Source organism: Pongo abelii, chromosome 19, assembly GCF_028885655.2.
Source record: "Pongo abelii isolate AG06213 chromosome 19, NHGRI_mPonAbe1-v2.0_pri, whole genome shotgun sequence".
Classification (NCBI taxonomy): domain Eukaryota; kingdom Metazoa; phylum Chordata; class Mammalia; order Primates; family Hominidae; genus Pongo; species Pongo abelii.
In genome coordinates, this window is record NC_072004.2 from 83,399,788 (window position 1) to 83,464,543 (window position 64,756).

General features: G+C 45.6%; 1 protein-coding gene and 1 non-coding gene across 2 annotated transcripts; one reads left to right on the plus strand and one right to left on the minus strand.

The window, feature by feature from the left end:
• Positions 1–2,201: 2,201 nt before the first annotated feature.
• On the minus strand, positions 2,202–2,274 carry TRNAR-CCG (transfer RNA arginine (anticodon CCG)). Its single transcript has one exon. It is a non-coding gene; the product is annotated as a tRNA-Arg (tRNA).
• A 15,522-nt stretch (positions 2,275–17,796) lies between these two features.
• Positions 17,797–30,590, plus strand: KPNA2 (karyopherin subunit alpha 2; the record flags this gene model as incomplete). The annotated part of the gene is given in 11 exon segments (NM_001133287.1): positions 17,797–17,904; positions 19,174–19,271; positions 19,423–19,560; positions 23,399–23,487; positions 24,817–25,085; positions 25,342–25,436; positions 25,535–25,798; positions 26,299–26,532; positions 26,781–26,963; positions 28,676–28,825; positions 29,414–30,590. Coding segments are annotated over 10 exon segments (1,590 nt in total). The 3' UTR covers positions 29,507–30,590.
• Between the last annotated feature and the right edge of the window lie 34,166 nt (positions 30,591–64,756).

The window sequence follows — 64,756 nt, forward strand, 5'->3', positions numbered from 1 at the left end:
CCGTCTCACACACACAAAAAAAGTAGACAGAAAAAGAGATGATGCCACATGTCTAGTCGCCAGTTTGTGTTTGCTAAGGTCTTTTTCTTTTAAAAATCAGTATAAGTTAAGCAAGAATAAATGCTTCCTCAATGTGTGCAATTTTTATTTGTCAGTTATATCTCAATAATGCTGGGGAAAAACACTTTTAAATTTTTTTTTATTATTATTATTTTTTTAAGAGGGAGTCTGGCTTTGTCACTCAGGCTGGAGTGCAATGGCACCATCTCGGCTCTCGGTTCACTGCAACTTCCAGCTTCCGGGTTCAAGCGATTCTCCTGCCTCAGCTTCCAGAGTAGCTAGGATTACAGGCATGCCCCACCATGCCCGGCTAATTTTTGTATTTTTAGTAGAGACAGGATTTCACCATGTTGGCCAGGTTGGTCTTGAACTCCTGACCTCAGGTGATCCGCCCGCCTTGGCCTCCCAAAGGGCTGGGATTGCAGTTGTGAGCCATCGCTGCCGGCCTAAAATAATTTTTTTTTTTTTTTTTTTTTTGAGACGGAGTTTTGTTCTTGTTGCCCAGGCTGGAGCGCAGTGGCGCGACCTCGGCTCACTGCAACCTCCGCCTCCCGGGTTCAAGCGATTCTCTTGCCTCAGCCTCCCGAGTAGCTGGGATTACGGGCGTGCACCACCACGCCTGGCTAATTTTTTGTGTTTTTAGTAGAGACGGGGTTTCACCATGGCCAGGCTGGTCTTGAACTTCTGACCTCAGGTGATCCGCCCACCTTGGCCTTCCAGAGTGCTGGGATTACAGGTGTGAGCCACGGTGCTCAGCCAATAATTTTTTTTTTAAGAAAATATTTCTTTTTAGGGGGCAGATTTCGTGTTCACTTGCAAGCTCTCAATGACAGTGTTTTTTGCCTCGGCCTCCCAAAGTGCTGGGATTACAGGCGTGAGCCACCGTGCCCGGCCATTTTGGTTTTTTAATTTTTTTTTTTTTTTCTTTTTGAGACAGAGTTTTGCTCTTGTTGCCCAGGCTTGAGTGCAATGGCGCAATCTCGGCTCACTGCAACCTCCATCTCGTGGGTTCAAGCGATTCTCCTGCCTCAGCCTCCCAAGTAGCTGGGACTACAGGCATGCACCACCACGTCCGGCTAATTTTTTTTTTTTTTTTTTTTTTTTTTTGAGACGGAGTCTTGCTCTGTCGCCCAGGCTGGAGTGCAGTGGCGCGATCTCGGCTCACTGCAAGCTCTGCCTCCCGGGTTCACGCTATTCTCTTGCCTCAGCCTCCCGGGTAGCTGGGACTACAGGCACGTACCACCACGCCCGGCTAATTTTTTGTATTTTTAGTAGAGACAGGGTTTCACCGTGTTAGCCAGGATGGTCTCCATCTCCTGACCTCGTAATCCGCCCGCCTCGGCCTCCCAAAGTGCTGGGATTACAGGCATGAGCCACTGCGCCCGGCTGCGGCTAATTTTTTGTATTTAGTATTTCAACAGTTGGTCAGTCTGTTCTCGAACTCCTGACCTCAGGTGACGCCTCGGCCTCCCGAAGTGCTGGGATTACAGGAATGAGCCATGGCCTGGTTTTAAAATTCTTTTTAAAGATTGATACTTCATATCGATTTTGAATTTTTTTGTTTTTGTTTTTTGAGACAGGGTCTAGCTCCGTTACCCAGGCTGGAGTGCAGTGGCCCAATCATATTATAACTTACTGCTAATTTTAAAATTTTTTTCTGGGGAGGTTGGGGTTGGGGGTAGTGTCGTCTCCTTATGTCGCCCAGGCTGGTCTCAAACTCCCGGACTCAAGTGATTCTCTCGCCTTGGCCTCCTAAAAACCTGGAATTACAGGCGTGAGCCACCCCACCCCGAATAACAAGTGATATTGCGTTACATTCGTATAATGTGTAATGATCAAATCAGGGTAACTGGGATAGCTGTCACCTCAAACACTGATCATTTCTTTGTGTTAGGAGCATTCAAATATTTTCTTCTAGCTACTTTGAAATATACAGTAAATTACCGTTAGCTATAATTACCCTACTGTGCTTCCGAACACTAGGTCTGATCGTATTTTAGTACCCATTCGCTGACAGTGTTTTTAAAACTCTCAAAAGCACCTCTTCATTTGTGATAACGATAGCTGCCAAGAACCGAAAGAACCATCTCTTCATCTACTGTGCAATGATCGCCCTCTCTTCCACCAAAACTAATCTTTCGCGACCCAGATGGGACTCGAACCCACAATCCCCAGCTCCGGAGGCTGATGCCTTATCCATTAGGCCACTGGGTCACCACAGGATCCGGCTTCTCACACCCTCTCCTTACGCGATGCCATCATCACGCTCCCGCCCCCGCGCATCGCGGTCTCGCGCCGAGCCGCAAATGATTTGGCCGCCGCCCCCAGCGGTGGCGGCACGCGCCTGCGCTTTTCTGCGTCGCGGTGCCTGTCGGCCGCCTGGACTTCCCGCGCGCCTGCGCCGTGGGCCCGGAGCGGCCGCAAGGGCCCCGGAGCGCCTGCGCGTGACCCTCCGAGCCCTCCTGCCTGGTAACTGCATGGCATCCGCCCCGCCGGGTTTGGGTGCTATCCTTCCTGTCGGGTTCTTCAAGCGTTCTTAACTCCAGTTGTCCATTGGTCTCACCTGGGGAACTTTAAACAAGGTTCCAGTGCCTGCCCCATCCCATTCTAGTTCAGTTGACTTGAGCGGACCTGGGCGCTTTCATTTTACAAAGTTCCCCGGGACCCTCTGCAGGGCAGGCGGCGTTGGGAGCCACTGCAGATCTTGAAATCCTCCCGCAGCCTCCCTCTCCCGCCAACCTTTTTGTCCCTGTCTTCTGTTTCTTTCCCGCGTTTATTCAGCAGAGATTAATGTGATAACCTGTTATGTGCTGGGAACTGTTGGGCTCCTGGGTGAACAGGCTTTTCCACCCCACGAGAACTTCAAATCTAACCTCTGTCCCTACGGCCATTCACCTTCAGCCGTTTTCCTCCCCCTGACTCTTCTTTCCCTCTGGAGTAAAGGGAAAATGAACATAACAAAGTCCCTAAGTGCAAAATAGTACGGGTTTGGCTCCCCCCACTCCCCCAACCAACATCCTGAAGTTAAGTTTTGAGTAAAGATTTGGAGACTTTCTGGTGCCATGCACACTATCTGTATGCTTGTTGCATGTAAAGATGCTGCATTTGTGACTTTTACAAATACACAATTTCGTTTTCTTCTTAGACACGTAACACTTGTTCTTCACAAGTTTGTATAAAATATGGCTAAGCCGGCCGGGCGTGGTGGCTCATGCCTGTAATCCCAGCAGTTTGGGAGGCTGAGGCTGGCGGATCACTTGAGGTCAGGAGTTGGAGACCAGCCTGGCCAACGTGGTGAAATCCCGTCTCTACTAAAAATAAAAAAAAATTAGCCGGGCGTTTTGTGGCGTGCGCCTGTAATTCCAGCTACCAGGGAAGCTGAGGCAGGAGAATCGCTTGAACCTGGGAGGCGGAGGTTGCTGTAAACCGAGATTGTGCCACTGCACTCCAGCCTGGGCGACAGAGCAAGATGGTCTCAAAAAAAAAAAAAAAAAAAAAAAAAAGGGTAAGCCAAGTAAAGAGACTGGAAATTGGGCCGGGCTGGGTGGCTCACGCCTGTAATCCCAGCATTTTGGGATGCCGAAACGGGCGGTTCACTTTAGGTCAGAAGTTCGAGACCAGCCTGGCCAACAAGGTGAAACCTAATCTCTACTAAAAATGCAAAAATTACCGGGGCGTGGTGGCGAGCGCCTGTAGTCCCAGCTGCTTCGGAGGGTGAGGCAGGAGAATCGCTTGAACCGGGGAGGCGGAGGCTGCAGTGAACCGAGATCCCGCCACTGCACTGCAGCCTGGGTGATACAGCAAGACTCTGTTTCAAAAAAAAAAAAAAAAAAGGGCCGTGCGCAGTAACTCAAGCCTGTAATCCCAGCACTTTTGGGAAGCCGAGGCTGGCGGATTACGAGGTCAAGAGTTCGAGACCAGCCCGGCCAACATGGTGAAACCCCGTCTCTACCAAGAATACAAAAATTAGCCGGCTGTGGTGGCGCGTGCCTGTAATCCCAGGTACTGGGGAGGCTGAGGCAGGAGAATCGCTTGAACCTGGGAGGCAGAGGTTGCAGCGAGACGAGATTGCACCACTGCACTCCAACCTGGGCGATAGAGCAAGACTCTGTCTAGGGGAAAAAAAAAGAAAATCGAAATTCTGTAAGTCGGAGTTAACCACTCCTACAAAATGTATTAACATTTTGGTGCACATCTTTCTAATTTAGTCTGTGTGTGATGTGTCACTTAACTCTTTTGTTACCCTTGGCCTGTGAACTCTGAGGCATTCAGGAAATGCTTTTCATGAAAACAGGTTATTTATTGCGTTGACATTTGCACCGATGGTGCAGAAGCAATAGCGGGTGAAATAGCAAATTTAAGGCATTTGAACTAAACTAATAAGAGTCATATTCTTTACCTTTGTGCACTGGCAGAGGGAAAAAGCCAGGTTTACTGTAGCATATCCTTGGTGATGCTGTAAGAATAATTAAGTGTATTAAGTTTCAACGCTTGAGTGCACAGCTTTTTAATATTTTCTTTGACAATGGGAAGTATGAATAAATCACCTCTATGCATACCAAAATACAATGGTTTTTGCTTGAGTAAAGCACTTGTGGGATATTGGAGTTGCACTCCGAACTAGCTGCTTTTCAGTCGTACCGCATTTTCATTGAAGGAACAACTGACCGACAAACTAGATTATTCAGAGTTGGGCATTTTGCAGATATTTTTTAGAAAATGAACAAAGTGAGCATGTCGCTTCAAGGAAAACAATTTACACTGTTTGTGGCTAATGAAATAACTTACATTTTCAAGGGAAGGCCGGGCGCGGTGGCTCAGGCCTGTAATCCCAGCACTTTGGGAGGCCTAGGAGGGTGGATCATGAGGTCAAGAAATCAAGACCATCCTGGCCAACATGGTGAAACCCCATCTCTACTAAAAACACAAAAATTAGCTGGGCGTGGTGGCACGCGCCTGTAGTCCCAGCTATTCAGGAGGCTGAGTTAGGAGAACCTCTTGAACCTGGGAGGCGGGGGGTTGCCGTGAGCCTAGATGGCGCCAGTGCACTCCAGCCTGGCAACAGAGTGAGACTCCGAGTCAAAAAAAAAAAAAACTGTCAAGGGAACATTTAAAAGCTTGAAACCTTGTATCCACCACTGTAAGCTTCATAGCTTTCAAATACTTAAAGACATTTCTGTTTAATGAGTGCAGTGTTTTGATGTTATACAATTCAATGTGTCAACACTTGGAAGATCTGCATACCTCTTAGTGTAATGTGTTTCAAATGACCAGTGCATAATGTTGGATATTCCTGCATGGGTAAAGGTAAAATATGCATCCAAGTGGAGTACAGACTAATGAGCCACCACCACACGGCCAGACTAGTGGATTTTAATGTAACAGAATACAGAAAGTTTGGCGATATGCTCTAGTTTTCACATTGCAGCATATTTTCTTAATTAACTGACTTTATTATTTTTTAGCAGTTTTAGGTTTGCAGAAATATTGAGTGGAAAGTACAGAGGGTACCTGTATATTCCTTCACTTTCCCTCACCAATTTCCCGTTATTAACAGCTTGCGTTAGTATGGTATATTTGTTACAACTGATAAACTAATACTGATACATTATAATTAACTTCATTAACAATATAATAATTAATATTAATAATATAATAATATTTAATATACATTATTATGAAAGTCCATAGTTGACACTATAGGGTTCACTCTTTGTATTTTGCACTCTATGGCTTTTGACAAAGGTATAATGTCCAATATCCACTGTTACACTATCACACAGGATAGTTTCACTGCCTTTAAAATGCCTTATTCCACCTATTCATTCTCCCTTTCCTCCCCTGAAACCCTTTCCAACCAGTAATCTTTTTTTTTTTCGAAATGGAGTCTCGCTCTGTCACCCTTGCTAGAGTGCAGTGGCGCAATCTCGGCTCACTGCAACCTCCACCTTCTGGGTTCAAGCAATTCTCTCTTCTGCCTCAGACTCCCAAGTAGCAGGGACTATAGGTGTGTGCCACCATGCCTGGCTAAATTTTTTTTTTTTTTTTTTTTGAGATGGAGTCTCACTCTGTCACCCAAGCTGGAGTGCAGTGGCTATGAGCTCGGCTCACTGCAACCTCCACTCCTGGGTTCAAGCAATTCTCCTGCCTCAACCTCTGGAGTAGCTGGGATTACAGGCACATGCCACCACACCCGGCTAATTTTTGTATTTTTAGTAGAGATGGGGTTTCTCCATGTTGGCCAGGCTGGTCTCAAACTCCTGACCTCAGGTGATCCACCCACCTCGGCCTCCCAAAGTGCTGCGATTACAGGTGTGAGCCACCGCACCCAGCCTATATTTTGTATTTTCAGTAGAGACGGGGTTTCACTGTTTTGGCCAGGCTGATCTCAAACTCAAACTCCTGACCTCAAGTGATCTATCTGCCTTGGCCTCCCAAAGTGCTGGGATTACAGGTGTGAGCCACCGTGCCCGGTCTGCTTGTTTTTTTGAGACTGGTTCTCACTCTGTTGCCCAGGCTGGAGTGCAGTGATGCAATCATGTCTTACTGCAGCCTCCAACTCCCGGGCTCAAATGATCCTTCTGCCTCAGCCTCCCAAGTAGCTGGGATGACAGGCGTGCACCACCACGCCTGGCTAATTTTTATATTTTTTGTAGAGACCAGGTTTCACCATGTTGCCCAGGCTGGTCTCAAACTCCTGGACTCAAGCAATCTGCCCACCTCAGCCTCCCAGACTGCTGGGATTCTAGGCATGAGCCACCATGCCCAGCCTTCTTTTCTTTTCTTTTTTTGAGACAGTCTTGCTCTATTACCCAGGCAGGAGTGCAGTGGCTCAATCTCAGCTCACTGCAACTTCTGCTTCCCAAGTTTAAGTGATTCTCCTGCCTCAGCCTCCCTAGTAGCTGGGATTACAGGTGCATGCCACCACGTCTGGCTAATTTTTGTATTTTTTTTGTAGAGACGGGGTTTCACTGGGCTGGTCCTAAACTCCTGACCTCAGGTGATCCGCCCGCCTCGGGCTCCCAAAGTGCTGGTATTACAGGCGTGAGCCACCATGCCTGGCCCAGCCTTTTTTTTTTTTATCATTGAATAATATTCCATTGTATGTTTGTATACCAAGGTAGGAGGATTGCTTGAGCCCAGGAGCTTCGAGACTAGCCTGGGCAAAATGACAAGACTCCATCTCTACAAAAAATAAAAAAATATATTAGCTGGGCATGATGGTGCATTCCTCTACACAGCTACCTGGGAGATTGAGGCAGAGGATCACTGGAGCCCAGGAGTTTGAGGTTGTTAGCAATGATCACGCCACTGCACTCCAGTCTGGGCAACAAAGCAAGATCCTGTCTCAAAAAAAAAGGAAAGAAAAGAAAAAAAATCTGAAAAAGAAATTCCATTATATGGATGTACCACAGTTTGTTTATCCATTCACCTATGGAAGCACATCTTGGTTGGTTCAAATTTTGGCAATTACGAATAAAGCTGCTATATGGGGTGGGGGGAGGGGGGAGGGATAGCATTGGGAGATATACCTAATGCTAGAGTTAGTGGGTGCAGCGCACCAGCATGGCACAAGTATATATATGTAACTAACCTGCACATTGCGCACATGTACCATAAAACCTAAAGTATAATTAAAAAAACAAAACTAAACTAAAAAACTAAAAAGTAAAAAAAAATAAATAAATAAATAAAGCTGCTATAAACGTTGTGTGCAGGTGGAGGTTTTTGTGTAGACATACGTTTTCAACTCACTTGGATAAATACCATGGATTGCGATTGCTGGATGGTATGGTAAGACTATGTTTACCTTTGTAAGAAACTGCCAAACTATCTTTTGAAGTTGCTGTACCATTTTGCATTCCCACTAGCAATGAATGAGAGTTCCTCTTGTTTCCATATCCTCACCAGAATTTGGTGTTGTCAGTGTTTTGCATTTTAGCCATTACAATAGATGTGTAGCGGTATCTCATTATTTTGATTTGCAATTCCATAATTTCGCTGTGAGGTGAGTTTCTTGGTTGGAGCAGTGTTGTCTGTCTGGGAATCCATGACAGCATAAAAGACTTGCAAAGTGAAAGGAGGGGCCGGGCGCGGTGGCTCATGTCTGTAATCCCAGCGCTTTGGGAGGCCGAGGTGGGCGGATCATGAGATCAGGAGTTCAAGACCAGGCTGGTCAACATGGTGGCCCCGTTTCTACTAAAGATACAAAAATGTAGCTGGGCGTAGTGGCACGCGACTGTAATCTCAGCTACTCGGGAGGCTGGGGGAGGAGAATCGCTTGAACCTGGAAGGTGCAGGTTGCAGTGAGCCGAGATCATGCCACTGTACCCCAGCCTGGGCGACAGGGCAAGACTCCGTCTCAAAAAAAAAGAAAGTGAATGGATGGTGGTGCTGGCAGCAGAGTGACACATTGGAAAGTAAATATGGCCCAATCCAGATAAAATGTCTCTTCCTCCTGATCTATTATGGAAAGGGTCCAATGTTATTGTCATGATCACCAGGTAACTGAATGGTCCCTTCAGGGTGTGAAGTCAACATCAGGGCTGATTGGGTCCCCAGCAGGAATAGTAGCCAGACCAGACTCAGTAGTAGGAAGTGAACAGCCTCTGTCTCTGCTGCCTTGGCCATGTGGTTCATGATCCCATCAAGCAAGCACTAGCCTGGCAGGGGAAGGAGGATGATGGACATCTACAGAGCAGGCCATCATGCCCACCTGAATATTAATAGCCTATTCCACAGTGGAGGCCTTTGGGTGAACATCCGTATAACTCAAATCCACACCTTCTAAGTTCATTCCAAAAGATCCATACATCTACCCCTTCTCCAAACCACCTTTGTTGTCAATCCTATCTTCCTCTCACAAATTCCTGACTGTATTGTTTATGACTCTTTTGGTTGCAAGAGGCAGAAGACCCAATCCTAAGTTGGCTTATGAATAAAGGAATTTGCCACCTCAAATAAGAAGGCTGGGTGCAGTGGCTCATGCATGTAATCCCTGTACTTTGGTAGGCTGAGGTAGGAGGATCACTTGAAGCCAGGGGTTTGTGTAACCAACAGAGGGAGACCCCCTTTTTCTACCAAAAAAAAAAAAAAAATTAATTATCCAGGTGTGGTGGTGTGCACTTGTAGTATCAGGTACTTGGGATGGTGCGGCAGGACAATTGCTTGAACCCAGGAGTTTGGGGCTGCAGTGAGCTATGATTGAGCCACTATACTCCAGCCTGGGTGACTGAGCAAGACCCTGTCTCTAAAAAAAATAATAATAATAACAAAAGTCCAGACCGGGCGTGGTTGGTCGTGCCTGTAATCCCAGCGCTTTGGGAGGCCAAGGCCGGTGGATCACCTGAGGTCAGGAGTTCGAGACCAGCCTGGCCAACTCCAGTAGAGATGGCAAAACTCTGTCTCTACTAAAAATACAAAAATTAGCTGGGCATGGTGGCAGGTGCCTGTAATCCCCGCTACTCGGGAGGCTGAGGCAGGAAAATCGCTTGAACCCAGGAAGTGGCTGTTGCAATGAGTCAAGATCAAGCCGCTGCACTCCAGCCTGGGGAGACGGAGTAAAACTCTGTCTCAAAAAAAAAAAAAAAAGAGTCCAGAGATAGGTCTGCCTTTCAGATGTGTCTTGATTAGGGGTTTAAAAGAAATCAGCCGGGTGCGGTGGCTCATGCCTGTAATCCCAGCACTTTGGGAGGCCGAGGCGGGCGGATCACAAGGTCAGGAGATCAAGACCATCCTGGCTAACACAGTGAAACCCCGTCTCTACTAAAAATCCAAAAAAAAAAAAAAAAAAAAAAAATTAGCTAGGCGTGGTGGCGGGTGCCTGTAATCCCAGCTACTCGGGAGGCTGAGGCAGGAGAATGGCGTGAACCCAGGAGGCGAATCTTGTAGTGAGCCAAGATCGCGCCACTGCACTCTAGCCTGGGCAACAGAGTGAGATTCTGTCTCAAAAATAAAAAATAAAAATAAAAAAAATAAAAAATAAATAAATAAATAAATAAATGCAATAAAAGAAATCAGAATCTGGTGTCTCTCTTGAACCTGTTCTACTTTGTTCTATTGTCGCTCTATTTTCAGACAGGCTCCAGGCTCTTTCCTTACAGTGGTAAAATATTTACAGCAGCTCCAGACTTTACATCCATTATCATAATTCCAAGTGTAGAGGAAGTACATCTCTCCCCTATTAGTCAAAATCCCAGGCCTGATGCTTACAGGTCCCTATTGAGTTATACGCTCTCCATGAAACCATCCCTGTGACCTAGGGGAAGGGTTTCCTCCTTGGCTTATGCCAGTTAGAGTCCACTCAGGGTATGAAGTCAACCTCATCCAACCACATGGACTGGTGTGGGTGAGCTCTGGTTCCTGCAGGAAAGTTAGGAATTATTCTTTTAATAGAAGTGTGCATATCCGCTGGGCAACAAAAACAAAATTAATGACCCTTATACCAACCAGCCAGCTAAACTGGTTTTCACTGTTTGGGAATCAGTGTGGATCTCACCTCAGGATGTCTGCTCTTTCAGAAAAATGTGTACCAGCTGCATGCTTCAAGGTTCTACCCACTAGGGAGTTTGACTACTTACTTTCCTTCAGAGCTGTGTGTTAGTCCATTTTGTATTGTTATAAAGGAATACCTGAGGCTAGGTAATTTGTATTTTTTTAAAAAGGGGAGGTTTAGTGGCTCATGGTTCTGCAGGCTGTACAAGAGGTATGGTGCCAGTATCTGTTTCTGGTGAGGGCTTCAGGAAGCTTCGAGATGGAGTCTCACTCTGTCACCCAGGCTAGAGTGCAGTGGCACGATCTCGGCTCACTGCAAACTCTTCCTCCCAGGTTCAAGTGATTCTTCTGCCTCAGCCTCCTGAGTAGCTGGGATTACAATCATATGCCACCATTCCCAGCTAATTTTTGTATTTTTAGTAGAGGCGGGGTTTCACCGTGTTGGCCAGGCTGGTCTCTAACTCCTGACCTCAAGTGATCCACCCACCTTGGCCTCCCAAAGTGTTGGGATTACAGGCATGAGTCACTATGCCCGGCCCAGGCTCTTTTTAACAGTCAGACTTCAGCCAGGCACAGTGGCTCACACCTGTGAGCACTCTGGGAGGCCGAGGTGGGGAGATTGCTTGAGCCCAAGAGTTTGAGACTAGCCTGGGCAACATAGTGAGACCCCGTCTCCATTTTAGAAAGAAAAAGAAAGGGCCGGGTGTGGTGGCCGGGTGTGCTGGCCTGTAATCCCAGCACTTTGGGAGGCGGAGGCGAGTGGATCACGAGGTCAGGAGATGGAGACCATCCTGGCTAACACGGTGAAATCCCGTCTGTACTAAAAATACAAAAAAAAATTAGCCGGGCGTGGTGGCGGGCGCCTGTAGTCCCAGTTACTTGGGAGGCTGAGGCAGGAGAATGGTGTAAACTCAGGAGGCAGAGCTTGCATTGAGCGGAGATGGCGCCACTGCACTCCAGCCTGGGCGACAGAGCGAGACTCTATCTCAAAAAAAAAAAAAAAAAAAAGAAAGAAAAGAAAAAGAAAAAGAAAAAGAAAGAAAAAGAGTCAGATCTCACAGTAACTGACAGTCAGAACTCCCTTGTTACCATGGGGAGGGCACCAAGCCATTAGTAAGAGATCTGTTCTCATAACCCAAACGCCTCCCACTAGGCCCCACCTCCAATACTGGGAGTCAAATTTCAACATGAGATTTGGAGGAAATAAATAGCCGAACTATATTAGGTTGCCTACATGTAAGGCCATCGGTCAGGAGCAATCCACTTCAGCTAATGTCAACATAGTATGCAGAGCGCCTAGCTTGACCTTCATCTTGCTGGTCATTGATTGTCCCATGAGGCCACAGATGTAATCTGTTGGCAGGAGTCGGCAGCTGGGAACATAAGTCACTTGTTCATGCAGTTTTCTTCTACCTTCTGGGTCCTCTTGGTCCAGGTCCCTCCCATCCCACTTCTACTTCGTTATGGAGTGCTGCTGTGCCCACCCAACTTCATGGGATCAGATAATGCCCAATTCGTCATGAGTAGCTCACATTACATTGGTTTTATTTTGTTTGTTTTTGAGACAGGGTCTTGATCTGTTACCCAGGCTATGGCACAGTGGCATGATCACATGGTTCACTGCAGCCTCGACCTCCTGGGCTCAGGTGATTCTCCCACTTTAGCCTCCTGAGTGGCTGGGACTACAGACACGTGCCGCCAGGGCTGGCTACACACCAAGCCTGGCTAGTTTTTTTTTTTTTTTTTTTTTGAGACAGGGTCTTGTTCTGGCACCCAGGCTGGAGTGTGGTGGTATGATCTCTGCTCACTACAACCTCCACCTCCTAGGTTCACGAAATCGTCCCGTCTCAGCCTCTTGAGTAGCTGGGACTACAGGTGCATGCCACCACGCCTAGCTATGTTTTGTAGAGATGGGGTTTTGCCATGTTCCCCAGGCTGGTCTCGAACTCTGGGGCTCAAGCAATCCACCCATCTTGGCCTCCCAAAGTCCTGGGATTACAGGCATGAGCCACCCCACCAGGCAGGTTACATTTTTATTTGGAGTTCAGTAGGTGATCAAGAGCTCTTTCTCAAAACGAGGATAGTTCTTTACTGAGGAGTCTCCATATGTGGCACTAATCTCTGCAGTTTCCCCAAGGATGCGGTTTTGCTTCTGAGTTACTGTTTTTGTGGGGAAGGGAGCACCAATGGCCTTCATTTAGCCAAGCCTGCCACAGTGACGCAGAGGGTAAGAAAGCCAGCGTGGGGGTTCTGCCAGCAGCTGGGAACATCCTTCCCACCTGCAGACTCAGGAACAGGCAAGTAAACCTAGGATGGGTTTGGAGACTCTTCAGCTGACACAGGGACCCAGGTTCCTTCCATGTTGCAGCTCTACCACCTTCCTCATAGGGCTCCCAGTGTGGCCAGGCTTGTCTGCTTCAAGCCAGGGAAAGGAGAGAGAGAGACACCGTTTTGTAAGCGCTAACCCATTAGACAAATGCATTACTTTCACTTGAACTAGACTTATGGCCTCACCTGGATCCAAGGAAACTGAAAAGTAGAGTCACTGGCTAGGTACCCGTCTACCAGCAACAAGTAGACCAAATGGAAGGTGAAACATGAGTTTTGGTGGATAATTAGGGATTGCTGCCACACTCAAATCAGAAAGGGCTGTATTTGGATGAGCACGGTGGCTGACGCCTGTAATCTCAGCACTTTGGGAGGCTGGGGTGGGCAGATCTCTTGAGCCCAGGAGTTCTAGACCAGCTTGGGCAACATGGCAAAATCCCATCTCTACAAAAAATACAAAAATTAGCTGGGCGTGGTGGCGTATGCTTGTAGTCTCAGCTACTTGGGAGGCCGATGTGCGAGAATCACTTCAGCCCAGGAGGTTGAGGCTGCAGGGAGCTCTGATCGTGCCACTGCACTCCAGCCGGGATGACAGAGCAAGACCCTGTCTCAAAAAGAAGAAAAAAGTGAGATAGTGGTGTGTTTGAGGGATGTTATATAGTTCACAGAACTGAAACATGAGTTTACAAGATGGCCTAGAAAGACAGAAACTAAAGGGCCTCAGCCTCAGCAGCTGGTGGTCCTATGTCTTTCAGCCAGCTCAGCTCCGGCCCCTTTCTTTCTTTCTTTGCATGTTTTCACTCAACATTCATATTTTCAAGGAAGAGAATCTGAATGGATTTTTTTTTTTTTTTTTTTTTTTTTGAGACAGCACCTCACTCTGCCACCCAGGCTGGAATGCAGTGGTGTAATCTCGGCTCAATGCAGCCTCCGCCTCCCAGGCTCAAGCCATCCTCTCACCTCAGCCTCCCAAGTAGCAGGGACTACAGGCATACACCACCATGCTTGGCTAATTTTTAATTTTTATTTATTTATTTTTTTAGACAGAGTGTCATTCTGTTGCTCAAGCTGGAGTGCAGTGGCACAATCTCAGCTCACTGCAACCTCTGCCCCTGCGTTTGAGTGATTCTTGTGCCTCAGCCTCCTGAGTAGCTGGGACTATAGGCACGAGCCACCGCGCTTGGCTAATTTTTGTATTTTCAGTAGAGACAGGGTTTCACCATGTTGGCTGGGCTGGTCTCGAGCTCCTGACCTCAAGTGATCCACCTGCCTCGGCCTCCCAAAGTGTTGGGATTACAGGCGTTAGCCACTGCTCCCAGCCTCTGCTAATTTTTTTTTTTTTTTTTTAATTTTTGTAGAGATGGTGGTTTGGAGGAGGGCATCTCACTATGTTGCCCAGGCTGATGAATGGATATTAAGAACTGAATGTTTGCATCCCCCTCAAAAATTCATATGTTGAAAACCTAACTCCCAGTATGATAGTATTTGGAAATAGGGCCTCTGGGAGGTTGAGATGAATTCATGAGGGTGGGGCCCTCATGATGAGATTAGTGTCCTTATAAGAAGAGACATCAGGCCGGGCGCAGTGGCTCACGCCTGTAATCCAAGCACTTTGGGAGGCCGAGGTGGGTGGATCACGAGGTCAGGAGTTCGAGACCAGCCTGGCCAACATGGTGAAACCCCGTCTCTACTAAAACTACAAAAATGAGCCGGGTGTGGTGGCATGAACTTGTAATCCCAGTTACTCGGGAGGCTGAGGCAGGAGAATCACTTGAAACCAGGAAGTGGAGGTTGCAGTGAGCTGAGATCGCGCCACTGCACTCCAGCCTGGGCGACAGGGCGAGACTCCATCTAAAAAAAAAAAAAAAGAAGAGACACCAGAGAGCTTTGACTTTCCCTCCTCTGCGCTAAAATGAAGAGATCATGCTAGCACACAATTAGGCGTGGTCATCTGGATGCCAAAGAGGGGGGCCCTTCCTGGAAACTGACCACTCTGGCACCCTTATTTCAGATTTCGTGATCCAGAAATGTGAGAAAAATAAATGTTTGTTATTTAAGCCTCTCAGCCTGTAGTACTTTGTTATGGTAACCTAAGCAGACTATGCTAGTGGACTAAATACATCAGCTAAAACTTGGTCGTAAATGATAGGACTTTTTTTTTTTTGAGACGGCGTATTGCATTGTCGCCTGGGCTGCAGTGCAGTGGCGCCATCTCAGCTTACTGCAACCTCTACCTCCCAGGTGTAAGTGATGCTTGTATCTTAGCCTCCTGAGTAGCTGGGACCACAGGTGTGTGCTACCACGTCTGCCTAATTTTTTATATTTTTAGGAGAGACAGGGTTTTGCCATGTTGGACGGGCTAGTCTTTTTTTTTCTGAAATGGAGTTTCGCTCTTGTTGTCCAGGCTGGAGTGCAATGGTGTGATCTCGGCTCACTGCAACCTCTGCCTCCCAGATTCAAGCAATTCTCCTGCCTCAGCCTCCCAAGTAGCTGGGGTTACAGGTGCTTGCCACCACGCCCAGTTAATTTTTTGTATGTTTTAGTAGAGACAGGGTTTCCCTATGTTGGCCAGGCTGGTCTTGAACTCCTGACCTCAAGTGATCTGCCCACCTCGGCCTCCCAAAGTGCTAGGATTATAGATGTGAGCCACTGTGCCTGACTATATCGTATCTTTCAAAGGCAATTTTGGGCATTATACTTCTGTTTCAGGTTGTTTTTAGGTGCAAGTACAGAATAGTGGTTTGGAACACAGATCCTGGAACCAGACTGCTTATGGCTGAATCCTGTCTTTGCCATTTACTGGCTGTGTGATTCTGGACAACTTACATAACTTGTGATTCAGTGCTCTCTTTTGTGAAATAGAGCAAATAACAGTACTACCTCACAGTTGTGAAGATCAAGTGTATTAATACATGGTAAACACTCAGAACACTTCTGGGCACATAGTAGTCAGTACTTTCAAGCAAAAGAAACTCAACTTGGCTTGGTATGGTGGCTCAGGCCTATAATTCCAGCACTTTGGGAGGCCGAGGTGGGTGGATTGCTTGAGCTCAGGACTTCGAGACCAGCTTGGGCAAAATACTGAAACCCTGTCTTTACAAAAAATACAAAAATTAGCTGGACGTGGTGGTGTGTACCTGTAGTCCCAGCTATTTGGGAGGCTGAGGTGGGAGGATGGCTTCAGCCCAGGAGGCAGAGGTCACAGTGAGCTGAGATCGTGCCACTCCACTCCAGCCTGGGCAACAGAGCTAGACCCTGTCTCAAAGAAAAGAAAAAAAAAGAGAAGAAACTCAACTTGACAATACAAAAGAAATGTGTATCGGATCTTATAACTGCAAACCTTCAGAGATAGAGCAGGTCAGACCTCTCAAGGTTTCCCTACAGTTTTCTTATTCAGATTTCTAGGACTCACATCCCTTACTTCAGAAGAACAGAGGCTGCTTTCCTACCTCCAACCGTAAACAAAAGGCACAGGCTGTCCAACTGGATGAATTTAGGTCATGTGCCTGCCCCTGAACCATTCTCAGTAGCTGAGAGAATGCCCCACAGTGATTGGTTTAGGGGTGGATTCCTTCCACATTCTTGCATTTAGGGGGATGGGATTATGCTGATTAAGAGTAGGTACAACCCTTTATGAACTCTGGCTGCTATACGATGAATGAGGCTGGCATTAATGCCTGCAAGAATGGACAAAGTTGCTGTTTGAATTTATTTATAGTAAGAAATAAACCATGAAAACTTTTCTAAAATGTAATCTTTTAGAACACAAAAAAATTGCAGAAACAAAAATGGCCCAGAATCCTGATACTCTGCTGACCATCTTTGTTTTGTTTGTTCGTCTGAGCATATGGCAAAAAATGCAAAATTCAGAAATGCGTAATGAGCATAGAATGTTACTGTAACAATTGAGAAAACTTGAACACAGACTGCATACTAAACAACAGCATGAAATTTCAGTTTTTCTGAATTTGATGATTGCAGTGTGGTTATATAAGAGAATGTCTTTTCTTAGGAGAGACACCGTGAAACAGAGGAAAAAGGACATGATTCTGAAACTTACTCTTAAATGTTTAAAAAAGTAACATATTAAAATCACACATATGTACATGCGTGCATATGTATACATATATGTATAGAGAAAGCAATAGCAAATGTGGCAAAATGTTAAGATTTGGCAAATCTGGATAAGGATTTGCAATTCTGCTGCATTTGAAATTATTTAAAAATAAAAAGCTTGAGTTTTTGGAGAAACAGGCATAAGAAACCTTTTGTTACCATATTTGCGGCTTCTATACAGTCTTTTATGACGCAATTAAAAAAAAAAAAACTAAACTAAAAAATGTAACACAAATCTTCCCTCCCATAGTGGCCAGAAACCCCCGGCCGAGTACTTTGGGTGTCATAATAGGAAAAAAATGCAAAGCAATATGTTTTTCTATAAAGATTACTTATTTACTAATTAGAATTTTTTTATTTTCATGAAGATCAACAACAAAGTTTTTTTAAAATAACGACTTTGAGAATTATTCTGTGGTATTTGTTTAAGGCTCTCGCCCAGGAAAACGCCCAGGGACCATGCACGCTTCAACCCTATGGAAACACGAACTGCCCAGGGAACCGCCCCTTCGCGCTGCTTGACGGGATCTGGAGTCCTCCCGCTCCGCCCTGCCAGGCGTTCAGGGACCGCCCGGCCGCTCCCTCACCGCCCGGCCGCTCCCTCATCTCGCGATGCCATCCTCATTTTTTTTTCTTTTTTTCTTCCCCCGGCCCCCACTCGCCCCCAAGCCCTATGACTCCCTCCCCTCCCAACGTGTTTTTCAAATCCACCAATGGGCACACAGCTTAGGCTCGAACCAGCCAATCGGAATGCGGAGTCACCGGGAAATTTAAATCGCGCCGGCCGGCTGCACGAGCCACACGGTCTTTGAGCTGAGTCGAGGTGGACGCTTTGAGCGCAGTCGCGCCACAGCCGCTGATTTCCCCCCGCATCGCCTCCCGTGGAAGCCCAGGCCCACTTCGCAGGTACAGACTCAGGCGGCGGCCCGGCCCGAGCGCTAACGGCTTGCCCGTGGGCGGCGTTCGCCTTTTGGGTGGGGGGAGGGAGGCCCCGGGTCCACGCCGAGGCTGGCTCTGCCTCCCGCATTGACTAGGCCTCGGGGGCGACGTTCATTGACCAGGCGGCTGAGTTTCGCGGGGTCTGCGGGTTTAGGGCGCCGACGCTCTGCAAACGGCAGCGGAGGCCTTAACGCGTCGCAGCCGGGAGAATCGGAGCGAGCCAGGCCTGAGGGCGAATGTCCCGGGAGGGCTTGTGGCGGCCCTGGCCTCGCCTGCCCCTTTCTCGTTGCATCTTCCCCGGCGTAGGGGCAGGGGCTGGGGGTGGCAGTTGGGAGCACCGTCTCTGACACCTAGGCCCCGGGGTGGCTGTGCCACCAAGTCGTAGGCGAGCGTAATAAAAGCAAAGATAGCAAATTGTAAGGAGGGCTTTGACTTTTGTCATCTTCTGAATGACGCACAGCTGATGTCATCCTAATTAAGTGCATTCACTCCTAGTCTCTGGAAATGCAAATCAAATATGCGAGATGCGGCACTGCATTTTTAATGTTGACCATAATGTAATGATGAAGCAAATTTTTATTTAATTTTCGAGTCTGCACCTATTTTGGCCAAGTAAAAACAGTAAAATAGGGAGAGCCTCTTGAGGATCTGAATTTATTGCCCTGGCACATAATTTTTAGCTGTAAGTTAACTTGGTTCCCTTAATTTGTCTTGAATTAACTATTCGGGACTCTGGAGTATCGAACCAGGCTGTCAGAAACGGTGGACACATGTGGCTAGTCCAAATTGAAATACGCTGTAAGCTTAAAGTACACAAAAGATTTCAAAGATGGAGTATGGAAAAAGAATGTAAAAGATGTCAGTTATTTTATATATTGATAACACGTTGAAATACTATTTGAATATGTTGGATTAAGTAAAATACATTATTAAAATTAGTTTCACTTGTTTCTTTTCGCCTTTTTAAAAATATGGCTACTAGGAAGTTTCAATTTATATAGCTTGCATTCTATTTCTGATGGACAGCCCTCTCCAGGAAGTCTCAGCCCTTCAGAGGGAAGGGGAACAGTTCCCCTTTGGGTAAAGCTATTACATAGTGTTGAAAACATGATGATCCCCCCCTCTGGTATACAGGTGTGGATTCAGTAGATGCTTGATAATTCAATTCTTATTTGGTACTATTTTTGACAAAGGAAAATGATAAAGGAAATATTTTTCTCTTCCCCCATCTTTTAGCTTTCTCCCTTTGTCTCATAACCATGTCCACCAACGAGAATGCTAATACACCAGCTGCCCGTCTTCACAGATTCAAGAACAAGGGAAAAGACAGTACAGTGAGTACCTTCTGTTGCTTTCCTGTGGTGGTATTTAAATGCGAAGACATTTGGAAAGGGGTGAAAACTGAAGGATTTTTTAAAAAAAATGCCCTCACTTAGCAACAAAGACTGGTGCGATAGGTGAAACGGCATGTTATCTTTTCTCAAGGAAATGAGGCGTCGCAGAATAGAGGTCAACGTGGAGCTGAGGAAAGCTAAGAAGGATGAACAGATGCTGAAGAGGAGAAACGTAAGCTCATTTCCTGATGATGCTACTTCTCCGCTGCAGGAAAACCGCAACAACCAGGTAAAAAATGTATTTTAGTTTATGAGTAACGTGAAATCCAGAAAATCAGTAGGGACTTTTCTTAGAAATTCAAGTAAACTTAACATTTCTAGTCTTACGGTTTTAACTATCTGTGAAGATCTTTTTCTCTGTTTGCAATTAGTAATTGTCTTCCTTCCTGCCTTCTCTAATCCACTGAAGCTGATTTAGGATCTTCCTTTAGCTCTGACCTTCCTTCAGACTTCCCTGCATTTCTAGCTACTAGCTGGGTACCTTGACCTGACCAGTGTGTCCAGAGCCAGCCAGTTTCTGGTTTATTTTTTCTTTTTTTTTTCCCCTGAGATGGAGTCTTGCTCTGTTGCTCAGGCTGGAGTGCAGTGGCACAATCTCGGCTCACTGCAACCTCCGCCTCATGGGTTCAAGCAGTTCTGCCACAGCCTCCTGAGTAGCTGGGATTACGGGCGCGCATCACCACGCTTGGCTAGTTTTTGTATTTTTTTGTTTTTGTTTTTTTGAGACAGGGTTTTGCTCTGTTGCCCAGGCTAGCGTGCAGTGGTGCGATCTCCACTCACTGCAAGCTCCATCTCCCGGGTTCACGCCATTCTCCTGCCTCAGCCTCCTAAGTAGCTGGGACAACAGGCGCCTGCACCCTGTCCGGCTAATTTTTTTGTATCTTTAGTAGAGATGGGGTTTCAACATGTTAGCCAGGATGGTCTCGATCTCCTGACCTCGTGATCCACCCACCTCGGCCTCCCAAAGTGCTGGGATTACAGGCATGAGCCACCGCCCGGCCTGTTTTTGTATTTTTAGTAGAGGCGGGGTTTCACCATGTTGGCCAGGCTAGTCTTGAACTCATGACCTCGTGATATGCCTGTCTTGGCCTCCAAAAGTGCTGGGATTACAGGCATGAGCCACCAGGCCCTTCCTGTTTTTGATTTATTTCTGCCTTTTTTGGTATTCTCTATTTTTTTGTATTTGTCACCAGCTTTGTTCAGGACTTTCCTTCTGAAATATTTACATTAGCCTCCTAATTTATCATATCCTTCTTTGTGCCATATACTATTTTCCTGAAATTTTTCCTAAACTACTGCTTTAGACATGTGTTTTCTCTCCTTAAAATCCATACTCCAAATTGCTTGAACCTGGGAGGCGGAGGTTGCAGTGAGCTAAGATCATGCCATTGCACTCCAGCCTGGGCAACAAGAGCGAAACTCTGTCTCAAGGAAAAAAAAATAACAATAAAAATAAATCCATACTCCAGCTGGGCATGGTGGTTCATGCCTGTACTTCCAACACTTTGGGAAGCTGAAATGGGAGGATCACTGGAGGCTAGGAGTTTGAGCCCAGCCTAGGCAACATAGGAAGACCTTGTCTCTATAAAAAGTAAAGTTAGCTGGGTGTGGTGGTGCCGGCCTTTAGTCTTAGGTATTCATGGGGCTGAGACAGAAGAATCACTTGAGCCCAGGATTTTGAGGCTGCAGTGAGCTGTGATTGCACCACTGCACTCCATGCTGGGTGACAGTGAGACCCTGTCTCTAAAAAATCTCTACTCTATGAAAGCCTTCCATAAAGTAGACTTAACTTAGATTTTCATATTTATCTTTCATCTGGGCCCTTTCCTACATCTTTTTCTCACAATGTGCTTCCTTTTTTTTGTTTTGAGACAAAGCCTTGGTTTGTTGCCCAGGCTGGAGTGCAAGGTGCCATCTTGGCTCACTGCAACATCCGCTTCCTGGGTTCAAGCGATACTCGTGCCTCAGCCTCCGGAGTAGTTGGGATTACAGGCACGTGCCGCCACGCCCAGCTAATTTTTGTTTTTTTAAGTAGAGATGGGGTTTCGCCATGTTGGTCAGGCTGGTATCGAACTCCTGACCTCAGGTGATCTGCCTGCCTTGGCCTCCCAAAGTTCTGGGATTACAGGCGTGAGCCACCGCGCCCAGCTACATTATGCTTCCTTTAGCACTCCACATTTATCTTTTTTTTTTTTCATTGAATACTACCTATGTTCTATTTCTAGGGTACTAACACTCAAAGCTCATCTCCTTATAGCACTCCTTAGCCTCGTGGGAAAGACACTCCTTTCTCAGGATTCTCTAGCTCCCTGATTCTGCACCCAAAATGGGGAGTAAATGCCATGTAACCCATTTATTTACCACTTGTTTTATGCTGTTCGTCTACTTGTCACATTTTCTCTGTTGGGTGTAAAGCTCCTGGAGAGACAGGGATACTGGCTTTTTGAATTATGGGTAGCATTGGTTCTCAGACCTCCTTTCTAGTATGATTCACAACATAAAACATTTTTTTTTTTTGGGGGTGGGTGGGGAAACGGGTCTTGATCTGTTGCCCAGGCTGGAGTGCAGTGGCATGATCTCGGCTGACTGCAGCCTCCGTATCCTGGGTTCAAGTGACTCTCCTGCCTCAGCCTCCCAAGTAGCTGGGATCACAGGGGATCACCATGATGTCTAGCTAATTTTTGCATTTTTAGTAGACATGGGGATTCACCATGTTTCCCAGTCTGGTCTCGAACTCCTGACCTCAGGTGATCCACCCGCCTCGGCCTCCCAAAGTGCTGGGATTACAGGCGTGAGCCACTTCGCCCAGCCAAACATAAAACATTTATATTTGCAGCAACACTTAACCATGGAAATATGTAGATTATAAAATTAGATATGAAAATCCTCGGCCGGGCGTGGTGGCTCACGCCTGTAATCCCAGCGCTTTGGGAGGCCGAGGTGGGTGGATCACCCGAGGTCGGGAGTTTGAGATCAGCCTGACCAACATGGAGAAACTCCATCTCTACTAAAAATACAAAATTAGCTGGACATCGTGGTGCGTGCCTGTAATCCCAGATACTCAGAAGGCTGAGGCAGGAGAATCGCTTGAACCTGGGAGGCGGAGGTGGTGGTGAGCTGAGATCACGCCATTGCACTCCAGCCTGGGCAAGAAGAGCAAAACTCCGTCTCAAAAAAAAAAAAAGTCGGGCATGGTGGGTCTTGCCTGTAATTCCAGCACTTTGGGAGGCTGAGGCGGGTGGATCACCTGAGGTTGGCAGTTTGATACCAGTCTGACCAACATGGAGAAACCCCGTCTCTACTAAAAATACAAAAAAAATTAGCCAGGCGTGGTGGAGCATGCCTATAATCTCAGGTACTTGGGAGGCTGAGGCAGGAGAATCGCTTGAACCCAGGAGCCGGAGGTTGTGGTGAGCCAAGATCATGCCACTGCACTCCAGCCTGGGGATTGAGTGAAACTCCGTCTCAAAAAAAAAAAGAAAAGGAAATTCTCAGAACGTTGCCTATGACTTCATGTCTTTCTCCCTCAAAGTATATCTGAATGCAAGTGATTGAGATTTACGTAGAAATAATCTTCAGTCTGCTCTGATTCTTGATTTTTGAGACAAGGTCTTGTATGGCGACAGGCAAACACCACAATGCCTGGATAATTTTTTTTTTTTTTTTTTAATTTTTTGTTGGGAGGTCTCACTGTGTTGCTTAGGCTGGTCTCACCTGAGCTCAAGCCATCCTCCCTCCTGAGCCTCCCAAAGTGTTAGGCTTACAGGTGTGAGCCACCATGCCTGGCCTTCTCGTTCATTTTTTAAAATTGTTCAAAGTGCCTTTTTTAGCGACAAAACACTTGGATACTCCATAACTTGAGACTCCAGTGAGTCATGACACCAAGTTTGGAAACTTCTACATATAAAATAATGAATATTTAACAGGCAAAATTAAATGTAGGGCTAAATATTTAGTAGCTGGCTATAAGCCTAACAATGTTTACACTTACCTTCACAAGTAAGTGTGGATTTTATTGTTTGTATTTAATCTTAATGATAATGTACAAAGTTTCACTTTTCTTCTAGGGCACTGTAAATTGGTCTGTTGATGACATTGTCAAAGGCATAAATAGTAGCAATGTGGAAAATCAGCTCCAAGCTACTCAAGCTGCCAGGTAAGTCTTGTCTGCGATAGCATGGGTAGCCTAAGAAATTCGTGTGTTTAGATTTTTTTTTTTTGGGGTGGGGGCAGGAAGGGACAGACAGATAGTACAAGGAAAAATTAGGCCAGCCAGCCATAAGCCAAATAGTATTTTTAATTTATTAATTTTTTTGAGAGGGGAGGCCTTGCTATTTTATTTTGCCCAGGCTGGCCTTGAATGCTTGGGTTCAAGCAGTCGGCTCACCTCGGCCTCCTGGAGTGCTGGGATCACAGGTGTGTGCCATTGCACCTGCCCATAAAGTTTTTACCAAAGTAATGTTTCAAGTGACTGGCAGGGGAAGGAAGAAATAAATAGTAAGTGGGATTGAGACATGCATTTAGAATGATAGATCCATTTAGGAGATAAGTATAATTTGACCTTTACCTCCCACCATACATGGATATTTATGATATAATAGAAAGGATTAATAAGTTCTATAGCTTGACAGTGTGCAGAAGAAAAATTTCAATGGTAAATTATCATTAAAAAGTTCTAGGCTGGGCGCTGTGGCTCATGCCTATAATCCCAGCACTTTGGGAGGCCAAGGGGTCGGTTACTTGAGCCCAGGAGTTTGAGACCAGCCTAGGCAACATGGTGAGACCCAGTTTCTACAAAAGAAATTATTAGCTGGGTGTGGTGGCACATGCCTATAATCTCAGGTGTTCGGGAGGCTCAGGCACAATAATCACTTGAACCCAGGAGGCGGAGGTTGCAGTGAGCTGAGATCTTGCCACTGTATTCCAGCATGGCGACAGAGCAAGACTCTGTCTCAAAAAATAAATAAATAAAATTACCTGGGTATGGTGGTGTGCACTTGTCGTCCCAGCTACTAAGGAGGCTGAGGTGGGAGGATCACTTAAGCCCAGGAGGTCGAGGCTGCAGTGACTTGTGATCGTGGCACTCCACTCTAGCCTGGGTGGAGTGAGATCCTATCTCAAAAAATCAAAATGTGCTTAACCACAACTATCAGGGACAACAAATTCAGTGAGAGTATAACCCTGTCAGAATGTGAAAAGTTTTTTTAAAAAGTGACAAGATCTATAGTAGATTTCTGCCAAGATGGAGAGGAGGGTAATCTACATTAATTTCTGGAAAAATGGTAGTTAATTATAGCACATATGTAGCACCATACAAGTAATCTGTTCAGCTTCTGTTAGGTTCCAGAATGTCTCAGCATTTAGTGATTTACTTAAAAGGCTGTCTGAAGTTCTAAACTCTTGAATTGCATTTTGAATTGGTTTTTATACAAACTCCTTTTGTTAATCACTGCCAACTTTTATTTTTCTTTTTGTTCCCCTTTAGGAAACTACTTTCCAGAGAAAAACAGCCCCCCATAGACAACATAATCCGGGCTGGTTTGATTCCGAAATTTGTGTCCTTCTTGGGCAGAACTGATTGTAGTCCCATTCAGTTTGAATCTGCTTGGGCACTCACTAACATTGCTTCTGGGACATCAGAACAAACCAAGGCTGTGGTAGATGGAGGTGCCATCCCAGCATTCATTTCTCTGTTGGCATCTCCCCATGCTCACATCAGTGAACAAGCTGTCTGGGCTCTAGGAAACATTGCAGGTACTTGGACTTGAAGTTCTTTTGACTGAACGTATCTAAGCGTAATTAGTTGGAAGAAAGGCCTTGTTATAAGTAATAGTGACTTTGTCAAGTTTTGAGCTTGCTTTCAAGCCCTTATTAGGAATGAAAGTGTTGTCTTTACAAAGGCAGCAGAGGGGCATCTAAGTAAGTTTGGGAGTTTTTGCTGGCGCATTCAGTCACTGAACATTGATGGTGTTGGACAAGGTAATAAAATTAATTTTGCCTTTTTTTTCAGGTGATGGCTCAGTGTTCCGAGACTTGGTTATTAAATATGGTGCAGTTGACCCACTGTTGGCTCTCCTTGCAGTTCCTGATATGTCATCTTTAGCAGTAAGTTACTAACATGAGTAAAGTTACTCACTTCTTCATTCTAATTTCCCCCATCTTCTCAAAAGACAGAAACTCTCATTGCCTTTTTTTTCCCTCAGTGTGGCTACTTACGTAATCTTACCTGGACACTTTCAAATCTTTGCCGCAACAAGAATCCTGCACCCCCGATAGAGGCTGTTGAGCAGATTCTTCCTACCTTAGTTCGGCTCCTGCATCATGATGATCCAGAAGTATTAGCAGATACCTGCTGGGCTATTTCCTACCTTACTGATGGTCCAAATGAACGAATTGGCATGATCGTGAAAACAGGAGTTGTGCCCCAACTTGTGAAGCTTTTAGGAGCTTCTGAATTGCCAATTGTGGTAAGTTATTTACTTGTAGATTAGAACCTAAGTATAAGAAGCATGATCAGGGCTGGGCGCAGTGGCTCACGCCTGTATAATCCCAGCACTTTGGGAGGCCGAGGCGGGTGGATCACCTGAGTTCAGGAGTTCGAGGCCGGCCTGGCCAACATGGTGAAAGCCCATCTCTACTAAAAATACAAAGAAATTATCTGGACGTGGTGGCACGCATCTGTAATGCCAACTACTCGGGAGGCTAAGGCAGGAGAATTGCTTGAATCCGGGAGGCAGAGGCTGCAGTGAGCCAAGATTGTGCCATTGCACTCCAGCCTGGGTGACAAGAGCAAGACTCCTGTCTCTCAAAAAAAAAAAAAAAAGCATAATCAGTGGATAGTAATATTGAAATATTGCCTATTTCAGGCCATGATGGGCCTCTTGTTAAAACTTTTAGGGTATAGAATTTCTGAAGTGCTGGGAAAAAAATAACCAGCACCAACATTTTTTTTTTTTTTTTTTTTCAGACTCCTGCCCTAAGAGCCATAGGGAATATTGTCACTGGTACAGATGAACAGACTCAGGTTGTGATTGATGCAGGAGCACTCGCCGTCTTTCCCAGCCTGCTCACCAACCCCAAAACTAACATTCAGAAGGAAGCTACATGGACAATGTCAAACATCACAGCTGGCCGCCAGGACCAGATACAGCAAGTTGTGAATCATGGATTAGTCCCATTCCTTGTCAGTGTTCTCTCTAAGGTAACGAAGTCTCAGGATTCAATCAAGTCATTTTTAGTATGTATAGAAAGCTGTGCTTGATAAGCTGCTTCATGTGCAAGAATCTTGGGTTCTACTAGGAGTCCTTTGCTGAAAAATACCCAGTAACCCCTTTCACTTAAGGTTGGATAGAACCTTAGTACTTTCAGTCATTGTTTTTGTGAAAAAGTACTCTTGGAATCTTATTCTTGCAACTTTCTGAAATAAAACCATTTCCTTATGTTTAATAGGCAGATTTTAAGACACAAAAGGAAGCTGTATGGGCCGTGACCAACTATACCAGTGGTGGAACAGTTGAACAGATTGTGTACCTTGTTCATTGTGGCATAATAGAACCGTTGATGAACCTCTTAACTGCAAAAGATACCAAGATTATTCTGGTTATCCTGGATGCCATTTCAAATATCTTTCAGGTAAGTCCTATCAAGGTGGCTTTGTTTAAATTTGGACTTGATAATAATCAGTTTACTATTTAGACCTGGCGGAGGGCAGCTGTTGTAAGTTTACTCACTAGTAAGCCACAGAATCAGAAAGCCTGTTTATGTGGCCACACCTTTGATTAAAAATGTAGCAGGCATTATAAAAGATATAAAAGAGGTGACAAGTGGATGATGTTGAATTGAAGTCAGGCGCTTATGTGGACTCATCACACCTGTTTACTGGGTTGATTTAATTTCCCAATTTCATACCGAATTTTGGTGAAATTAAATTTGAATGACTTGGCCAGGCACGGTGGCTCATACCTGTAATCACAGCACTTTGGAAGTCCGTGGTGGGTGGATCACCTGAGGTCAAGAGTTCGAGACCAGCCTGGCCAACATGGCGAAACCCTGTCTCTGCTAAAAATGCAAAAATTAGCCACGTGTGGTGGTAGGCACCTATAATCCCAGCTACTCGGAAGGCTGAGGCAGGAGAATCGCTTGAACCCTGGGCAGGGGGCAGAGGTTGCAGTGAGCTGAGATCATGTAATTTCACTCCAGCCTGGGCGGAGGAGTGAAACTCTGTCTCTGGAAAAAAAAAATTGAATAACTTGTGTTTTTTCTTCTGGTTCTATCCCTAATTGATCCAAGCATACCAGCATATGGCACTTTGTCATAGTGATTGGTGGTAGGTAAGTCCTACTCATCGAGTTTGGATTATAGAGATTTTTACATATAGAAGTTTAGCCTACAGGCTGGGCACGGTGGCTCACGCCTGTAATCCCAGCACTTTGGGTGGCCGAGGCGGGCAGATCACGAGGTCAGGAGTTTGAGACCAGCCTGGCCAACACAGTGAAAGCCCGTTTCTACTAACAGTACAAAAAATTAGCCAGGCGTGGTGGCGGGCGCCTGTAATTCCAGCTGCTCAGGAGGCTGAGGCAGGAGAATCGCTTGAACTCGGGAAGCGGAAGTTGCAGTGAGCCAAGTTTATGTCATTGCACTCCAGCTTAGGCAAGGAGAGTGAAACTGTCTTAAAAAAAAAAAAAAGTTGAGCCTTCAATAATGGTTGCTGGCGTATCTGTTACTGTGTATAAATAATTTGTCAATATGTGGCCAGTATTTCTTCCCCTCATCTAATCCCCTAAGTTACTTTAAAGCAAATCTGTTTTTTTCATCTATAGATATTTATGTATCTGTTTAAAGTTGAAAATTTAAAGGAAAACTAACCTACATACCATTCCATATGTCCAGTAAATCCTTAATACCAACACACATTCTGTTTGGGGACATTTAGTTTAGCACTCCGTAGGCCATCTTTGCCCTTAGACACCTTGGCTATACCTTGTGATGACATAGGATGCTTTACAAAACAATACGCCCCTGTTCCCATAGCAGACCAGTTGAACTGGAATGTAGTGTTGTATTAAAAGTTGCCCACATGATTTTGATACATAGAAAAGGTTGAGAGCTACTGATTGTAAGATCTTCGGCTCCAGTTGAAGTAGTGCTAAAAGCAGGTATAGATCCAATCACATTGAGTTTCAACAAAATATAACATGGACATAAAACTGTGATAGGCTTGATGAAGGAACTGTTAGGTGCTTATTTCTGCCTGATGTATCAATTATTCAAATTATCGATGTTTTCTTCATTAAAATAAAACCAGAGTATACGCCAGTAAACTTGGAATTTTTTTTTTTTTTTAGGCTGCTGAGAAACTAGGTGAAACTGAGAAACTTAGTATAATGATTGAAGAATGTGGAGGCTTAGACAAAATTGAAGCTCTACAAAACCATGAAAATGAGTCTGTGTATAAGGCTTCGTTAAGCTTAATTGAGAAGTATTTCTCTGTAGAGGTGAGTAATGGATGGTAATATTAATAACAACTTGGAAACATATAAAGTCAAGGTCATGAGCCTTTTTTTCCCTTATACTTTTAAAAATAAGTCTCAGATCTTTGTTAAATATAGTAAAATATCAGTGTGCACAGGACATAATATACTTATTTGCCCCTCTAGTTTGGCTTGATGGTAATAAAATCTTTTTAAACTGAGATTTTAAAAGCCACCAGATTAGTTTCAAATGAACAGCCTTGAGAATCTTAGAATATCTTGAGAGTAAGTTAATGGGTGTCATTGTAGGAGGTGATAAGAGAAGTAGGCCAAACCCACCACCATGCTCTGGGCCTAATACAGTCTTTTCCTATTGAAAAGTGACAGTTGGGGAAGAAAAAAATCTCGGCCTGTTGCTGTTACTGTAGTAGCATTCATGAATTGGCAAAGTTTCGGAGACCCTCCCTCGCCTATGTCAAATACTAGAATATCAGACAGGATTAAAGGTGTAATATGCAGATCGAGACCTAGAGATTAAATACAGACTTCTAGGTAGGCTGCTGCTTGGAATACTTATATTATTTTTATATTTATTTTTTAATATATTTCCAGGAAGAGGAAGATCAAAACGTTGTGCCAGAAACTACCTCTGAAGGCTACACCTTCCAAGTTCAGGATGGGGCTCCTGGGACCTTTAACTTTTAGACCATGTAGCTGAGACATAAATTTGTTGTGTACTACGTTTGGTATTTTGTCTTATTGTTTCTCTACTAAGAACTCTTTTTTAAATGTGGTTTGTTACTGCAGCACTTTTTACACTGAAACTATACTTGAACAGTTCCAACTGTACGTACTGTATGAAGCTTGTCCTCTGACCAGGTTTCTTATTTCTATGTGGAATTTCCTATCTTGCAGCATCCTGTAAATAAACCTTCAAGTCCACCCTTTTCTTGACTTCACCATGCCTGTGTGTTGCTTTCTAATTTGAGGCCTTTAATGTTGCCAGTGAAAGGTAACCCGTCCAAACTGATGGGATTAACCAGAGGTAGTCCTGGCTGCAGTTTTTACAGGAGAATGAATAAAATTTTCCAGAAACCCTCAGCCAGTGTCTCCTTAAGTCTCCTTGGCCAGGGAGATGGGCTAAACACCTTAAATTTAATCATAAATCTCTCCTGGAGCTACAAGTGGAATTCATTCCTCCCAAACTTCAAGGCCGAATGGGGTTCCAAGGTAAATTATGGCTGCATATGGGCCTCATCTGGGAAAGTACCCAGTTCTGTTTCATTGATGAGAGGCATGAGGGTCCACCTTGTGTCTTTTTTAAAAATGTAATTCCCAAGGGCTCCTGTACAGTGTAGGTTGATAGCCACTACTTTTTTTGAGATGGAGTCTTGCTCTGTCGCCCAGGCGAAACGCTGTCTCTGCTAAAAACACAAAAAATTAGCTGGGATTACAGGCATGGTGGGAGCCTATAATCCCAGCTACTCAAGAGGCTGAGGCAAGAGAATCACTTGAACTCAGGAGGCAGAGGTTGCAGTGAGCCGAGATTGCACCACTGCACTCCAGCCTTGGTGACAAGAGCGAGACTCTGTCTCAAAAAAAAAAACCACTTTGATGAATAATATATCTTTACCTATAACTTTAATTTTTGTATTTGTTTTTGTTGTAAGCAAGGGAGGAAAGGTAATATTCCTAATACCATTTGGCAATTATAGTAAAAACTGCTAACACTTATTTTGCTTGTTGAAATAATCCTAAAAGAGTAACATTAAAAGATATCAGTGTTAAACATTTCACAAAATACTCTTTCATTGCTATATTGCATCTTGGCTAAAAATAATGAAGCTGCTTGATTATTTTTAGAACAAATGAACTCAACATTCTGTTTCCTAATGATTTTTTTTTTCTCTCGTCAATCTGGCTGCATCATCACTGAAGAAAAAACTTGGGTTAATTTTTTGTTACTGTAAATCCTCATTGTTAAGTAAGATTTTTGTTTCAGCATTTGGCCTCTTTAATTGCATAACAGCAGTAATAGCAAGGTCAGTTTTGTTCATACGAGCCATTGGAAACCTTGTCAGATACAGCACCCAAGTTTAGAAGTCCATTAAGGCCTGGCTGCCCCTTACCCCTCTCCACCCTTGCTGGAGCTTGCCAAAACCCGGTGGACTGATTTTGGAAAGCCCTTGAAACATGTCATTTCACTAATGGTGCTTTCTTTTGGGATTGGGCTGTTGACCTAATTTGTGATGAAAAAAACCTGGCTAAATCATGCAGCCTCCCTCTAACTCCCCATGGGAAAGTGCTAGAGAAAAGTGTTTTAGCAACATCACCCATTTAAGTTTCATAACTCCAGCTAATAAAGATGATAAGAAACACCCAAGCTATCAACTAGGGTTTTTTGAGGGCAGAAGTGCAATTTAATTTTGAGCACTTGTATGTTAAATGACATGTTGGCATAGTTTGAAAGCTAATTCTAGTGTCTGTAAACGCTCAGTTCCTCCTAAATATTTGGGACAGTTTCATAACACTTGTGTAGGAGGTGTATGCATTGAACCCTCTTAAACTGATCAGTTCGTGCGTTCCAGGCTTTTCACAATCGTAAATGTCATTTCCCATCCTAGTTGTGGGAGGTAGCATGGTGCGGTGAAGTGGACTAGTATTTAAGAGCCAGATCTGTCTGAATTCAAATCCTGCCTCTTTATTATGTCAGTGAAAGACCTTTTGGTGGGGCAGCTAAGTGCCTGGCTTAAGAAAAGTATAGATACTAATTCCTACATAATAGAAATATCCCAGATGAGTATTACGGCTATTCCAAACTTTTTGTTGTTGGGAATAGCTGTAATAACTGAAGAAACAAAGTCTCGCTGTGTTGCCCAGGCTGGTCTCAAATTCCTGGCCTCAAGCTATCCTCCTGCCTCAGCTTCCCAAAGTCCTGGGATTACAGGCGTGAGCCACTGCACCCGGCTGCCTCTAAGCTTTTAACACCAAAGATTTGTTTGTTCTTACGTAGACCCTTGTTTTGATATATTTTACCTTCTAGGCTAAGTTTATTGTTACTCTTCCTTTTTTTTTTCCCCCTTATCAATCAGATACAAATCAACATAAGATCACCATACTGGATTGTTTATATACTTAATGACAGGATTCTACCAAAAAGTCAGATGTTTTGTCAGCCTTTAGGTCTTTTAGGGGCTTGGCATAGCTCTCCGAACAGTGGAACTGGCTCAAGGAGGGCCCACTGTGACTAAGTTCCTAGACTGGCTGTTAGCCTTTGCAGTATCCCAGTGAGAGGTCCAGCTGTCTTCCTGTGCCCACTGATTCCCTTTCTCTTAATTCTATTGGACAGAATAATTGGAGCACCTCCTCACCTAACTTCTCATTGGCCATGAGAACAGGACTGAACCACCCAAGTCCAACTTGGTGATGGAAGCTTGTCGTATCAATACCTGATAGGCCCCTCATACTAGTGTTAATGAAGTTTCTTGAATGAGCAAACACTTGACTTGAGACAGCAACCACAAAGCCATATTTTCTACTATGAATGAACTCATGTTTGAACTTGAACAAGTTTAGGCAGAAATATTGGAAGCTTATCCATAAAAACAAGGGAATATGAGGAGAGATTGGATGAATAAGAAAACTTTGAATCAATTCAAAATTAAAATTAATGGTCAAAGGATGATATCCAGAAGGCATCTCCTGATTGTGGCTGCAAAAATACATGTTTTAAAAGCAAAACTGTTGAAATAGAGGAGAAACGTAGAAAAACATGTATGAATGAGATGGTCTTTTTCTTTTCTTTTTTTTTGAGATGGAGTTTTCTCTTGTTGCCCAGGCTAGAGTGCAGTGGTGTGATCTCAGCTCACTACAACCTCCGCCTCCCAGGTTCAGGAGATTCTCCTGCCTCAGCTTCCCAAGTAGCCAGGATTACAGGCATGCACCACCACACCGGGCTAATTTTGTATTTTTAGTAGAGATGGGGTTTCTCCATGTTGGTCAGGCTGGTCTCAAACTCCCAACCTCAGGTGATCCGCCCACCTGGGCCTCCCAAAGTGCTGGGATTACAGACATGAGACACCACACCCGGCCAAGATGGTCTCTTTCAACCCTTTGGCTTAGACTAAAGTTGTAGGTGACCAATGACTGTCACCCTACTCTGTTCTTGCCCATCCTTTCAACCAACATCTCAGCCACTCAGCAAAGATTAACTTAGGGAACACAAAGCTAATTCATTTTCCTTTCTCTCCCTTTCCCTTCCCTTTCCCATCCCTTTCCCCTTCCCTTTCCCTTCCCTTCCTTCCTTCTTCGCTTTTTCTCTCTCACTCTTTTTTCTCTCCCTCTCTCCCCTCCCTCCCTCCCTTCCTCCTTCCTTCTTTTCTTTCTCTCTCTCACTTTCTTTTTCCTCTCCCTCTCTCCCCTCCCTCCCTCCCTCCCCCTCCCTCCCTCCCTCCCTCCCTTCCTTCCTTCCTTCCTTCCTTCCTCTTTCTTTCTTCCTTTTCTTCCTGGTAACTCTTTAAAATGTATTTTCCTAGTTACAGAAATAATACTAATTTTAGAAAGTTTGAAAAACAGAATACCACAAAGATTAAAATAATAACCTAAAATTCTACCTTTGGATTGTATATTTTGGCATGAATAAGAATTCCTAACCTGTGTAACCTGAGATCCAAGATAGGTTATGGGGCTCCTGAACCTCTGAAAACGTATGCATAGTTTACTGTTAAATACATGTGGGTGCTTTTCAAAGAAAGGGGATCATAGCCTGGGGAAAATTAGGCCCTCAAAGGTAGAGCTACCGTCAAAATATTACAAGTTTCAGGTGTAGTTCCTTTCCATTTCTTTTCTTTTTTTGTTTCTTTTGAGACGAAGTCTCACTCTGTTGCCCAGGCTGGAGTGCAGTGGCAAAATCTTGGCTCACTGCAACCTCCATCTCCCAGGTTCAAGCAATTCTCCCACCTCAGCCTCCCGAATAGCTGGGATTACAGGTGTGCACCACCATGCCCAGCTAATTTTTGTATTTTCAGTGGGAGATAGTTTCACCATGTTTGCCAGGCTGGTCTTGAACTCCTGACCTCAGGTGATCCACCTACCTTGGCCTCCCAAAGTGCTGGGATTACAGATGTGAGCCACTGCGCCCGGCCTATTTTCTACACATTTGTAAATGTGGTTTATTTATTTTTTGGAGACGGAGTCTCGCTCTGTTGCCTAGGCTGGAGTGCAGTGGCGTGATCTCAGCTCACTGCAACCTCTGCCTCCCAGGTTCAAGCGATTCTCCTGCCTCAGCCTCCCGAGTAGCTGGGACTACAGGCGCATGCTGCCATGCCCGGCTAATTTTTTGTATTTTAGTAGAGACGGGGTTTCACTGTTGTTGACCAGGCTGGTCTCGAACTCCTGAGGTCAGGCAATCCGCCCACCTAGGCCTCCCAAAGTGCTAGGATTACAGGCGTGAGCCACCGCGCCCGGCCTTTTTTTTTTTTTTTTTTGACGGAGTCTTATTCTTGTTGTCCAGGCTGGAGTGCAATGACGCGATCTCGGCTCATTGGAAACTCCACCTCCCGGGTTCAAGTGATTCTCCTGCCTCAGCTTCCTGAGTAGCTGGGATTACAGGCATGCACCTCCGTGTCCAGCTAATTTTTATATTTTTAGAGACGGGGTTTCACCATGTTGACCAGGCTTGTCTCGAACTCCTGACCTTGTGATCCGTCCACCGTGGCCTCCCAAAGTGCTGAGATTACAGGCATGAGCCACCGCGCCCAGCCACTTTTTTTTTTTTTTTTAACGTCACTCCCTGAGCCTAAGTAGTTTAAGACCTCAGATCAATGAACGTAACTGCCATTTGACTAAAGAACTCCAGTTGAACAGGTGTTTTTGCCGCTGTCCGTAAAAGATGGTATTTGGTTGACATTCGTTCCAAAAGCATGATGAAACACACTAAAAATCTGTGGTGCCTTTGTTCCCGGAAATAGAAGATGGCAAGGGTTTATATTTCTCATTTGGCCAGGAGTTCAGTTTCCCTGCAAGCCCCAGAGAGTGGGTGGTAACAATGGGACGTGTTTGGCTCCTCATCCTCCTGCTGACAGCCAGGTCTCAGAGAGGCAAGTCCCACACTTCCCAAGCTCTGGATCCGAGCTCCACCGCCGCAGGAGGAAAGGCTTCTAACTGTGGTTAGGAAGCACAGAACTTGCCTGGCCTTCACTAGCATAATCAGATCTGTCATTCTCTTTAGGAACTGGCACTGCTCTAGGCCTTGTTCTTTGCTCCGGAGGTAACAATTGCCATTTTTCTTTGGTATTTCTGCTGCGTGATCATACTTGCCCTTCTCATAGGAAACCATGGGAATCAGCCCAAGTCACAGCTGGCTGCCAGATGGCTCTTGATCCTGTGACCCCACCAACATTCCAATGCTGATTTGCTTGGGAGGTTCAAACTTGGCTTGCAGGGGCACCATGCTTCTGGAACCCCACCCTGGGAGATTCATAGGCAGGCCTTGGAGAGAACAAATCTCTAGAGGTGGGATGGGGCCAAGCAGTTTCCTTTTGTTACATGTTCTAGAATTCTGCCTAAAACAGAAGAGGCTGACCTCATTCTTGCCCCACCCGAAGATTGAGCGGGAATAACTAACTAGCAAACTATTACTGACATTGCTAAATTACCTAACAAAGTTCTTCATTCTTTCTGTCTCCGTCTCTCTTGATATATACTAATATATGTGTATGTATACTATATATATAAGAGAATTCTTCATATATATGTGCATACACAAGAGGAATTCTCTTCCAGTGTGTGTTCTTGGTGTAGGATGCTAAGTTTGACATAAAAATGATCTAAGAAGATTGTATTGTCCAGGTCCCAGGCTGAGAGTATCCAACCTGTTCAGGTAGAAATGGCCAGTAGAGCTCAAATAGTTTCTCGTTGCAAAGAAATTCTTTGGTGTCCATTTCCTGGAGATTCTGTGGAGGATGCTAGCAGGTTTCTAACGTACTTCAGCTGTTCAGGAAATACTTTAAATAATTTCCTGCTCTAGAGAATAGGAGGAGGGCCTGAAAGTTGGAATTCGTTACTCTCTTTCTTTACGGTCTCAAATGCAGTTCACAAGGACCCTTCGCTATTCACACACACGCTCCGAGGCGCTCTTTTCTGCCTCCACCAGCCTTTTTATGTGGGAATGTAACACTTTTTTTAAGTGTGGCGAGAATCCTAGTAACTTGGACTTCCCATAGCATGCTGGCCTGAGCTTCCTAAGGAACTTTACAAACATGAGCTAATTAAGCTTGGAAAGCCCCATGGCAGTCCTCCCGGCTGTTATTGAAATGAGGCCAGCTCTGAGGTGGACCAGCCACAGTTTTTGCCCGGCACAGCAACAATTCAAACAGTGGAGAGGAAGGGAAGCTGGCTGCCTAACGCAATTGAAACTGCAAGGGAGAAGCGAGTTAGGCAACACGTAATTCATTGCCTCCTTGGTTTGCTTTAGTCTAACAGTGGGGCTCAGATTTTAACTCAGTATTTTAACTAGGTCAGTTAGGCCTTTGTCCAAGATTTCAGGCAATAGCCCAAAAAGTCTAAGATTTTGCTTTTTTTTTTTTTTTTTTTTGAGATGGAGTTTCACTTTTGATGCCCAGGCTGGGTGCAATGACGCCATCTCAGCTCACTGCAACCTCCACCTCCCAGGTTCAAGTGATTCTCCTGCCTCAGCCTCCCAAGTAGCTGGGATTACAGGCACGTGCCACCATATCCAGCTAATTTTGTATTTTTAGTAGAGTCGGGGTTTCACCATGTTGGTCAGGCTGGTCTCCAACTCCTGACCTCAAATGATCCACCCACCTTGGCCTCCCAAAGTGCTGGGATTACAGGCATGAGCCACCGAGCCTGGCCTAAGATTTTGCTTTTATCTAAAGCAGTGGTTCTCAGTCGAGGGAGATATTGCCCCCCAAGATGACATTTGACAAATTCTGGAGACTTTTTTTTTTTTGAGACGGAGTTTCGCTCTTGTTGCCCAGGCTGGAGTGCAATGGCATGGTCTCAGCTCACTGCAACCTCCGCCTCACGGGTTCAAGCGATTCTCCTGCCTCAGCCTTCTGAGTATCTGGGATCACAGGCGCCTGCCACCATGTCTGGATAATTTTTGTATTTTTAGTAGAGATGGAGTTTTGCCATGTTGGTCAGGCTGGTCTTGAACTCCTTGGCTTCCCAAAGTGCTGGGATTACAGGTGTGAGCCACTACACCCGGCCTGGAGACTTTGGTTGTCACTTCTGGGGGAGGGCGATGCTACTGTCATCTAGTGGATAGTGACCAGGGATGCTGCTAAACACCCCATAATGCACAGAGCAGCCCCGCAATAAATAATTTTCTGGTCTAAGACGTCAATAGCGTTGGGATTAAAAACCCTGATTTCAAGCTTCAAAGTGACTCAGCGTTGGCTTGTCTCCTCTGTGTTAGCCCTAAATCTTAGCCTCGTGACCTTTCAGCCCACTCAAATCTAGGATCTAAGCTCATGGCAGCACCCTGAGCCTCTTGTGGGTTCCTGAGCTCAGCCCTGCCATCGATGCCTCTGTGAGTGATGACATTGTCCTGAGCTTCTGGGTGATGAAGGCACGCCTCTCACTGTGCCATATGTTCCTGGGAAATTGGACGTCTCTGCGTCTTATGAGTGGGCTTTCTGGAAAAGGAACCACTTGTGTAGTTCTCGGTTGGGCCCCAGAGCTTTGAGGTCCTGTGTTTCTCGCAGTGAATACAGTGAGGCAGTCCCATTTCTCCGAAGAGCCCATTCAGAGAACAGTTATTTACTTCCTGCCTCTTCCGGGCCCAGCTGCCAGGGAGACCCCAGGCTTCAGCAAGAGGCAGCTACAGGGAAATTCAGCCAATGGAAAGAAACCAGGGAATTTAATTTCAGCCTTTCCTTTTGTAAACTTAAAATTCTCTCATGAGAAAGCCTGGGAAACCTTCACTTCAGCCAGGGAGACTCCTCAAGCAAATCCTCCAGTCTTGGCCTCCCAAAGTGTTGGGATTACAGGTGTGAGTCACTGCACTCCCATCCAATTTACTTTTTGTTGTTGTTGAGACAAAGTCTTGCTCTGTTGCCCAGGCTGGTGTGCAGTGGTGCGATCTTGGCTCCTCCTGGGTTCAAGCTATTCTTTTGTGCCTCAGCCTCCTGAGTAGCTGACGGGTGTGTGCCACCAGGCCTGGCTGATTTTTGTGTTTTTAGTAGAGATGGGGTTTCACCATGTTGGCCAGGCTGGTCTGGATCTCCTGACCTCAGGTGATCCACCTGCCTCAGCCTCCCCAAGTGCTGGGATTACAGGCGTGAGCCACCACGCCCAGCCAACAACTTACTTTTAAAAGGTAAAAGTAAAGCTGGTGACAATGAAAAGGGCATGTCTTTGCCCTTTTCTGCCTAAGAGATTAAAACGTGGGCAACATGCAATAGCCTTCAACTCTGGTCTCCCTGCCTTCTCGTCCTCTGTTGTCCCACACCAGTCCTCACAACCACCACAGGGGGTGTGTGCGTGTGTTTTATGAACCTTGTTCGCCCTCACAACAGCTTATTCTCCTAGATTCCTCCCTTTCTATTGTCTTTATTTTATTAAGGTACAACTTTTTAATTTAATTTTTTTTTGAGACGAGTCTTGCTCTGTCGACCACGTTGGAGTGCAGTGGCGCGATATCAGCACGCTGCAACCTCCACCTCCCAGGTTCAAGGGATTAATCTGCCTGAGCCTCTCAAGTAGCTGGGACTACAGGTGCCTGCCACCATGCCTGACTAATTTTTGCATTTTTAGTAGAGACGGGATTTCACCATGTTGGCCAGGCTGGACTCGAACTTCTGACCTCAGGTGATCCGCCCATCTCGGCTTCCCAAAGTGTTGAGATTACAGGCGTGAGACACCACACCTGGCCTTATGGTGCAATCTGTATTCAGTAATGAGTGTGAAGTGCCCTAATCTGAAGTGTGCCGCTCAATGCTTTTTTTTTTTTTCAGACAAGGTCTCACTCTGTCATCCAGGCTGGAGTTCAGTGGTGCAATCTTGGCTCACTGCAACCTGTGCCTCCCGGCTTCAAGTGATTCTTGTGCCTCAGCCTCCTGAGTATGTGAGATTACAGGCCCGAGTCACAATGCTCAGCTAATTTTTGTATTTTTAGTAGAGATGGGGTTTCGCCATATTGCTCAGGCTGGTCTTGAACTCCTGGACTCAAGTGACCCTCCTGCCTCAGTCTCCCAAAGTGCTGGGATTACAGGAGTGAGCTACTGTGCCCAACCACTCAATGCATTTTTACCTACATGGACACCCAGGTAACCACCATCCAGATAAAGATATGGAACATTTCAGCCAAGTGCGGTGGCTCACTCCTGTAATCCCAGCACTTTGGGAGGCCAAAGCAGGAGGATTGCTTGAGTCTGGGAGTTCAAGACCAGCCTGGGCAACATGACAAAACCCTGTCTCTACAAAATACAAAAATTAGCCAGGCATGGTGGTGAGCACCTGTAGTCCCAGCTACTTGGGAGGCTGAGGTGGGAGGATTGCTTGAGCCAGGGAGGTCAAGGCTGCAGTGAGCTGAGATTGCACCACTGGACTCCAGCCTGGGTGATACAGTGAGACTCTATCTCAAGAAAAAGAAAAAGAAAACTAACTTGCCTCCTTTATCTAAAACACCAATATTAACAACAACGATATTTCTAAAAATTCAGAGCTAGGTGTCAAAATGAATTCACCCCAGAGTGCACCAAGCATCGTCAGATTCTCTTCACTAGATTCAACCCCCAGGGCTCCTAAGTGGCTTCTAACCTGTGCTGTGGATGGACAGTGAGTGAATGCTTTTGGTTTTACATAGGAAGGGTGAGGGCCGGGTGCCGTGGCTCACGCCTGTAATCCCAGCACTTTGGGAGGCTGAGGTGGGCAGATCACCCGAGGTCAGGAGTTCGAGACCAGCCTGATCAACATGGCGAAACCCTATCTCTACTAAAAATACAAAAAGTAGCCAGACATGGTGGCAGGGGCCTGTAATCCCAGCTACTTGGGAGGCTGAGGCAGGAGAATCACTTGAATCTGTGAGGCGGAGGTTGCAGTGAGCTGAGACCATGCCATTGCACTCCAGCCTGGGCAACAAGAGAGAAACTCCGTCTCAAAAAACAAACAAACAAACAATAAATGGGAAGGGTGAGAGCAAATGTTTTTCCTTCTAATAGTTTAGAAAGATAGAAAGTGGAAGTTATTGATTAACACACACACACACATCAACAAAGTATTTTTTTTCTCGTGGTGGACCAAGATTTTATGCATGTCAAAAATATGAACACAGGGCATAGGGTTTGCTATGAAAAGCAACAGGGGGAGACTGAGTTCCGTGTGTTGTGGGCGAGGGAGGTATAGTCTTTGTGAAAGCTGCTGAAGACTCCCTCCTGACTGGAAAACCGCCACAGGGAGGCAGTAGAGTTTAGTGGCAAATAGCGTTGGCTCTGGAATCAGATTTGAATTTCAATCCAGCTCTGACACCTAAATAGCTGTGTGACCTCCAGCAAGTTGCTTAACTGCTCTGTGCCTCACTTTTCAACGCAGCAAAATGAGGATAAAACTAGTATCTAACTCCTACCGGTGCTTTAAAGGTGATTTGAATACCCACCTGAACCAGTAAGCTCTCAGTCAGTGTTAGTTTACAAAGTAGGAGTTTAAGGGGACAACTAATTTCATTTCAGATAGATAGATAGATAGATGATAGATAGATGGATCTTGGATAAATAGATTTTGTTTGAGAGCATAATATTTTTCAAGCTGTGCAAAATGGTTTAACCCAAAATCTAAACAGTTGCTCAAAGAGCCTTTTTCCAGCCTCCACCTACAGTCATATCCCCTTCTGATCATAGACCAGATTTCAACAGCTCCTTCAGAGAAACCAGGACCCTCCACAATGTTATTCTTCTAGCTCTTTCTTGTCATGCAAAGGATGTATAATTTGTTCCATTTCACTCCCTCTTTCTTTTTTTTTTTTTTTTTTTTTTTGAGACAGGGTCTCAGTTTGTTACCCAGGCTGGAGTGCAGTGGAGCAATCATGGTTTACTACAGCCTCCACCTCCTGTCCTCAGCAATCCTCCCACCTCAGCCTCCCAAGTAGCTGGAACTACAGGTGTGCACCACCATAGCTGGCTAATTTTTATATATTTTTGTAGAGACAGGGTCTCATTATGTTGCCCAGGCTGGTCTTGGTCTTGAACTTCTGGCCTCAAGAAATCCTCCTGCATCAGCCTCCCAAAGTGTTGGGATTACAGGCGTGAGCCACTGAGCCCAGCCCCATTTCACTCTTGAGTGTGGAAAACTTTCTTTTAGGCTTTGGGGTGACTATAGATAGATGGAGATAGATGGATAGATGATAGAAATTTAGAATACATAATACCTATGTATTCCAAATATATCTAATATGTATGCATATGATAAATACATTATGATATATTATCATTACTTATACAATTTATTTTGAGTATCCTACTTGGAGTTTTACCTACAATTTCACCGAGATTGGGAGATCTGCTTTTTTCAGCTCTTTTTCTTATTCAAAGTTTCAAAGTAAGAGCTTAATGTGAAAGCTCCCAATGTTGCGTGTCCATTAATTACACCGAGTGTCTAAGCTTGGGAGAGGAGGAGTAGTAAGCTCTTGGCTGGTGGTTAAACAGGTGATTGGAGGCATTTAGGGGATTGGTAACACTTCTGGAGGAGGAGGGGGTGAATTGGATAGGTAGGGATCCCAGTGATCAGATGGGAGGAATTTAGATTTAATCCCTGATTGGATTGTAGTTCACTGGCTGGGATTGCAGGCTGGTTTATAGGAGTGGATTCCATGTTGATGGAATATCAGACTCCTTGCTTCTGAAAGGAGTGAGAGAAACTGCATGAAGGGGCTGGGCGTGGTGGCTCACGCCTGTAATCCCAGCACTTTGGGAGGCCGAGACGCGCAGATCGCCTGAGGTCAGGAGTTTGAGACCAGCCTGACCAACACAGTAAAACCCCGTCTCTACTAAAAATGCAAAAAATTATTCAGGTGTGGTGGCAGGCGCCTGTAGTCCCAGCTACTTGGGAGGCTGAGGCAGGAGAATCGCTTGAACCTGGGAGGCAGAGGTTGCAGTGAGCCAAGATCGTGCCACTGCACTCCAGCCTGGGCAACAAGAGCAAAACTGCATCTCAAAAAAAAAAAAAAGTCATTTTTACAGATGAGAAAACTGAGGCACAGTGAGGTCAAATGATTTGCCAAGGTGTAACCAGTTTGTCTAATTTCACCTTCTCCGAAGGACCAAGGCGGATGGTGTCCCGGGCTTTTGCTTTGTAGGGGCTCCTGGACAAGGGCTTTTTTTTTTTTTTTTTTTTTTTTTTTTGAGACGGAGTCTCCCTCTGTCTCCCAGGCTGGAGTGCAGTGGCGCGATCTTGGCTCACTGTAACCTCCTGGATTCAGGCAATTCTCCTGCCTCAGCCTCTCAAGTAGTTGGGACTACAGGCATGCGCCACCACACAGGGCCAATTTTTGTATTTTTCGTAGACACGGGGTTTCACCATATTGGCCAGGCTGGTTTTGAGGCCCTGACCTTGTGATCCACCTGCCTCGACCTCCCAAAGTGCTGGGATTACAGGCGTGAGCCATCAAGCCTGGCCGGCCAAGGGCTTTTGACAGTGGACAAGTGGGCCCACGGAAGCGGACTCCCCAATAACACCCTGGAGGGCGCTGGAGGAGAGCAAGCTGGTTGCATCTGGCAAAGGGGCAACGTCCTTTTCTGTAAGTTTGGGGACAGCAAGAGGTGAGTTCAGAGTAGGAAGCTGAGGTCTCTACAAGGTGCTGGCCAGGATGTGGGCCTCAGGGCTCTTTCCAGAATGAATCTGCTCCCTGCTGTCTACTGCCGATTTATTTATTTATGAGGCAGAGTCTCGCTCTGTAGCCCAGGCTGGAGTGCAGTGGCACAATCTTGGCTCACTGCAACCTCCACTTCCCGGATTCAAGCAATTCTCCTGCCTCAGCCTCTGAGTAGCTGGGATTACAGGCATGAGCCACCATGCCGGGCTAATTGTTGTATTTTTAGTAGAGATAGGGTCTCGCCATGTTGACTAGGCTGGTCTCAAACTCCTGACCTCAAGTGATCTGCCAGCCTTGGCCTCCCAAAGTGCTGGGATTACAGGCATGAGCCACTGTGCCTGGACTTATTTATTTATTTATGAGTCAGGGTCTCACTCTGTCACCCAGGCTGGAGTGCAGTGGCACGATCATGGCTCACTGCAACCTCTGCCTCCTGGGCTCAAGTGATCCTCCTGCCTCAGCCTCCCAAATAGCTGGGACTACAGGTGTGCGCCACCATGCTCAGCTAATTAAAGAAATTTTTTTGTAGAGATTGGGCTTCACTATATTGTCCAGGCTGGTCTCAAACTCCTGGGCTCAAGTGATCCCCCTGCCTTGGCCTCCCAAAGTGCTGGGATAACAGGTGTGAGCTGTTGTGCCTGGCCATGGTGCCACTTACTGAAGAGGAAAGAACTAACGCTGAGCAGAGAAAGGGCTGTACCCAGGTGGTTTTGAAAGGTGCTTTCCTGATGTGTTTCGCCTCCACCCAACAACTATTCTTTGAGCCTTTAATATGCGCCTGGGAAGGAAAATAGTATTTACCACAAACCATACGCTTCTCTGATATGCATTACCCCTCCGAATTCTCACAAATACCTGAGAGGTAGGGCAAGAATTCTGCCTTGACAGAAGAAGGAGCTGAGGCTAAGAGAGGTTAAGGAAGTTATTTAGTGTCACACAGCCACCAAATAGCAAAACTGGAAAGTCATCTGTGGTCTGCCTGCCACTTGCCTCAAATTGCCAGGGATAGTACTAATTGCTGGAATACAAATCCTAGAGGAAAGTGTTTTTTTCCTAAAACTTTTTTTTTTTTTTTTTTGTTTAGACAGAGTCTTGCTCTGTCACCCAGGCTGGAGTGCAGTGGCGTGATCTTGGATCACTATAACCTCCACCTCCCAGGTTCAAGTGATCCCCCTGCCTCAGCCTCCTAAGTAGCTGGGACTACAGGCACACACCACCACGCCCAGTTAATTTTTGTATTTTTAGTACAGACAAGGTTTCACCATGTTGGCCAGGATGGTCTTGAACTCCTGACCTCAGGTGATCCACCTGCCTCGGCCTCCCAAATTGCTAGGATTACAGGCATGAACCACTATGCCTGGCCTAGAGGAAAGTCTTTTTTTCCCAAAACTTTTTTTTTTTTGAGACAGAGTCTCGCTCTGTCACCCAGGCTGGAGTGCAGTGGCATGATCTTGACTCACTGCAACCTCTGCCTCCTGAGTTCAAGTGATCTTCCTACCTCAGCCTCCCAAGTAGCTGGGACTACAGGCTAACTTTAAACACCCAATAGAAGAGATAAGGCTGGAGTCCAAATGACCAGTAGGAATGGTGGACATTGATTGAGAGCTTTTTGGCACTGTGGCTGGGCCTGATGCTCAGTAACTCTAATAGGCCAACCATGACCCCTTAAGGAGGAACTGTTGTTTCCATATTATAGCAGGGGAAACTGAGGCTCATAGAAGTTAAGAAAGTTGTTCCAGATCCTACAGCAAGCCGTTGTCTCTTCCCAGCCAAGGGAGACATTACACGAAGCACAAACAAGCCCTATGGGTGGACGTGGTGACATCTGGCACGTGTGCAGTCTCAGTCTCGTTCAAGGGCCTGAAATGAGTCATCTACAAATCAAAGAACCAGCCTCTCCGGACACACAATGAGGCTGGTTTGTACATTAGGAGGAGCTGGACCCAGATAATGTGGTTCCAAGCAGAGAAGATGGCCTTATTCCAACCGCGTTCCCTCTGCAAGCCCTTGGGAGCTGGTCAGGCCCAGTGACCCGTGGAAGAGGGGATGCTGTGCCCTAGTGTCTGAGCAGCACGGCTTGGCTCAGTCTGCTGGGCTTCTTCCAGCTCACGAACCTGTTTGTTTTTACCCTTCAATGTGAACCAGATGTGGGCACCTCGCTCTCCAGGAGGTCCCTCGCCCATACCTCCCCCAGCAGGCATCATTGGCAGCTGCAGCTGATGGACCAGCCTCCTCCCTGCTCTCCGGCCTCTCTCACCTCCATGCCCCCTCCCTCACTGCACCTCCTGCACCTTCCCTTCCCCCAGCACGATTTGAAACAGGAAATGACACTGGACAGATCTCAAAAGTCCGCATGTCCTGGACACTCTCTCTAGGAATTTCCTGGGCCTCCAGCTTGCTCTATGTGTCATGTCCTTCCCACTCACAGTATCTGGGGGGAAAGAAGTGCTAAAGGAAAATGAGAGTGAGCGTCCTTCATCCCCAGTGCTACCTTATCCCATTGCGATCTTGGGCAAGTGATTTATTTATGTCTGCCCGGACTCGTGAATGCAATAGGTTGTAATCCATGACTCTCACTATTCACTGTAATCATTAAATTATTCCCAGGCCAGGCACAGTGGCTCATGCATGTAATCCCAGCACTTTGGGAGGCTGAGGTGGGTGGATCACCTGAGGTCAGGAGTTCAAGACCAGCCTGGCTAACATGGTGAGACCCCGTCTCTACTAAAAATACAAAAATTAGCCAGATATGGTGGCACATACCTGTAGTCCCAGCTACTTTGGAGGCTGAGGCAGGAGAATCGATTGAACCTGGGAGGCAGAGGTTGCAGTGAGCTGAGATTGTACCACTGCACTCCAGCCTGGGCGACAGAGTGAGACTCCGTCTCAAAATAATAATAATAATAATAATAATAATAATAATAATAATTCCCAGTATGGCCAGTGGGAACCCACTCAGATTTGCAACTGTGCCCTTTTGCGGTGACCCATCATTCTTTGAGCTTTTTAGTACAAGCTGTTACAGAAGCATCTGTATTTTTTTTGTCCCAGCCCTGGAATCAGTCTGTTCTCCGAAGATCCTGGTTCTCCTTTTTGAAAATGGTATTTAGAAGTCAAGATCTGGATGCTACATGTGCTCATTGCCACTAGGATCAGGCTGTTCCTTGTCCCTCTCAGTGGGTACAGCTGGGGAATGTAGATGTGTACACACACAGGCACATGCACATATACAATCAGTCACATCTGTGTTGATTTCTTTATTATTTTAAGAAATTGTGAGTTGGGTGCAGTGGCTCACACCTGTAATCCCAGCACTTTGGGAGGCTGACTTGGGCAGATCATCTGAAGTCAGGAGTTCGAGACCAGCCTGGCCAACATGGTGAAACCCTGTCTCTATTAAAAATACAAAAATTAGCCGGGCATGATGGTGGGTGCCTGTAATCCCAGCCGCTCGGCAGGCTGAGGCAGGAGAATCACTTGAACTTGGGAGATGGAGGTTGCAGTGAGCCAAGATTGCACCATTGCACTCCAACCTGAGCAACAGAGCGAGACTCTGTCTTAAAAAAGAAAAAAAAAGAGAGAGAGAGAAAAAAGAAATTGTGGTAAAATACATATAACTATTTTTATTTGGCAATCTTAACTATTTTTATTTTTATTTAACTTTTATTTTTATTTTTTGAGACAGAGTCTCACTCTGTCACCCAGGCTGGAGTGCAGCGGTGCGATCTCAGCTCATGGCAACCTCCACCTCCCAGGCTCAAGCAATCCTCCCACCTCAGCCTCCCAAGTAGCTAGGACTACAGGTGCACCCCACCATGCTTGGCTAGTTTTGCATTTTTTCACCGTGTTGGCCAAGCTGGTCTTGAACTCCTGACCTCAGGTGATCCACCTGCCTCAGACTCCTAAAATGCTGGGATTACGGGTGTGAGCCTCCGCACCCTGCCTCATAATTTTTATTTTATTATTTATTGTTTATTATTATTTTAAGATGGAGTCTCGCTCTTGTCGCCCAGGCTGGAGTGAAATGGCACAATCTCCACTCACTGTAACCTCTGCCTCCCTGGTTCAAGTTATTCTCTTGCCTCAGCCTCCTGAGTAGTGGGGTTACAGGCGCATGCCACTAGGCCCAGCTAACTTTTGTATTTTTAGTAGAGGCAGGGTTTCACCATGTTGGCCAGGCTGGTCTCAAACTCCTGACCTCAAATGACCCACCCAACTTGGCCTCCCAAAGTGCCGGGATTACAGGTGTGAGCCACCTTGCCTGGCCTAGATCCATGATTTTTCAACTGGACTACACACTTTCTTCAGGTCTCAGCAGTTGTCTTACTAATGGCCTCTTTCCCTTCCTGGACCTAATCCAGGACACCGTGTTGCGTTGAGTGTCCATGTCTCCTTAGTCTCCGCTGACTGGTGACAGTTTCTGGTCTTCTCATGATTAGACTGGGACTGCAGAATTTTGGGAAGAATACGTAAGAGATGAAGTGCCTTCATCCTATCACATCCGGGATGTGTGATATCAACATATATGAGTCATGTTGGAAAGATAGACAAAGGGGGCTTCCAAAGCTGTTCGTCACAGTCAGCAAATGGATTTGAACTGGGGCCATTCTGAGATGTGTGCTCGTTTCCTTAGTTTGAGAAAAAGAACTGTCTGGTGAGGAAAACAAGGAAAGACCTCCGGTATTGAAGCAACGGTGGGAGGTAGAAGTCTGCACCCAGATGAGGTCCTTCAGGCGGGCTGGATTTGCCAGCTGTGGCCTCTTTCCCAGGACCTTGTCCAGGCTTGTCTTAGCTTCTCTCTGTCTGGTGCAAGTGGCACTATCTTTTGTCCATTACGTGGGATTGTCCGGTCTTTGTGCCACTAGTGCAAAGATGAAAATAATAATCCATCAAAAATGCATGTTTCATGAGAATTCAAGTTATACAAGAGTCTTATACTATGCCAGCCAGCAGTCATAGGTCATCTGTACCCTCCTTCCTGCTCTCCCTGCAACCCTGCCTTCAGAGCTCTTACCAGTTCTTGGAGCCCCTCCTAGTGGGATGCCAGCAGAGGAGGCTGTCCACATGGAATTGGCTTATGGCTGTTGGTGACACTGGCTTTCCTTTACCCGCTGTGGACACCTTTGTCTCGTAGTCATCAGGAAAATCACTGTCACTACATCAGAAACGCTGGAACAGCCTGAAGTGTCAAAGCAGAAATTCCAAACCATGTCCTCTGGTCAGTATTCAACTAGCATATGTGTTTCGTTTGGCCCTCACTTAATTTAAAAAGCTTAAAATTAGTCCACAACATGAAAAAATCAGCAGCTCATTATAAAAGACTGGCTTTTGGCTTCTTTTGAAAAATCAGATGTGGTAATAGATGGCCCACATTCCCGCCTGGTGGCATGAGGGCAAGCGGAGTGGTGGCTGCCCCCGTGGCTCCGGCACATGTCCCCACTCCACCCCTGTCCTCTCCACTCCCTACGAATCACCACCCCCAACCTCATTCATTGGTGGTGTCTGCCTGGCCTCTGAAGGCGTTTGAGTCCACAGCCCTTGCATGAGATTCTTGCAGTTCATTCATTCACTCAGCAAACGCTTACTGCGCTTCTACCCAGGCCAAGTTCTGTGAGAGGCTCCCGCATCAACAAATGATACATTGGTGATTCTAGAGACACACACTAGGTCCTTGATTAAGGCAAATCCTGCTGATGTGGGAGCATGGATGATGGGTCTGCAGCTCAGCCTGCAGGGAGTCAGGAGAGGCATCCCAGAGACACACACCCCTGGGAAGTTGGTTGCCATTTAAATTCTTTTTCTTTTTTTTTTCTTGAGACAGAGACTCGCTCTGTCGCCCAGGCTGGGGTGCAATGGAGCGATCTTGGCTCACTGCAAACTCCGTCTCCCGGGTTTAAGGGATTCTCCTGCCTCAACCTCCTGAGCAGCTGGGACTACAGATGCGTGCCACCACACCTGGCTAGTTTTTTGGTAGAGACAGGGTTTTGCCATATTGGCCAGGCTGGTCTCAAATTCCTAACCCCAGGTGATCTATCCGCCTCGGTTTCCCAAAGTGCTGGGCTTACAGGTGTGAGCCATCATGCCCAGCCTGCTGTCTAAATTCAAGTGAGGTATAAAGAGGACCCTGACCTCGGGCTGAGCCATCTGTCTCTCTGGACTTGACCTGGAGTTTGCTCTCCAATGCCTCATCTCTGTGCTGATTTTGATGGCCTCTTCACAGAGCAGGACTTTCTGTGTTTATCCAGGGAGTGCGGAAAACACAGTGCAGGACACTCCGCTGTGGTGTGAGGCAACATCAGGGCTAGAAAGATCTATCACAGGCAGGATGGAGGCCCCATTCTTGGAGTTTGTGTGTATGTTAGCAGGCAACATGAGAAAGGGCCAAAGCCTTGGAGTCAGGTAGACTTGGTTTAAGTCTTGGTTTTGCCACTTACCAGCTATGTGACTGGGTGGTGATTACACTCTCTCAGTGTTTCCTTGATTATAAAGTGGGGGATATAGTGTTTATTCCTAAGGTGACTGTCTGGTTTGTTTTTGTTTTTATTTTTATTTTTTGAGACAGACTCTTACTCTGTTGCCCAGGCTGGAGTGCAGTGATGCAATGTTAGCTCACTGCAGCCTTGACCTCCCAGGCTCAAGCAATCCTCCCATCTCAGCTTCCCGAGTAGCTGGGACTACAGGCACACACCATATTTTTTTTTTTTTTTTTTTTTTTTCTGTAGAAACAAGGTCTCACTATGGCCCAGTCTGCTCTCGAACCCCTGTACTCAAGCGATGCCTGCCTTGGCCTCCCAAAGTGCTCGGATTACAGGTGTGAGCCACTGCACTTGGCCAGTTACTGTCAATGTTGTGTGTAATATGTGTAAAGTCCCAAAAGCAGTGTTGGGAACATAACAGATACACACAAAAGAGACACTCATCTTTTTCTTTTGGTATGTAATTCTATGAAAAAAATTTTTTTGAGACAGGCTGGAGAGAAGTGGCACAATCATAGCTCACTATAACCTCAAACTCATGGTCTCAAGTGATCCTTTCACTTTGGCCTCTTAAAGTGCTGGGATTACACGCCAATGAGCCTGGACAAGTTTTATGAAATTTTATCACATGCATAGATTCAAGTAACCATCCCCACAATAAGAATACAGAAGTATTCCATCACCACTAAGAAATTTCTTCCTGGGGCTGGGCATGGTGCCTCATGCCTGTAATCCTAGCACTTTGGGAGGCCGAAGCAGGTGGATCACTTGAGCTCAGAAGTTTGAGACCAGCCTGGGCAACATGGTGAAACCTCATCTCTACAAAAAATACAAAAATTAGCTGAGCGTGCAGGTGGCACACTCCTCCTGCAGTCCCAGCCATGAGGGCAGCTGATGTGGGAGGACTGCTTGAGCCTGGGAGACAGAGGTCTCAGTGAGCGGAGATCATGCCACTGCACTCCAGCCTGGGTGACAGAGCGAGACTCTGTCTCAAAAAAAAAAAAGAAGAAATTTATTCCTGTTACCCCTCAGTCACATTCTTCCTCCAACTGTAACCCATGGAACTGCTGATCTATTCTCCAACTCTATAGTTTTGTCACTTCAAGAATGTATATAAGGCCAGGTACAGTCGCTTATGCCTGTAATCTCAGCACTTTGGGAGGCCAAGGCAGGCAGATCACTTGAGGTCAAGAGTTCAAGACCAGCCTGGCTAACGTGTTGAAACCCTGTCTCTACTAAAAATACAAAAATTAGCCGGTCATGGTGGTGCACGCCTGTAATACCAGCTATGCAGGAGGCCAGGGCCCTAGAATCACTTGAACCAGGGAGGCAGAAGTTGCAGTGAGCTGAGATCGCGCTGCTGTACTCCAGCCTGGGCTATAGAGTGAGACTCCGTCTCAAAATATAACATAACAAAACAAAACAAAATGTTGGCTGGGCACATTGGCTCATGCCTGTAATACTAGCACTTTGGGAGGCTGAGGCAGGCGGATCATGAGGTTAAGAAATTGAGACAATCCTGGCCGACGTGGTGAAACCCCGTCTCTACTAAAAATATAAAAATTAACCGGGCGTGGTGGCGGGCGCCTGTAGTCCCAGCTACTCGGGAGGCTGAAACATGAGAATTGCTTGAACCCAGGAGGCGGAGGTTGCAGTGAGCCGAGATCGTGCCACTGCACTCCAGCTTGGGTGACAGAGTGAGACTCTGTCTCAAAAAAAAAGAAAAAAAAAGAATGTTATATAAATGGAATCTGACGGTATGTGGCCTTTTGAGATTGGCTTTTTCTACTCAGCAAAAAGCCCTGAGACCCAGCCACATTGTTGCCTGTATCAATTGCTCATTACCTTTTATTGCTGAGTTACTTCATTGAATGGATAGACCGTCATGTGTTTATCTGTTTACTTGTTGAGGGACATTTGGCTTGTTTCCAATTTTTGACTTGTGATGGTTAATTTTATGTGTCAACTTCACTGGGCTATGGGGTGCCCTGATAGTTGATCAAACAGTATTCTGGGTGTTTCTGTGAGGGTGATTTTGGGTGAGTTTAACATCTAAGTCAATAGACTGAATAAAGCTGACTGCCCTCCCTAGGGTGGGTGGGCCTCATCCAATCAGTTGAAGGCCTGAATAGAACAAATAGACTATCTTCCCTGAATAACAGAGAATTCCTCCTGCCTGACTGCCTTTGAGCTGAGACATCAGTTTTTTTCCTGCCTTTGGACTGGAACCGAAACATCTGCTCTTCCTTGGTATCCAGCCTGCTGGCCTTGGCACTGGAACAACACCATCGATCCTCCTTGGTCTTCAGCTTGGCTGACTGCACATCTTAGGATTTGTCAACCTCCATAATCACATGAGCCAATTCTTTGTAATAAATGTATATATTATAAATATATATGATTTATTATATACATATCATTTATCTATATAGATCAATATATATCATTTCTTATCCCTATGTCCTTTTTTTTTTTTTTGAGGCAGGTTCTTGCTCTGTCACCCAGGCTTGAGTACAATGGTGTGATCATGGCTCACTGCAGCCTCAACCTCCTGGGCTCAAGCAATGCTCCCACCTCAGTCTCCTGAGTAGCTGGGACCACAGGTGTGCGCCAGCACACCTGGACAATTTTTTTTTCGAGTTAGGGTCTCACTTTGCCACCCAGGCTGCAGTGCAGTGGCATGATCTTCGCTCACTGCAACCTTCACCTCCCTGGTTCAAGAAATTCTCCAGCCTTAGCCTCCTGAGTAGGTGAGACCATAGGCATGTGCCACCATGCCTAGCTAATTTTTGTGTTTTTTGTAGAGATGGAGTTTCACCATGTTGCCCAGGCTAGTCTTGATCTCCTGAGCTCAAAGCAATCTGCTGCCTCGGCCACCCAAAGTGCTAGGATTACAGGCATGAGCCACCGTGCCTGGCTCAACCTGGCTAATTAAAAAAATTTTTTTTTTGTAGAGACAGGATCTCACTATGTTGCTCAGGTGGCCTCAAACTCCTGGGCTCAAGTGATCACTGCAAGCTCCGCCTCCCAGGTTCACGCCACTCTCCTGTCTCAGCCTCCCAGGTAGCTGGGACCACAGGTGCCCGCCACCATGCCTGGCTAATTTTTTGTATTTTTAGTACAGACGGCGTTTCACCATGTTAGCCAGGATGGTCTCGATCTCCTGACCTCGTGATCCGCCCGCCTCGGCCTCCCAAAGTGCTGGGATTACAGGCGTGAGCCACTGCGCCTGGCCTACTGATGCTTAATATTATGACTTTCTCCTTTCCACCCTCCCTGCACCCCTCACCCCAAGTTAACATGTACAAACATATGTATATATGTAATATATATCTTTATATTATATTTATATATTTTTTATAGAGATGGGGTCTTGCTATGTTGCCCAGGTTGGTCTCAAACTCCCAGCCTCAAGTGATCCTCCTGCCTTGGCCTCCCAAAATGCTAGGATAACAGTGCGAGCCACCACACCCAGCCCATATTTTTTATCTTGTTTACAGTTATTATTACCTAACACTATAAGGTTTTTGAACATACTGCATTTGGGTACTGTTTTGATAAATAGATTCAATTAGACATCACAATGGTATGGACCTTTCTAGTTTTACATTTTCTCGTCTGAGGCAGGTGAACTATTAACTCCATTTTATCCAGAATTTCCCAGGGCTAGAACCTATAGATTCAGAGCTTTTCTTTTTTCTTTTTTCTTTTTTTTTTTTTTTGAGACAGGGTCTCACTCCCATCACCCAGACTGGAGTGCACTGATGCAATCTTGGATCACTTCAGCCTTGACTTTTGGGGGTTCAATGATCCTCCCACCTCAGCTTCTGGGATAGCTGGGACTGCAGGCCTGTGTCACCATGCCCGGCTAATTTTTTTTTTTTTTTTTTTTTTTCAGTAGAGACAGGGTTTCAACCATGTTGCCCAGGCTGGTCTTGAATTCCTGGACTCAAGCGTCAAGCTGGCCAGGCGTGGTGGCTCACGCCTGTAATCCTAGCACTTTGGGAGGCTGAGGTGGGTGGATCACGAGGTCAAGTGATCGAGACCATCCTGGCCAACATGGTGAAACCCTGTCTCTACTAAAAATACAAAAATTAGCTGGGCGTGGTGGTGCACACCTGTAGTCTCAGCTACTCAGGGGGAGGCTGAGGCAGGAGAATCCCTTGAACCTGGGAGGCGGAGGTTGCAGTAAGCCAAGATTGTACCACTGCACTCCAGCCTGGCAACAGAGCGAGACGCTTGTCTAAAAAAAAAAAAAGCCTCAAGCTATCGGTCCATCTTGGCCTCCCAAAGAATGGGATTACAGGCGTGAGCCATGACGTCTACCCTAGATTCATAACAATTAAGGCACTCTCCAAAGCTCCCATGGCTATAAGTGGTTGATCGGGAGCTGGAAGCAGGGGGACTGAGTCTGGTTCTGTGACTTACTGTCATTCTAGTGTGGAGCTGTCCGATGTGGAAGCCACTAGCTGCATCTGGCAGGGGGCACGTGATGTGGCTGGTCCATAGTGAGATGTGTGGGAAGTGCAAAATCCACATGGTATGTTGAAGACTTGGTATGCAAAGGATAATGAATGTAGGGTATCTCATTAATATATTTTTATACAGATGTTTGTCAACTTATGATGAGGTTATATTCTGATAAATCCATTATTAAAGTCAAAAGAATCCTTTAATGGAACCATGGTTAAATTGGGGACCATCTGTATTATTTACATGCTGAAATGATATTTTGGATTTGTTGGGTTAAATATTTTATAAAAATGAATAATCCCATCTGTCTTTTTTTTTTTTTTTGATTCAGAGTTTCGCTCTTGTTGCTCAGGCTGGAGTGCAATGGCTTGATCTTGGCTCACTGCAACAGCTTGATCTTGGCTCACTGCAACCTCTGCCTCCTGGGTTCAAGCGACTCTCCTGCCTCAGCCTCCCGAGTAGCTGGGATTACAGGCCCTGCCACCATGCCCAGGTAATTTTTGTATTTTTAGTAGAGATGGGGTTTCTCCATGTTGGCCAGGCTGGTCTTGAACTCCTGACCTCAGGTGATCCACCTGCCTCGGCCTCCCAAAGTGCTGGGATTACAGGTGTGAGCCACCTTGCCCAGCCCCCCATCTGCCTGCTTCCCTCCCTCCCTCCCTCGCTCCCTCCCTCCCTTCCTTCCTTCCTTCCTTCCTTCCTTCCTTCCTTCCCTCTGTTTCTCTATCTCTCTTTCTCTCTCAGGGTCTTACTCTGTTGCCTCGGTTGGAGTACACTGGCATGGTAAGGGCTCACTGCAGCTTTGATTTCCCAGGCTCAAGTGATCCTGCCACCTCAGCCTCCCTGCGGGGATCACAGGTATGAGCCACTGCACCCGGCCTCATATTTTTATTTACAAATATTTTAGACATTTGAAATACCACAGCATTCAGATCTGCTTACAAAATGAATGAACATGACTGCTTATCAAGAAATTACCATGAGTTTGTGACATGACTATAGCAGTCTTATAAGTAAATTTGGAGTAGTTAAGCAGATCTAAAATATGGAGTAACATTTAGGCTGGGCGTGGTGGCTCATGACTGTAATCCCAGCACTTGCAGAGGCCAAGGTGGGTGGATCACTTGAGGCCAGGAGTTCAAGACCAGCTTGGCCAACATGGTGAAACCCTGTCTCTACTAAAAATACAAAAAAAAATTAGCCAGGTGTGGTGGTGCATGCCTGTAGTCCCAACTACTCAGGAGGCTGAGTCATGAGAATCGCTTGAGCCCGGGAGGCAGAGGCTGCAGTGAGCCGAGATCATGCCACTGCACTCCAGCCTGGGCGACAGAGCAAGACTCTGTCTCAAAAAATAAAATAAAATAAAATAAAATATGGAATAACATTTTAAACCATCATACGCCACTCCAAAGCTCACTTGTTTCCTACAATTAAACATTTGCTTGGCTATAGGAGACAGGGGCAAACATTCTTGATGACCACATTGCAGTGTATAAAACTGGATTTCTGACACTGGGCTCCAGCTTCATTTCCTCAGGGTCTTTGTAGGAGGGCAAGCATTTGAACAGTGTCCAGCTCACACTCCCATTATGCTGTTCTGAACCTCCTCCTAGGGGCAAATGGTGGAGGTGATATAGAAATGGGCAGAGCAGGCCACAAACTTTAACAGAAGATTCTCAATGTGTGTGTATGTTTTTAATTGAGGTATAATTGATGTGCCATAAAATTAACCCTTGTAAAGTGTACATTTCAGTACTTTTACTGTATTCACAGAGTTATGCAACTATCACCACTATCTAATTTCAGAAGATTTCTTCATTCCCTAAAAGAAACTGTGCATCTATTAGCAGTCACTCCCCATTGATCCCTTCCTCCCCAGCCCTAGGCAACCACTCACCTACTCTCTGTGTCTATGCACTTGCCTACTCTGCAGGTTTTATGTACATGGAATCATACACTCTGTTGTCCTTTGTGTCTGGCTTATTTCACTTAGCGTGTTTTCAAGGTTTATCCCTGCTGTAGCATGGATCAGTACTTCATTCCTTTTTATTGCCAAGCAACATTCCAATGTATGGAGATACCACATTCTGTTTATCCATCTGTCAATTGAAGAGCATTTGGGTAATATCCACTTTTTGGCTTTTATGAATAATGCTGCCATGAACATTTGTGTACAATTTTTTGTGTAAATGTACGTTTGCAATTCTCTTAGATGTATAGCCAGAAGTGGAATTGCTGGGTCATAAGGTGATATAGGGCAACTCTGTGTTTAAGATTTTGAGAAAGCCATCAACATGGTGAAACCCAGTCTCCACCAAAAAAAACAAAAAACAAAAAACAAAAAAAAACCCCAAAAAACAAAAAAAACAAAGAAAACTCTGCCAGGCGTGGTGGCTTACACCTGTAATCCCGACACTTTGGGAGGCTGAGGGGGGTGGATCACCTGAGGTTGGGAGTTTGAGACCAGCCTGACCAACCTGGATAAACCTCATCTCTACTAAAAATACAAAAATTAGCTGGGCGTGGTGATGGGTGCCTGTAATCCCAGCTACTCAGGAGGCTGAGGCAGGAGAATTGCTTGAACCCAGGTGGTGGAGGTTGCGGTGAGCCGAGATTGCGCCATTGCTCTTCAGCCTGGGCAACAAGAGTGAAATTCCATCTCCAAATAAAACAAAACAAAAAAAACAAAAACCAAAAAAGTAGCAAGGCGTGCTGGTTCGTGCCTGTAGTCCCAGCTATGCAGGAGGCTGAGGTGGGAGGATTGCTTGTGCCTGGGAGGCAGAGATTGCAGTGAGCCCGGATCGCGCCACTACACTCCAGCCTGGGCGACAGAGTGAGACTCAGTCTCAAAACAAAACAAAACGAAACAAAAACTTCAGCATGCTTTCAAATTTGTTTTTGAAATTTATCCATAGTGATATATGTGGCTCTCGTTCTTTTTTTTCAACTGTATGCAACTTGTTTCTCTGGCCTTCTGTTGAATATTTGAGTTGTTTGCAGTTTTTTGCTATTACACACAGAGTTACAATGGGCATTGTTGTTTACTCCGTTTCGGGCAAGTGTGTGAGCTTATGGTGTATATCCGGAAGCAGAACTGGTGGACTGAAGGATTTGTTCACCACTGATTTTACTAGCTATGGCCAAATTGTTCTTCAAAGTGACTGTAGTAATTTACACTCTGGCCAGCAGTGTGTATGAGTTCCCATTTCTGCGTGTCCTTGCCAACACTTGCCATTGTCAGTCCTTCAAGCTCCTGACAAGCTGAGGGATACAAAGTGGTCTTTCCGGGTTGTTTTAAGTTTCATTTCCCTGTTAATGAGTTTGGAGGCTCTTTTCACATGCCCTTGACCATTCTGTGAGTTTCCTTTTAATATCCTTTGCCCATTTTCCACTTGGGTTGTTTGTTATTTTCTTCTTGATTTTATGGGAGTTTTAAAAAATATTTTCTGAAAATGAATCTTAAAGTCTGTGGCTTTATTTTCACTGTTGTTTTGGCTTTTACATTTTCCTTCTTGTTTCCTTTCTTTCTTTTGGTAAGAAGTTTCTAAAATAATTTTATAGTATATCCTTTTTCTGTCTTATTTGAGAAACTCTTTTCTACTCTGCTATAAAGAAAATCCCCTATATATTTTTTCTAACCATTTTTGGAGTTTTGCCTCCACATTTAGATCTTCAATTCACCTATAATTTATTTTTGTGTATGCTATGAAGTAAGGATCAAGCTATTTTCTTCCATTTGGGTAACTAATTAGGCCAGCACCACTATCTTCTTTTCACTGATCTCTAATGTCTTCTCTGGCATATATTGTTTTCATATGGCATGGGTAATTTTCTGGTTATATTTTGTTTATTTTCTGGTTATATTTCCACTGGGTTCTTTGTTTCTCCCTGCACAAATACTACATTTTTTTTTTTTTTTTTTGACACAGAGTCTGGCTCTGTTGCCCAGGCTGGAGTGCAATGGCACCATCATGGCTCACTGCAGCCTCTGTGGACCTCCTGGCTTAAGCAGTCCTTCCACCTCAGCCCCAGCCTTAGCCTCCCAAGTAGCTGGGATTACAGGTGCACACCACCATGCCTGGCTAATTTTTTGGTTTAGTAGAGGTTTCATCATGTTGGCCAGGCTGGTCTCAAACTCCTGGCCTCAAGTGATTTGCCCGCCTCGGCCTCCCAAAGTGCTAGGATTACAGATGTGAGCCACTGCACCCAGCTGGATTTATTCTTAAGACTTTTATAACTTTTGTTGCTATTGTAAATGGGATTTTTTGTTTTTGTTTTTTTTTTGAGATGGAGTCTTGCTCTGTTGCCCAGGCTGGAGTTCAGTGGTGTGATCTCAGCTCACTGCAACCTCTGCCTCCCGGGTTCAAGCAATTCTCCTGCCTCACCCTCCTGAGTAGTTGGGATTACAGGCGCCCGCCACCACACCTGGCTAATTTTTGTATTTTTAGTGGAGACAGGGTTTCACCATGTTGGCCAGGCTGGTCTCGAACTCCTGACGTCAAGTGATCCACCTACCTTGGCCTCCCAAAGTGCTGGGATTACAGGCATGAGCCACCGCGTCCGGCCTGGCCCTCCAATGTTAAATAGAAATGGTGACAATGGGCTTTCATTCTTTGTTTCTGCTCTTAAAGAGAAGGCTTCCACATTTCCATTATTATTTCTCCTGTGTGTTTTGATAGAAAATGTTCGTCATGTTAAGGAAGTTGGCAGCTAGTCTAGTTTCCTATGAATTTGTTATTACTGTTTTTTTTTTTTTTTTTTTTTTTTGAGACGTAGTCTCCTTGCTCTGTCGCCCAGGCTGGAGTGCAGTGGTGCAATCTCAGCTCCCTGCAACCTCCGCCTCCTGGGTTCAAGCGATTCTCCTGCCTCAGCCTCCTGAGAAGCTGGGATTAAAGGCGCCTGCCACCATGCCCGGCTAATTTTTTGTATTTTAGTAGAGACGCGGTTTCACTGTGTTCGCCAGGCTGGTCTTGAACTCCTGACCTCGTGATCTGCCCGCCTCAGCCTCCCAAAGTGCTGAGATTACAGGCGTGAGCCACCGTGCTCAGCCACTCTTTTGTATTTTTAGTAAAGTCAGGGTTTCACCATATTGGCCAGGCTGGTCTCAAACTCCTGACCTTGTGATCCGCCTGCCTCAGTCTCCCAAAGTGCTGAGATTACAGGCGTGAGCCACCGCGCCCAGCCTATTACTGTTATTTATGAATGTTGAATGTTATTGCATGCTTTTTCTGCTTTTATTAAGATGATCCTACATCTTTCCTCCTTAATTATTCATTTTCTTTATTATGAAATACTTCAAAAACAGAGAAATAGAGAACAGTACAACAGCTTCAATAAGAGTTCTCAGTCGCAGGCCATAGGAATCAACTCTAGCGGTAAAATGATTCATGAGGAGGAGAGTGGCATCTCTCTGAATTACAGGGAAGATGGGTTCTCTGAACTGTAGATGCTGCTGCTGCTCCTCCCACCTCTCCAGCACTGAATCCTTCAGACTGCCAGTAGCACTGCTGCACCTGCTCCAGGAACTCTATCCTATGCCACTGGAGGTGGGGCTACTCATGTTCCATTCGAATTAGGGCTGAGTGTTTTTATTTTTTATTTTTTTATTTTTGAGGCTGAGTCTTGCTCTATTGCCCAAGCTGGAGTGCAGTGGTGCCGTCTCAGCTCACTGCAACCTCTGCCTCCCGGGTTCAAGCGATTCTCCTGCCTTAGCCTCCCAAAGTGCTGGAATTACAGGCGTGAGCCGCCTCGCCTGGCAAGGGGCTGAGTGTTTTTATATGGCTGAGCCCAGGTCATCTGCTTGTACCCTAGAGATATAGGAAGAAGGTTCAGGTGTTGGGTGGCCAAAAGGAAAGATATTTGTCTTTCCTTCCGTGCCTGCTGGATCAGTGACATAAGTATCCCCAGATGGCCTGAGGGAAGCCTTAGCGTCCAATTTATCAGAACCATGACCGTGGTTGTACAATCCCCTGGGAGAAACAGTCCCTACCTTAGGCACTAGAATATTCAGACTCCCAAATCCAGGGTCATAGGGATGGGCAACAAGAGTTCTTCAAGTGTGTTCTTAGGTGTAAGAGTGAGAAGAGCTACTCCTTCACCCTCTGTTTCCTAGATGTACACTTTCTTTTTTTTTTTTTTTCTTTTTTTTTATGAGACAGAGTCTTGCTCTGTCACACAGGCTAGAGTGCGGTGGCGCGATCTGAGCTTACTGCAACCTCCTCTCAGGTTCAGGCGATTCTCCTGCCTCAGCCTCCCAAGTAGCTGGGATTACAGGTGCCCGCCACCATGCCCGGCTAATTTTTGTATTTTTAGTAGAGATGGGGTTTCACCATCTTGGCCAGGCTGGTCTCAAACTCCTGACCTCCTGATCCACCCACCTTGGCCTCCCAAAGTTCTGGGATTACAGGCGTGAGCCACCACGCCCGGCCTTTAGATGTATACTTTCTAGTTTTGAAGGAGACAACTCCAAATGTTAGCAGCTTTTAAAAGACATAACTGCATCCTGTAGGCCAACACTTGAAGCCCACGGGGTGTCGTCTCCAGGCTAACCCTGTAAATGAACTTTCAGCAGCCATTTCACCGCCCTCTAAGCCAGCTGCTTCTGGGTGGTGGAACTTTAACTTTATGTCTCTATTAAGTCAAGTCTGAGTTAGCCTTGTAGATTATTCATGCCAACTCCAAAGCCCAAACCTGGGTGAGTATATCAGTGAATTCAGCCCAATCAAGCCTTTTATTTATTTATTTATTTTTGAGACAGAGTCTCATTCTTTTGCCCAGGCTGGAGTGCAGTGGTGCGATCTTGGCTTACTGCAACCTCCGCCTCCTGGGTTCAAGCAATTCTCCTGCCTTAGCCTCCCAAGTAGCTGGGATTACAGGCGCCCGCCACCATGCCCAGCTAATTTTTATATTTTTAGTAGAGACAGGGTTTCACCATGTTGCCCAGGCTGGTCTCAAACTCCTGACCTCAAGTGATCCACCTGCCTCGGCCTCCCAAAGTGCTGGGATTACAGGCATGAGCCACCGTACCCAGCCAGGTCTTGTCTCATCTTGTCTTCTTTTCTTTTCTTTTCTTTTTTTGAAATGGAGTCTCACTCTGTTGCCCAAGCTAGGGTGCAGTGGTAGGGTCTTGGCTCACTGCAACCTCCACCTCCCGGGTTCAAGCGATTCTCCTGTCTCAGCCTCCTGAGTAGCTGGGATTACAGGCTTCTGCCACCATGCCCAGCTAATTTTTGTATTTTTAGTAGAGACGGGGTTTCACCATGTTGCCCAGGCTGGTCTCAAACTCCTGACCTTAAGTGATCCACCTGCCTCGGCCTCCCAAAGTGCTGGGATTACAGGCATGAGCCATCGCACGCAGCCAGGTCTTGTCTTTTTCTTTTCTTTTCTTTTTTTTTTTTTTTGAGACGGAATCTCACTCTGTTGCCCAAACTGGAATGTAATGGTACGGTTTTGGCTCACTGCAACCTCCGCCTCCCCAGTTCAAGTGATTCTCCTGCCTCAGCCTCCCGAGTAGCTGGGATTACAGGTGCCTGTCACCACACCTGGCTAATTTTTGTATTTTTAGTAGAGACGGGGTTTCACCATGTTGGCCAGGCTGGTCTCGAGCTCCTGACCTCAAGAGATATACCCGCCTCGGCCTCCCGAAGTGCTGGGATTTCAGGCATATGCCACCGTGCCTGGCCAAATTTGTGATATTTTAAAAATGAAAGAAAGTTAACTTTTAAGCAGTGGTATAAATTGCTGAGCACTTGATGTTAGCCTCTTCCATGGTGCATAAGCTGTATTACATTTGAAATTTACACTACAAAAATAGCTTCACAGGAGTACAGTTATTAACATAACCTTACTTCACACAGATTTTTTATTACTGGAGACACCTCTTGTATATAAAAATATATATTAATGGCTGGAGCAGAAGAAAAATACCAACAACAGATGGTAAGCATTTTCTTGCAAAGTCACATCAAATTTTGACATTAGCCCTGGAAAACAGAAAAATGTTTTAAACAAAAGCTTTGAAATATTCTGATAACCATGTGTAGATTTTCACTTATGATCTCGGATGCTATCATAAAGAATACAACTTTAAGTGATTAGTAAAATACGTTAACGAAAAAGTTTAAAACTTTTGGTCGGCTGGGTGCAATAGTTCACACCTATAATTCCAGCACTGTGGGAGGCCAAGACAGCAGGATTGCTTGAGCCCAGGAGTTTGAGACCAGCCTGGGCAACATAGTGAGTCCCTGCCTCTTAAAAAAAAAAAATCAGTGGAGTATGTTGTCATATGCCTGTAGTCTCAGCTACTCAGGAAACTGACGAGGTAGGATTGTTTGAGCCTGGTAGGTTGAGGCTGCAGTGACCCATGATCATGCCACTGCACTCCAGCCTGGGCAACAGAGTGAGACCCTGTCTCAAACAAACAAAAAACGTTTTCTTAGGAAATGCTATTGAATGAGTTGCTGTTATAGCATTTCATTGGACAGTTCCATTAAATGGTATTTATGGGAAAATATTAATTTTATTGGTATAAAATAGGTGGTGTCACTATATTTGAGACAGAAACCTAAAACAATGATCTGATAAAATGTGAACAAGTCTCCTGAAAACAAATTAGAAGTCATAAGGGAATAAAAAGGATTTGAAAAGATTTTCTGCAATTTTTATACCCATCAAAGACATGTGCATGCGCCATTTACTTTGGAAGTAGATTTCCATTTTAGGAAGAGAGTAAAGGGTGAATTCCCTAAGAATTGTTATGTCTCCCATTTTTTTTCTCAAGAATATATCTAAAAGTGTTGCTGTGATAAAGCAATTGGGTGCATTTAACGCTGAAAGTTTAGCTTTCCTTAATACTGTAATTTAGAAGAGTGCAGTTCATTTTGTTGTTGTTGTTGGCTTAGAACAACACACATTTATTCCCTTTACAGTTCTGGAGGTCAGAAGTTTGAAAATGGGCCTCACTGGGCTAACATCAAGGTGTCAGCAGGGCTGCCTTCCTTCTGGAGGTTCTAGGGTACAATCTGTTTCCTGCCTTTTCCAGTGTGTAGAGGCCACCTACATTCCTTGACTCATGGCCCCTTCTTTCACCTTTAAAGCCAGCAGCATAGCATCTTAGCATCTTCCTTTTTTTTGGAGATGGAGTCTTGCTCTGTTGCTCAGGCTGGAGTGCACTGGTGTGATCTGGGCTCACTGCAACCTCTACCTCCCAGGTTCAAGAAATTCTCCTGCCTCAGCCTCCGGAGTAGCTGGGATTATAGGCGTATGCCACCATGCCCAGCTAATTTTTGTATTTTATTATTTTTGTATTGTATTGTATTGTATTGTGTTGTGTTGTATTGTGTTGTGTTGTATTGCATTGCATTATTTTAGAGTCTGGCTCTGTCGCCCAGGCTGGAGTGCAGTGGCGCCATCTCGGCTCACTGCAAGCTCCGCCTCCTGGGTTCCCGCCATTCTTCTGCCTCAGGCACCCGAGTAGCTGGGACTACAGGCGCCCGCCACCACGCCCGGCTAATTTTTTGTATTTTTAGTAGAGACGGGGTTTCACTGTGTTAGCCAGGATGGTCTCGGTCTCCTGACCTTGTGATCCGCCCGCCTCGGCCTCCCAAAGTGCTGGGATTACAGGCGTGAGCCACCGCGCCCGGCTGTATTTTTTTTAAATAGAGACGGGGTTTCACCATGTTGGCCAGGCTGGTCTTAGACTCCTGACCTCAAGTGATTCGCCCGCCTCGGCCTCCCAAAGTGCTGGGATTACAGGCATGAGCCACCGCGCCTGGCCAGGAGTGCAGTTCTTAAAGTGTGGTCCCCTGATGAGCAGCGTCACTTGGGACCTTAGATACGCATTTCTAGAGCCCCACCCTAGACTGTCCCTCTGAGAAACCCTGGAGCTGGGACCTAGCAACTGTTTAACAAGCTCTCCTGGTAATTCTGATGCAGGCTGAAGTTTGAGAACCGCTGGGATAGCTGTTCCCAAACTTGGTTGTTCGTCAGAGTCCCCTCTGGAGCTTTTATAAATACTTCTCAGTCTGACCACAGAAAATCTGGATGCAGTAGGTCTGGGATGGGGCTAGGAACCTGCCTTTTCAACCACAGATAACCTGGGTTTGGGAGCCATTGGTTAAAAAGCATCATTAATGAAATTTAGTCCAGGTTGTTAATGAGTCCTTCTCCCTCCCTTCCTCCTTTCTTTTCCTTTCCCTCTCTCTCTTCCTCCTTTCCTCCCTTTCTTCCTTCTTTCTTATAAAAATTCTCTTTCACAAGACTGTGCTTTAATTATTATAATTTTTTCCATCTCAGTAACCAGTAACTTCAATGCCTAGTACAGTGCGTACATTGAAGTTGAAAGCAGTACATTGAAATATGTAAGTGACAGCATAGAAAAATGTATATAGGGTTAACGTGCAGAGGTTTGTATTTAGGCTTTCCTGTAAGGTTAAATCCTATTGTTTAAAACAAATATTCAGATAAGAATAACACTTTAAAACCATTCAAGGGCTGGGCATGGTGACTCACGCCTATAATCCCAGCACTTTGGGAGGCTGAGGCGGGTGGATCACTTGAGGTTAGGAGTTCGAGACCAGCCTAGCCAACATAGTGAAAACCTGTCTCTACTAAAAATACCAAAATTAGCCAGGCATGGTGGCGGGCGCCAGTAATCCTAGCTACTCGGGAGGCTGAGGCAGGAGAATCACTTGAACCCAGGAGGCAGAGGTTGCAGTGAGCTGAGATTATGCCACTATACTGCAGCCTGGGCAACAGAGTGAGACATCATCTCAACAAAAAAAAAAAAAAAAAAAGAAGAAGAAGAAGAAATGGGGGGATATATATTATTCTACAGATGTTAAAGAGATAATAAGGAAATACTAAAACTAATTCTACATTAATTCAGCAACTTAGATGAAATGAACCAATTCCTCAAAAAAATGAAAATAATCTACCACAATTCATCAAATATGTAATGGATAATAAGAAGGCCTTATGATTATTAAGAAAATTAAATTTGTAATTAAAAAATTCACAAACAAGAAGTCTCCATACCCAGATAATTTCACTAGAGAATTCTACCAGTTAAAAAATAACTAACACCGGCTGGGTGCGGTAGCTCACGCCTGTAATCCCAGCACTTTGGGAGGCCGAGGCGGGCGGATCACGAGGCCAGGAGATTGAGACCATCTTGGC